At 39.9% G+C, this 60,948-nt stretch overlaps 3 protein-coding genes across 3 annotated transcripts; 1 reads left to right on the forward strand and 2 right to left on the reverse strand.

Moving 5' to 3' along the window:
* The first annotated feature begins 5,774 nt into the window (after window positions 1-5,774).
* On the forward strand, window positions 5,775-18,230 carry errfi1a (ERBB receptor feedback inhibitor 1a). Its single transcript, XM_077574094.1, has 5 exons — window positions 5,775-5,999; window positions 9,066-9,270; window positions 9,351-9,433; window positions 10,956-11,621; window positions 13,718-18,230. The coding sequence occupies exons 2-5, from the start codon at window positions 9,119-9,121 to the stop codon at window positions 14,119-14,121; spliced, it is 1,305 nt and encodes a 434-aa protein (XP_077430220.1). The 5' UTR covers window positions 5,775-5,999; window positions 9,066-9,118; the 3' UTR covers window positions 14,122-18,230.
* A 1,998-nt stretch (window positions 18,231-20,228) lies between these two features.
* LOC144056548 (uncharacterized) lies at window positions 20,229-26,973 on the reverse strand. Its single transcript, XM_077573464.1, has 10 exons — window positions 26,387-26,973; window positions 25,844-25,968; window positions 25,191-25,255; window positions 25,021-25,108; window positions 23,447-23,666; window positions 23,214-23,379; window positions 21,978-22,145; window positions 21,830-21,894; window positions 20,354-20,436; window positions 20,229-20,273 (listed from the first exon to the last, which is right to left on the reverse strand). The coding sequence occupies exons 1-10, from the start codon at window positions 26,481-26,483 to the stop codon at window positions 20,229-20,231; spliced, it is 1,122 nt and encodes a 373-aa protein (XP_077429590.1). The 5' UTR covers window positions 26,484-26,973.
* Window positions 26,974-57,823: 30,850 nt separating this feature from the next.
* mrps16 (mitochondrial ribosomal protein S16) lies at window positions 57,824-60,739 on the reverse strand. The gene is made up of 4 exons (XM_077573687.1): window positions 60,583-60,739; window positions 60,428-60,466; window positions 59,629-59,895; window positions 57,824-58,035 (listed from the first exon to the last, which is right to left on the reverse strand). Exons 2-4 carry the CDS (start codon window positions 60,438-60,440, stop codon window positions 57,920-57,922), a joined length of 396 nt encoding a protein of 131 aa, XP_077429813.1. The 5' UTR covers window positions 60,441-60,466; window positions 60,583-60,739; the 3' UTR covers window positions 57,824-57,919.
* Window positions 60,740-60,948: the final 209 nt, after the last annotated feature.

Genomic DNA, 60,948 nt, shown 5'->3' on the forward strand with positions numbered 1-60,948 from the left:
AGTCTGGTTTTAGCCCGGCGTTTGCTCTCCTCTGTGTTCCAGTTAGCACATGGCAAAATGACAGTATTTATTGCAACCAATCAGAGGATAGAAAAATGCAGCCATCGCAAGAGCGGGGGAATCGGACATCTGATTGGTTTAAATAAAACAGCAACAAAACAGCCATTTCTAATACTTGTAGTATGTATTTGTCATGTGCCAGCAATTATGGCATTGAAGAAGATGAAATCCGATTGGACGAAAACAAAAATGGAACATACACACTAGACGACTGAAAGCTGGGCAACCCAAAGAATGGCCGTTGAAAATCAATTAATTTCATTTAAGTTGTAAATGTTGATCAGTGCTTCTGTCGGTGTTTAGGCCAGCAGAGATGGTGGAGGATTGAACCCCAGTTTGTTTTGATTTTCCTTTGGAATGTGAAGTTCAGGCTCACCTTCCAAATACACTTCTCCATCTGCACGTTCAGGTCTGAGTTCAAGGCAAGGATACCGCTAATTTTTTTTAATGTACATAGATTATCTTATTTGTACAGTTGCTAAAACATTGCCTGAGTATTTAATTAAGATTTATATGGTGACAAGTCCGTCGTAAACTGTGCATATTAAGATCCACTTTCCAGGAACGTGCCATCTCATAGCTATTAAATCTTCAAATGAGGTCAGGAAAAAGGAAGAGAGCTGATTACAGGATTACATTTTTTTTTTTTTAAAAATGTCAACAAAGCCAGTATAAGTAGCAATTAGATGCATATATGCTGCTCGATAGGCTGTCATGCTTAGCGTCACCTTCCAAGCCTCCTCCTGCTCGTGTGTTTGTATCTCTCGCGGACTTTGGCCATAGGCTGAATATGCATGCAATTTAATAACCTCGACAGGCCGGGGCAATCAATGTTCTGACCTCCATTGTGAAGAAATCATTTACGCTGATGAGCCAACCGGGCTCCACCCTCCCACACTGTAGTGCTTACACTTGTGTAGAAATGCCACAAAGGGGAATTCCTTCCCGTGTACCACAGAAAGGAAGCAAAATAAAAAGGTGAAGGAGGCTGTGTGTGAGTCACAATGATGAAGAAGCTCCTTTAGTGTTCCTTCATGTGCCATCTCGCACTCCCTCCCCCGTCGCTTTATAAGGTGCTTCCTGTGAGTGGTGCAGCATGACGCAGGCGTGTGTGTGTGTGTGTGTGTGTGTGTGTGTGTGTGTGTGTGTGTCAGGGGGGCGGGGTGAAAAACGAGCGCCAAGCTGACATACCTCACAACTTGTCCTGGAATATGTTGCGATAACATGAACAAACTGTTTTAATCCTATTTCATTTTATATATTATAGGGATAGACCAATAATCGGCCAGATTAGCGCCGATATTGAGCATTTTGACAAATATCAGTATCGGCCTTTTTTTTTTTTTTTTAAATCAGACAGCCGATAAAAGGTCAAATCTAAAACCATTTTAATATCAGGGAACTATTTAAATTTTCAGTTAACTTTTTCTTTGACATTAAAAAAACGAAATGTGAAAGTCTTAAGATTTCAAGTATTTTTTTTCATTTTTGAAAAAAAAAAATACTGTAGAATACTATAGAGAGCTATGCATAGTGTGTACTTGTTGAGTTTCCTGAACATTTTTGTTAGAAATTTAAAAGAATGTCTATTGTCTTAAGACAAAAAATAAAAACTTCTACATTTTGAAACGTCTGAAAAATTGTTCAATAAGAATTCATGCGTTAAGACATTACAACAAAATCAATATTTAAAAAAAAAAAGTATGCCCCCCCCCCCCCTTTTTTTTTTTTTAACTGGAAATGAATATCGGCCTCCTTGACAACTAATAATCGACATCAGTATTGGCCCTGAAAAAACAATATCGGTCTACACTTAAGTTTAAAATTGACTACTAGGCTATACAGTGCACGACATTTGTGGCCCCCGACGAGTCCCAGAAATGTGCTCAAAATTAGAAAGGGTCCATGTCGGGGCCCTCAATGTAATGATGAGCCTTTGGGGTTTAGCCCCCCCCACCCCCCCGTGCCCAAGCTGTAAAGCATTTACAAACTTAGACACAAGAACACTCTGTTCTCTCAACGCATGCACACCTCTGCTTTGGGCCGCTATTGATTCAACACATGAGGCGATTGTCGCTATTGTTTGGATGTGTTTGGTTAGCCTGCATGTCACTGCACAGGTTTGTTTAGCCCAGTTCTGTAAGGGCGACAGAGTTAATAAACCACTGCTTCACTACTAAGTAGGCTGCACGACTGTAAACTGACAGTGGTGGGATCGAGCTAAAGATACTATTGACAAAACTGTCTTCATCTGGAAAATCTTTATTGAATGCACAGGCAATATTTTATTTGACCGTACATTAATAAATAAACATTTTCTGTACTGCTTATTCTTGACTGCGGTCGCAAGCCTATCCCAGCTGACTGGGTGTGAGTTGGGGTACACCCTTGACTTGCCGGCAAGTCAATTGTTAACTAAAATTCCTGTCGTTTATAATGTTAAAAAGTAACATACAAACACACTGTATACCACTCGACCTTTTGACATGGCAGCTAGCCAGACGGCTAATATTGTAGCAGTCTATATTGTCACTTGTCATACAGATCGAATGAAACCAAAAATGAAGCTGAAGTGAAGGTGGCGTATTTCAATGTCACATTTTGATTTATTTTTTTTCTCCTCATGTGTGCACTCACTCACATTTTAAGACTAAACGTAACCGAAACATTTAAAACACAGAAAAAAGGTATTTCCTGCCTGAACTCAGTCTGCTACTTTAGTCATCCTATTAATGCAAATATGGTCTGCCTTAACATTAAATTAGGCCAATAGCAAACAGGATCAGCTAGAAAGAAAAAAAAAAAGGCTCGGGGCGATCAGATAAGCTGTGCTGCAAAACAATGTCGGCTTTGTGCAGCTGGCAACACACTGCATGTGTGCAGGTACAATAATCGTGTTCTCTTGTGGTTGTTTTCATTGTAGCAAAGTCGTGTTGGAGGGAAAAGTTATGTATCGCTCAGTAGAGGGAAAGCTTTGTTGAGAAATGTGTGAATGTGAGTGGCGCAATGTCCTATCATGTGAGTAATTTGTGTAATTAGATGAGAATTTTTCTAGTTAGGTGAATATTGTGTGAAAATGTAAATTAAAAAAACTTCCCACCGTTTCCTGTATAAACGACACTGAATGGTGAGATAGTGTTCCACCTTAAGGAGCAGTACCAGCGGCATAACAGAGGCGGTTTTCTGTCTGTGTAAGTGTAGGGCTTTACCACAATGTCGTGAAAGTGGTGCGAAGTTTAACAGCTAATACTCAATGCCCACCCACAAATTTTTCACTGTCCCTCCTCCAGTACTTTATACGTCACACCAGAACCTGACACTGACCTTATCTATCTGATTGCAGGATGCTGTGTGACTTTGTAAAAGACAAAGGCAGATAATTGCTGGATCTCGGAGTAAAACATGTTATTATTGGCACTGCCCATCTGTTCATCCAGACTCTCTGAACCAGGAAGTCGCCGACGGTGTATGCTGCACTTCTGAGTGCCATTCTAGTTATTCATGGTTATTGTGGCGTCGATAAAAGTAAAACAAATCTAAATGTGGCGCCTATCAATTGTTATTGTTCTCTTTTGATCTTGTTACGGAAATGTTTTAAAGCTGAAGTCTGCTATTGTTAAGATACAAGGATATGTTATACAAAAAAGGGGAGGACAACCTACAGCCCATGAGTCACACAGCTGCTTTGCTGCATCCTTTTTCTTTCACACATTTAGTTAAGCTCTTGGTGCACTTCGTAAAAACTACTCACACAGCTGCCAACTGTTACGGATTTTCTGTACTTTGTTCCGGAAATCAGTGAACTAACTCGTTATGCCCATAACACTGATTGTTAGCTATTTACAAAAATCATGGGTCACATAAATGCTCAAACAGGTTGAAAACAGCCGCGGTGTCATTTTGACGGTAGGAAGTGGAAGATAGCAAGCGAGTCTGACGTTAGCCACAAGTGGTTAGCTTTCAGCTAACGCCGATCACCGCTAGCCTTAATAGATTCATACCAAGTAGCGAGGAACAAAGGCAGCAACACAAAGTGAAGCTTCATTTCCAGAATATTACGTCCAATGGTACGTAAACAACAATTGTGTACTAAACGAAAACTTTATTCGTCATAGAATAACACACACCATAACACTTTACAGGACCAGGGTGTGACAGCTTATCAGAATATGCTTGTTGGAGCGTAGATAATGGTGAGTGATATTTTTAACCATTTGTTTTTATTTGTTTCTTTGTTGGTCATTGGAAATATGTCTTCACATGAAAATGTCCAGTGGCACTACAAAGTTTACCTTTATTTAAATTTGTTTTAAAACAATGTGTATGTGTGCACGCATGTGTTTATGTGCACTGTTGGAATGTCAGTACATTTTTAGAATTAAAAAAATAAATATATAATTCAGTAATCAAAATATTCTTTGAAGCATTCATATTAATTTGTGAAATACAGTATACATAAATATTATATATATTTATATACATATATATTTACATAGTTGTGTATTTATTTATTTGTTGATCTATGCCTTGCCTTGCTGAACTAAAAAAAAATGGCTTCCCCTTTCTTTAACACGGCACGTTGTAACAAGCCGCAGTGTGGCACCGCGCCATGGGGTGGCGCTACTTTGTTTTTGTGTGCATGTGTAGTGCTTTTTTGTTTTTGCCGGTGAATATTTTTTGATGCCATGGAAGCCTACGGCTATTGTAACACGTGGTGGCGCCAAGCCCATTGTTTTTTTCCCTTTCTTCTTAATAAGTGACTCCGTGGACTGCCAGTCCTTTTGTTCCTCTCCCATTTTGTTTTGTTTTGCCGTCCCGCTGCGCCATCCATGGCCGATCAGCCACCGCACATTACAACATGATACAAACCAAACCATTAACTGAATATGTTAGTAAATATATAAACAGTTTGAAATAATGTCCTGATTTTCTATACTAAAGGGATTGACATTTGGATAGAAGTCTTTAAACGAAAAATTTGATTCATCAGTCAAAAGAAATAATTGACAGATAAATCGATTATTTAAATAATTTGTTAGTGAGCAGCTCTAAAACATGCAGCAAATGCACGTGATTGGAATCAACATCAGCCAATGTCACTCATCGTAATCAGCAGCATAACACCCTGATCAGAACACCTTTGTCACCATTGATGATGAATGTGAGTGAATGCTGATGTTTAGTATAAACAAATTATATTTATAATTCGTCATCTATGATTGGTGCACATGTTGCGGTGGTTCTCACGTGTAAACAAAGAAAGTTAATTAAAGACTGCAGTACTTCTTGTGACTGGATTTATTATAGTTTATATTATTTAGTGGTATATTGTTGAATAATATTATAATTTGCATAGTCCTAGTTTATTTTTAGACTATTTTAGGCTCAGACGTTTCTCACGCCGTAGTTTTTTCACTGCACGGGTGGAATTATTTATAGGATAACTCCCCCCCCCCCCCAAACTATTCCAAAGTAACAGTACTCTTACTTAAGCCATGGCTGCTTATAATACAACAACAATGTCAACTGCACGTTTTTCAGCAGCCACTTGCATAATTTGGCCGCCTGGCTGTGTGCTGCCAACAAATAAATAAAAGGACGTGTGCGCCTTTAAGAGCGAGCGTGCGCCTGTGGGGAGGGGCCAGGGCGTCTTTTCGCCGGGACTCCTGCCTGCCTGCCTGCCTGCCCTGCAGCCTATAAGACGTCAGCTCGCTCCCATTCAACACTTTATCCAAAAGTGTCACATTGTACAAGGGTGGGAGGGGGGAACGTCAGCCATTCGTAGGCGTCTGCTGGTTTCCCGATGTTAACTCCAAAGTATCTGTACATTGCAAACAAACCGGAGCCGTTTTAGGAGCCTGGAAAGGAGTTTTTTTTTATTGGAGCGTTACAAAAAGGCGCTTTTTTTTGGGGAGGGGATCTTGGAGGAGTTTTTCTTGGTGAGTGCTGCAGTTTGAGTCGTGTTGAAGTGCTTGCGACTTTGTTTGTCTCACCAAGTTCGTATGTGTGTGTGTTGATGTCAGGCGTCATTGAGTGATGCATCTTAGTGGGGGTGTTCACGTTAAATCCCGCTTTTTTTAGTTTCTTATTCGCTGTCAAATTTTTGGGACGGATCGGGATGCAGCTTTAAAATAATACGATAAATACAACAATATGAGAGAGACATGACAACAGCTAGGCATGCTCTTGTTATTGACTAGTTAATTTGTCAATTGATGCTCCTCAAACCCTGCTGCAAGCATCCTCGTATGTGCTGTTTACATTTCATTACTCTTTGATTTCTGTGGATTGTGCATCATCGTCGTGTGTGCGTGCGCGTGTACGCGTGTCCGCGTGTTGTGTTCCGTGGCGTGACTCAGCCCCGCTGCTAGAGGGCTTTTCACCACGATTGTCTCAATCCGGTAAAGTGAGGGGGGTGTGCGCTGCTGCGTGCTTGCAGCACAGGTAAAGCGGGTATGGTTGCTCGGAAACCGCTGCAGGGTTGTCGTGCAGCGGGGCCGGCAACTCCCTCTCTTTCTTTCTTTCTTTCTTTCTTTCTCTCTTTCTTTCTTTCTCTCTTTCTTTCTTTCTAAAGGTTTTCCCACCATCCTTTTTGGGTATGGGGCATGCTGCTATATCCCCAATAGGGTCTGCTTTTGTATCTGAGAATTATTATTATTATTTTTACAACTTGGCAATGCACCTGTCCATGTTTAGCCCTGGGGAAAGTAGAAACAGTTACATTAGTCTTTAATGGAGTGATGCAGTCTGATTGATTGAGTGTCACAAATAGACTCCTAGAACTCCTACTTCCAGGGTGTCCCTGGTGTACAATGGCGTTCTGTTTTCTAATTTGTATGTGACCCCAAAGTCTAGCACTAATCTACACTTATGCAGTAGTAAATTACAGTAAATCTGTGCATGAAAAACATTTGTAGACCACAATCAAATGGAGAAAAAAAGGATATAGGCGCTAAATGCAGCATGATGAAGTATTCTTCATTGTGTGCTTTTCATCACTTCAAAACGGCGTACGTTGGTAATGTTGTAAGCCGAGGACCCCAATGTAGCCTATAACCACTAATATGGTGGTACATAATGAACTCCCTATTTCTTGACTATATACAGGGTGTCCATAAAGTCTCTTTGCCATTTCAGAAATGTATTAAAAATGCAATTGATTAGATATTTTATTTACATTTGTTCTATTGTATTCAGCGTTTATTAATTATTATTATTTTTACTTCTTTTAATACACTTCTACATGGGCACCATTAGTTGCACGAAGCACATCAAGACGGTACTTCGATTTCTTGCCATGTTCGCTGTAGCATAGCCTCATCAATTGTGGCAATGGCATCAGTAATCCTTTGCTTAAGGTCAGTAATGATAAACACTGTGTGTTTTTTTTTTAAACACTGAATACAATAGAACAAATCTGAATAAAATATCTAATCAATTGCATTTTTAATAATTTTTTTTAAATGGTAAAGAGACTTTATGGACACCCTGTATTTTATTATAGACCCTTTATATTTCATGAGATAAAAGAGATCATTTTAGCAGTACTCAAACCCCTGTTTCTTCTCAGTGTATGTTTTTGCTCCCTGGAAAAGGCACTGTAGAGAATGTGTTGCAGTAGGATCGTTTATATAGTTTATAGGCAAAGGGTGCACATAAAAATGTTGTCGTGGTCCTTAAACGAGCACCAGAGGTTGTTGTTTGGTAATCATTATTTTACCTAAACCACTGACCTCATGGATGAATGGCACATTTTGGCAAGGTTTATGTTATGAAAAAATACTTCCAGTCTTATGGTGTGGACTGACCAGACTGTAACCATCACTTTGTCAAGCGTACCATTAGAGTTTCAAAATCAGACCTTAATTTGGACTATATCGAATGGCAAATTGTATCTTGAGGGACACAAATGGACTCCACGTAACCCCATTCTCTTGCCCAATGATCCGAATTAAGTGTTTCCACACTCTTGCGTGGCCGCGTGTCATTTGTTTTAATCCCGCTGCCTGTAAGTGCTTCGGTGGTTGAGTGCCAGGATGAACTGTCTTTGCACCTGTTGCAAGAGGAAGCACAAGCCCCTGGGGTTCATTATCAAGGATCATATTGCTCCCCCCCCCTCCCTCTCCCCCCTTCCCTGGCCCGGGGGACAGCCAGGGGTGGATGGCGAAGGCATGCCTCGTTGGTGCAGTTTGGCTTCTACCGATGCCCCCGTGCTTCCTGTTGTTTTTGGGCTTTGTTTCCTAGCAGCTGCCGTTGCTGCGCATAAATATGCCTCACAGGAGACAAGGAATGAGTTTTTAAAAGGGGGGGGGGGAGGGGGGTGTTATCCTCACTCATCACTCCGACATTATGAGGAGGACTGCTCGTCTGTGGACACTGCACAGGTGATGCCATATAAAGATAAACACATCCGCAAAAAGCCACCTGCGCTATTTCTTTATCGATTGTGAAATACTAAACAGGTTAATCCGGTCAAAGCGCATCTGGATTTTTGGCCTGTGGTGTATTTCTGACCCCCATTGAAAGGCAGGGGGACAAAATCAATACGCCGCTCGGGTCTCCTTCCCCACTCAATATTGTAGACATAGTTTACTCAGCCCTGACACATACTTGACATGACACAAACATTCAGGTCATTTGACATGAGGAGTTGTTGCAACATCAGGTGCTGTTCTGGTAACAGGAGGAGCCCCTTCCTCTTCAAGCACTTCAAGCCCGGCCGGATTGCAGCAACGGAAGCGCTAGCTACTTTTAAAATGCTCTCTCCAGGGATAGTGGCAGAAAACTGTCGTCTATTACTCAGCTATGAAAACGTGAAACGTTTGAACATTTGTACAAATAGTTACTGAAGGCTTTTTTTTTTCAACTTGTAAACTATTCTGGTCAATGTGACTCAATTTTTCCGATATCCAAACATGTCTTTCCTGCGCTTCACTGCACCTGCTTTTGCATTCAGGTTTCATTCTTTCCTCTGTAATTTATGTATTCCGGGGGCCCTGTTGCAGGTACGACAGTGGCAGCCAGCCGGGCCGACGATACGAAGTGTTTCCTGGCTTTGATGCGACCCGAGTGTGCCTGGAGCATGTCCACAGTGGGCCTGACTGCCCAGGAGACACCTTTTCCCGTAGAACACCCCTTCCTGCGGGGCAGCTACTGTCACAGCATGGCTGGATCCAAGTCATCGTGGAGCTATACCCACGACCTGGACAAGTGAGTACACCGGGAGAGGACGGAATGTTATGTGGTTGAAGTGCGGTGGTAGTAATCGTTTTTTTTTTTATCTTTGACAGCTTCTACTTCACTATGAAATCTGCGCACCCAGATCACAGCTCTCATGGCCAGCCCAAGAGTCCGCCATCGCTAAGTTACGAGAGTAAGAGTCATCCTTGGTCTACTGCATCTAGTGCTGTCACTATTGGATTTGTTTTGTTTTGTTAATCCAACTAAAGTTGGACGCAAGTTGAATTGAGTGGCTATAAGTATTCATAATTATTATCTTCTCATATGCATTAACACCAACAAAATTAGCCCTTGCTAAACGGTTAGCAATCGCGATTAGCATTAGCGCGCTAACGATTACCACTTCAGGTAAACAAACACTAACTACCATTTAGTTCACGTACACATCATTAGATGTACATTACACATGTAATAGTGTAATGACTGCCCTCTACTGGTTACGTGATGAACACCTAAAACCGAATGGCGGGTTATATTTTGGAATATATCAGCCCAAGTGCTTTTTAAGAGGTTCAGAACGAACTTTTCTGTGTTTTGGGAAAGCTTAATGTGCTGTATTGTCTTTAATTCAAACAAAAAAACTAAGTAGAGTACTAAGTCAGTGAGTGTTTTTAAACAGACAAATAACATCTGCCATTCGGCCACTAGATGGTGCACTAACAGAAGAAATAAAGATCTGATCGCAGACAAACAAACAAAGAAACAAAAATGTTTGTGTATAAAACATGGATGGCCCAAACATGATTCTGGCGGAGCTTCGAGGCAGAAAATTTTAGCCAACCTATTCTTAAAGTCAACTTATCCGACTTTTTTCCCCCAGCCCTAAATGCATCCTTTCTGCCCTCTTTGCTTTTATTTTGTCATTGGCTCACCATACTTGTTTTTTGGAACATTTTCAACATTGAAATTGACTGGCTACAACAACAGGTACAATCTAATGACATCTAAAGGTTGTGTCAAAAACAAAGATAAGAATGCCCACAGTATCAGAAAGGTAGTCATTAAAAACAACGTGTATTATGATTGTGGTTGTAGGTTTGCTTTTAATATTTTGGTGACCTTATTTAGTGACACGATTACTTAGAAACACCTCAAGGAATGCAAACTACAACCACAATGATTGAAGAGATTTTTTTCGGTGTGCAGCGGAGAACGTGGAGCACAATGTTTTTTTTTTTTGTATCCACTTTTTGTACATTTGTAACAAGACCTCGCAATTCAAAAATCGCTATCTCAGTTTTCCATTGTTTGACGAAATTGACGATGACACTATTTTTTCCCCCCCCCACACACGTAGTCATCCAAATCTGAGTTATATAAGTGGCAGTAGCATGTGAGATGGCGGGCCGGGGTTCGAGTTCAGTTCAGTTTGTGTCAATTAACTAATCATCTGTATTGTTAATAGGCCTGAAAAATCATATCGGCCTATTTCGAGCTTGAAATTATTTTATTGAAAGATTATCCTCTTTAAAATGTATTTAATATTTTTTCTCTTTTTGAACATTTCAATGAGCCTGAGTCCTTTGTTGTCTTATATTGCCGGTTTGTTTGTTAATTTGTCCTGTAATTGCGCGGCCTTTTCCGATCATATTGTCGTGCGTGTCTCGTTTCCATGACTAACCTTCTAATGTGTCATTGTGGCTCTTTTCTGCCAGGACATAAACACAGATCCAGCACCCTGAAATTACCTCCCAAGAAGTCCCGGCCCTCCCACCTCGCCCTGTCCTGCAGCGCCGAACCCTCCACGCCGAGTCCGTCCGATGACGACCAGGTGGTCCCCTCATTCCAACGGCTCTCCGTGTACGAGTGCAGCAGCCCGCCGCAGACTCCGGACCGCTGCTCCAAGCCTCTGCCGCCCATCCCGCCGCGTGGCGACATCTCGTCCGAGCAGGCCATGGACAACGAGGTGGAGTTCTTCACCAGCACGGACGAGAGCTGCTGCCTGGTGTCTCATCAGTGTTCCAAACCTTCTCCCTTCCGGACCGGACTTCCCAGCCGGAGGAGCCTCAGGGACTGCGGACAGATTAACCACGCGTACTACGACGGGCCTTTAGGACCGCAAAGCCCGAGGCAGCCTCCAACCCAGCAGCTTCCTGTGCAGGAGCATCGGCGGCAGGAACCCCCGGCGGCCTGCCATCGTCAGCGGGACAAAACTCAGAGGAGACTACATCGTTCTCACTCCGGACCGGCCGGATCCTTAAACAAGCCTTGCCTGCTGCGCCTCAATCACTCGGCCTTCAACGCGGATCACAAAACGGAGCTGCCGCCGCCCATCCCGCCACGGACAACCAAGACGGCAGATCCCGCATACTATCAGAGAGGTAATCCTTCAACGCTATTAGTATTGACACATTTGCTTTTCTATGGAAGAGGATTAGGGCCAGCGTTCGGTTAATTTATATAACGATGTGAGTGGTTGGAAACATCTCAAGGAATGCAAACGACAACCACAATTATATAAGATGTTTATCTTGCTGTGCATAAAAGAACACAGGTCGTATTTGAATTGGATCCCGTTCAAACTTTCCAGACAAAAATGTATTTATTTATTTTTTGGGTGATTTTGCCATTGTGTAGAGTGACATTTCCTCAAGTCTCGGAGCGACTCGATTTGAATTACAATCACGCAATGTAATGGAGAAATCATTTTGGTGAAAACTTTTCTTTATATTTCCCGTCTTTTCATCATCATCACCCATTCATCTATCTTCTATACTGTTTATGGGCACATGCAGGATAGACAAACAATCGCATTCATACCTTAGGACAATCTACTGTCTTCAGTTAATAGATCTGACAGTGTTAATCAAAACCCCAAATATTTTTAAGATCTACCCCCGCATATTCGCAGTATTCAAAAAGTCACTTGACTTTACACCGATCTGATCGGCAGATATTTTGTGATTGGCTGACGTTCCAAATTTTTATTTTTTTTATATCTCCTGTAAACTGATGATTTTGTAGGCACAAGAATTCCGTGGCAGGCCTCCATGAATGATTTTTTTTTTTGCAGCCACTACATCAACCACTACATCAACCTGCCAAGGGACAAGACAAGACAATGGCTATAATCTGGCATATTACATACATGTTCATTTATATCCACTGTCCACTCTTAAATAAAAAAATATATAACATATACAGTCAATAAAAAAGTTACTTAAACAGACATTTTGCTCCATCTTATGATCAGATCGGTGATCGGTTATCAGGGTTAGTGGCTGATCATCCTTAGAATTGATCCATTTGTGTTTTTTTGTGCTCCTTTAGAAAACACTCTAAATTCCACAAGACGCTACCAAAGACTTGTCTAAATTAGGCCTGGGTATTGATTCAGATTTCCAAAATTGATTTGATTTGATTCACAGGCATCCAATTCGATGCAGGATTCAATTTAATTGATTTGAGATTCAGTTAGATTTCACATAGTACCAATTTTTATGCTATATATGTTTATATTTTATATACTATATATTTTTATATAATGTATAAATTTTATTTAATTTAAATAATTGTTAATAGGATTTTTTAAATACATTTTAAAATATTTTTTTATATAATATAATAAAATATAATAATAATAATTAATTAAAATTAACCGGAATAAAGATGTTTGAAAGTGTGCTGCACAGAAATGATGTCATCTAGCAACAGCCAATAGCACCTTCAGATGACGTCGCTCCTAGGCGACAATTTTGCATGTTTGACTTTTGGCTCCAATGGCTCGCCTTGCCTACTTTTTCATTAAATTTAGCCGAAACGCAACGCTAGTTAAAAAGTGCATTCCTTTTTTTTTTTTTTTTTCTACCATGGCATTTATTAAATCTCGCACACAAGTAATACCCTTTTTTTTTTTTTTTAAACAAAAATGAATACTAAAACGAAGCATTTTTTAAGTAACTAAAACTAATAAAAACTAGCTGAACTGCCCTGAAAACGAATTAAAACGAACCGAATGTAAAACACTAAAACCCAAAACGAAATAAAAACTAACAATAAAAATTCCCTAACTATAATAACCCTGGGGTGGAGCTAAATTTTGCATGAGTTGTCAGTGCAAGTTAAGATAAGATAAGATTCACTGATTGTCACACCCACCTAAGTGGGGCGAAATTCGTTCGCCGCACTTGACCCATCCCCTGAGGGAGCGGTGAGCAGCAGCAGCAGCCGCGCTCGGGAATCATATGGTGATCTAACGCCCCAATTCCAACCCTTATTGCTGAGTGTCCAGCAGAGCGGCAATGGGTCCCATTTTTTATAGTCTTTGGTATGACCCGGCCGGGAATTGAACCCACGACCTCCCAGTCTCAGGGTGGACACTGTACCACTAGGCCACTGAGCTGGGTGTTACTGACACGCACACTCACGGCGCACCTAAAACTCACCTCTTCCCATTTTTTTTTCCCACCCTTTCTAGCAGACACCCGCCGCTGGTCAGCAGAGGTGTCGTACAGCGACGAGGACAAACCGCCAAAGCTGCCCCCTCGGGACCCCTTGTCCCCGGGCAGCGCCCGCACCCCCAGCCCCAAGAGCCTCCCGACGTACATCAACGGCGTGATGCCCACCACCCAAAGCTTTGCACCGGACCCCAAATACGTCAGTCGGGGTTTACAGAGACAAAACAGCGAGGGCTCGCCTTGCATCCTGCCCATCGTGGACAAGGAGGGCAAAAAGGCCAGCAGCACTCATTACTACCTTCTGCCTCACCGACCCGCATTCGTGGACTCCAAGTCCGTGGAAAAATTCCTGCGGGCCTTGGACAGCCCGGACTCGGAATGGGACTGCCACACCAGGCGGAAAGCGCCCGTGGATCTAGTTTGAGGGTCCTCGCCACGCTTCCAAGTGCTGCTTTTTAGTTTTGAACCCGTTAGGTATTGAAGGACACAACAGGGTACGCGTGCACTCCATCCACTTACTGCTGACGTTGCGTTCAATTGCAACTTGGACATTTGGATTTTTCTTACAATCCGGAAGGTGCAAGCGGGTCTTGAACCTCTCATTTTCAGTGTTTTGTGTTTGTAATGTTGGGGATGTTTTTGTTTTTCGTAATGCTGCTTTTTATCTCAACCGGGACAAAAGGTCAGTAATGTAACCATGTGACACTTACTAGGGATGGGCATACTAATCGATCAATCAGGTTGAATTAATCAGGTCAGTTTGGTTAAATGAATCATCAACGGTATGATAATTAATTAAAAACAAGGCAGGTTTTACTTCTAAAAAAGTACATTTAATTTTTTTATTGTAAGCCACTAAAACATCATGCACAATTCTTTAACGCTGTGCTAAATTATACTTAAAAAAAAAATCTATTAAAATGTATTGCACATACATAAAAATTGTACCTAAATATTCCAAACAGTTATAAAACAAAAATGCAAATGAATTGCACTCAAAAGTTAAATATAATTAACTAAAAAAAAATTAATTCAGTGATTCATTTCTATACCACTAGAGGGAGCCCTTGTTATCACTGGTCCAGAGCCGTCTATAGAGAGTATAGCCAGGGTAACAAGATGGCGTCCGTATGTCATTTGACCAGCAGTTGACCAATCACGGCTTGAGTGCTGGTCACTGCTGGTCACATGACATATGGCTTTGGCCAAACTCTCTATCATCGTCTCTGCACTGATCCACGCAATATGACACTGGCATGGAAATAGGAGTTCAGAACATCTATTTATTTGAAATTTATATATATATATATATATAATTTATTTTCCGCCCCACACCATTGTCAGTCAAGAAAATTCCGCCCATCCCTAAAATCAGAATTTATTTTAGGGTCAAATGAAGGATTTTAGCACTCGAGTATCTACTGTATGTGAGGGAAAGATTATCTTCATATTTTTTTTTAAAATAATGCATACATCACCTTGATGTTTTGTTTTTGTTGTTTTTCCCAACTTGCTCGTAGCTTAACGTGAAAGTCAAGTGCAGCTTCTGTAGCCTCAAAAACAGGATCTGTAACAGAATTCTCCGTGCAGGTTCTTATCGTCACCCTCTTAAAATAATGGCCTAAGTCATTTTTTTGCAAAAATTTCTATTTTTGCCTAAATTATCTCCTCATCATGCAAATGGTTAATTTTATTTGTGTTTCCTGAAAAATAAGAAAAAATGACTTGGGCGAGTATTTTAAGAAGGCATCAAAAATGCAACATTTATTTTGTTTCTTTTTTTGGTTTGTTCGTTTTTCCACGCGAGATATTTTGCCACAACTGTGTGTGCACTTTCACGTACAAAATGGTTGTTGGGTGCTAGTGTAAGTTGTTAAATCTTTGCACCAACCTGTCCCGCCAATCTGGCGTACACCATTAACAGCAGATATAAAAAGTCTACACACCCCAGTTCAAATAACTAGATTTTTTTTAATTAAAAATAAAAATGAGTGAGATAAATAATTTCTTAACTGTGGCCTATGACCTGTACAACGCAAGTAAGGAAATAAAAATAAACTAAACTAATGTGTTTGCATAAGTGTGCACACCCTCTCATAACTGGAGATGTGGCTGTGTTAATAAATAACCCAATCACATTCAAACTGATGTTAAATGGGAGTCAGTGCACATTTAAAAGTGCCTCTGTTAATTCCCCAAATAAAGGTAAAAGATTTTAGTAGTCTTTTCCAGTTTTTTTTATTGTATTTTTTTTTTTATATTTTCTTGCTTTCGAGCAGAAGCCTTAACATTTTTGTGCCGACACTGACAGCTATTTCGAACTCCCTCCACTCTGATGAATAAATTATTTAGCTTAAGAATCTGAATAGGGTGTGTAGACTTTTAATATCTCCTGCACATTGGCACCTTTATGGCTCTGATACTTGCCTCCAAAAGGCGAAAAATTGTCCGAGTTGACTCCGTTCACCCATTCCATGGACGGAAAACATCCCGGTGCGAACAGTCAGTGTCTGTTGTGAGTGAGTCTTTTTCCTGAGACCGTACTTGTTACTGCTTTAAAAAATATATATTTATTTTTTTTGCTTTTGGAGGTTGCACAGAGAGCGTCGCCTTGAAGCTGGACATGCACTGTAAAATGAAGGCACAGTTAAGAGAAGCGCATTGCTGTGTTCCTAGCATTGTTTTTAGCATTAGCATTCCTAGCCCACTACGGCAGAAAATGCCTTTTCTTGATTTTTTTTTGACAGTCGGCGACAGTTTGGAAGCACTCTACTGACACCCGCAGGACTAAAGCGGGCGTTTCAATTATTTGCGTTGACGTTCTATCGCGGGCGATTAGCTCAGTGTGAAAGTTACAATTTCAAACTAACGCTTTGTGCAGTGTATGCCCAGCTTTAGTGAATGTATTATTACTGAAATTCTTTTTTTTTTTTTTATATATATATTTAGTGGTCAAGCTGTGAGTCATTGTTTGGAACACATTTGCTACCTCCCTCGATACGAATCCTCCATTTCACATTGTCCACTTTTTGGAGGATGATCTTTTTTTTTCTTTTTCTAAACTACAAAGGAGTATTAGGTCAACATGGAAAAGAAAAACAAATTAAGACGTAAGAAATAAAGTAGTATATATATATGTATATAAATATTATAATTCCAGAATAAATTACTATTTAGTTAGAATATAGTTGAATGCTATGAGAAGAAAGTATATATATATATATTTTTTTTTTAATGAACAAACATCATAAAAATCACAAGAAAAGATTTAAGAAGATTTTTTTTTAAAATTCCTTTTAATACAAAAAAATTATCAAAAGTAATAACTCTTTTGATATCTTTTTTTTCATTTTGGAAAAAAATACAACTTTATACTTGCGGTTTTCATTTTAATTGTGTTAATACGTTTTATCAGGAAAACATTTTTTTAGTATTGGAAGAAATCAGGATTTAATCTTTTAATATTACAACTTTTTGTCTAAAAAAACCCATTTCTTTGAAAATTTTAATTTTTAAAAATAATTCTCGAATATAGTGTGATTAAAAACTTTTTTCCCTTCAAAAAAAGGACTCTTATCCAATAATATCCTGAATTTTTTTTCTTGATTATTTTTAAAAACTTTTTTTCTCACAAAACCAAGACTTTATGCTCTTTATAGTATGTTTTAGTTTTTTTTTTAACTTAAAAAATATGCCCCCACCCCACCACCACTTTTTTTTTTTTATCTTAAAAATAGGACATTGTCATGTTGTTGTTTTTTCCCCCATTCCATTGTCGCCCTAATACTCCTTGGTAAACCAAAGCGACGACAGATGTGTGGGGTTCGTTGTGTGTGCATGAGTGAAGTGAGGAGGACCTCTGTGAAAATGGAGATGGTCTTATACACTTTGCAAGAGAACGAGTGCTCAGGGTTTACCTCCAGCGCGTGGACACAGTCTTTCCTGTTCTGCTCATGCATTCCTGCCTGACATGATTGCAGTGGGTGTGGCCTGACACACTTTGGCTGCTGGCAGCCAACAGAGAAATATATAAATATATATATATATATATATATTATATATAATATGAATTTTTATTGCTTTTGCATGACCCAATGGACACATGAGGATGATATTGTAAATGTAGCAGAAGTATCGAAGAACACGGTGTTCACTTTGGGGGAAAACTGTTAACTAAGGTCAACCGATTATTGAAGTATATATGTTTGTTTTTGTTTGTTTGTTTGTTTGTTTGTTTCTGATCTCAAACACAATGTTGCTTGGACTTCAAAAGTCACACTCACCCCCCTCTGAGAAAAAAAATGTTTACATCATACACTGGTACTATTTAATCTTAAAAGGTATTCAAATGTCTTATTATAGGAAATAACAAAAAAAAAACAACAACAACAAATGAAGTCTAAATAACTTCTCTGCTGTGGTGAAGACATGCACTGGGAGAGTTCAGTATGCTGTGTACAGTATTTAACGATTCCATTTGTTTATTATTCATAGTCGTTTTTTCAAAGGAAAATAAAACTTTATTTATATGAATTGCTTTCTGTCTGCTTTGCCTGTGCTATCACACACGTACACACCCTGTTTTTTTTTTTCTCATTGTGACTGGTCTCCATCCACAAAGAGACTTACAAAGGTTGACTGACAGGTGTACGACAGCCTTGACAGCCACTTCCTGGTTCACGCCCCACCTGATGCACCGCAAGCACTCACTTGCAAAAAAAAAATAAAAATAGTAATAATAATAATAATAAAAATGCTGTGTGAATTAATGTAATCAGCGCCAGAGATTAATTTTGTTTCGGACCTGCACAGCCTTTCATTTGCTGGCCCCAGGAGGGTTGTTGGTAACTGGTGATAGCTTGTCCAGTTACCATAGCAACGGCATAATAAACTGCTTGGTTTGTGCTTTGGCTGTATGGAATAACGCGGTGAGTTTCATGGCTGGTGAGGCACTGAGTTAGCTTTACACATTTATCAGCTAAATCGAGTGAGTTTGTCATTAAATTACAACAACAACAACAAAAATGTTGTAAATGTGCGGTTCCCTCAGAATAACTCATAGTACAGCAATTAACAACGAAACCCTTGGCAACAAAACGTAAAAAAAAAAATCATTAAATAACTCCCCCACCAACCCCCCAAAAAAACACACTTGTCTATTCTTGTAATATTATTGCTGTCTTACTATACATTATATTATACATATCTGTACCTAAACGCAATCCAACAAACAACCAAACTTTTTTTTTCTTTCTATGAATAGCCTACTACGCGTTACAATTTGAACATGCATGTGTACAAGTAATTTGTCCCTCAATTATGTCGATGTGGGTTGGACACGGTTAATATTTTACAGCGTAACACTGCAAACTGCAGCTGCCTGGTTAATCATTTTCCGCTCAGGTCAGGAGAGAAAAACATCATTTGCACGTTCATTAGCGCAAAAATGCCTCTCACGGTAGCCAACTTTTTTTACTTGACGCTGACAACCATGTTGTTGACCGACAACAAGTCATGAAATACACACAGTCAATAAGAATAATTTAAAAAAAAAAGAGAGCAGCATTTAATTCAGCTGCGAGGTCATTATTTCAGCAGTGATTTAGTTTTATGTGTGCAGTCTGCCCTCTAGCGACTGACAATTGTTACGACAGGAGGCTCACAAAACTATGTAGCCCCTCCAGCGTTTTATTTGATATTGTAAAATATATTTCTAAATTATTTTCTCAGTCCCCTTATCTATAGGTCAATCCCCCCTTTCGCCTCCTGAGAGAATAAAATCCTGGAGTCGTGACCAGTGACCACCATTCATTGACAGCACATTGGTTTCCTTGCCGTATAAGGTGGATATCAGTAGGTGGCAGTAATTTGCCTTAAATTGATTTGCCACCCGCCATTTGACGTCTCAGAAGAAGAACCAGGAACCACAGTCTTGAACGAGTGACTGTCTTTTGTGAAGCACGACCGTAAAAAACTTATTTGCATTTTATTATGTAATTATATTTTGTTTAGATTTACGTATCATTTGAGATAAACAAACCTTCACTCAAACCTTCAGTTAAAAATACAACTTCATTCTTTTGATACAATTATTTTTACAGCAAAAATGTAAACAAATTATTGTCTTTATATTTTGACTTTTCATTTTGAAAAAAAAACAAAAACAAAAAAACTACCACTTTCTGTAATATTAAGAGCGTCATAACATCTCAACTTTATTCACGCCATTTTTTAAGTGGGGGAAAAATATAGATGTTCTTCCTCTATTTTCTACTTTCTCTATCTAGAAAAAAGACGATTTTCATCTTTTTACTTAATTTTTTTTAAAAATATATCTTTATTCTGATAATCTAATGCCTTTTTATGTAAACATATTAACTTATGCACACAGCTCTACTGTATATGAGTTAGTGATAACATTTATTGCACACACACACACACACACAAAAAAAAAACAGACAATGAATGCAAATTGAAGTCATAAATCAAATATATTAATAGATATATATTATTAATATTAATAGTTTGTCGTCATCTAGAGCTGACGTTCAACACCTCGGGACGTTTTGTTGACACCTGCAGAGACAAAATGAAAGCACATAGATTTCAACATTCTTATGAAGCGATTTAGTCCAACAGAACCAATAATTCTGTACCTGCATTTGTGTGTCGATGTCTTCTAGATGCCGCCTGAACCTTTCAGCCGTGTAGGGACCCGTCAGTCCCAAATCGTGACGTCCTGCGTTCAAAAAATGTTTATGACAATTTGTGTCACCAAGTCAAAATATGCCCCCTGGTGGCTGTAAGTAGCATAGGGAGGATATCATAGCTGTTTCATTGATTGATTGACTGATTGATTGATTGGATGTGAAAGTACTTTGAGGCAACACCATGATTCATGGCTCATTACTTGTACATGTACAGTATATATGTAAATAATATTCTGCCCTTCAGAAGTTCACCGTTTGAGTTTGTGCAACCTTAGAGCGCCCTCCAGGGGTTGCTTTGTTCATTGTTTTGGTGAGAAGAGAGAATTCCAATGTGGCAGCACGCAACGCCGACTCGTTTATGTGCTACGCGAACTGTTGGATCCTGTTTCGTTGTTGCTTTGGACAAGAATTGTCCGTAAGTACATGTGATGTTAAGAAAATAACACTGTGTATTCATTTTAGTTAATTTAGGACAGTATTAGAGATAAGAGACTGTTGTGCAATGTAACTAGCTATTAGCATGACAGTGTGTCGTGTACAGTTAGCTAAAACACATTGTTTGTTATTGTTTTTTTTAAGTTTTACGACGACATAAAGAGGGTAATGGTCAGAGGCCATTGTTCAAATAAACAGCCCAAAAGGAAAACAAAGTCTGGTTATATAAAATGATATGAAAATTAACTTGTTTTGTCCCGAAAATATATTTGACATATTTCTTTGTGGTCATAAACATTACAATCTCATAAGAATCTTTTTTTTTGTTGTTAAAAGTTTTTTTTCGTTTCGTTTAAAAAAAAGAGAGAATTAAGATGCATTTTTTCCCCAAAATAAAAAGTTGTAGTCTAAAAAGAATTTGTAATCTTGGGAGAATAAAGTCACAATTTTATGTGAAAAAATTCAGATGGATTTTTTGGGAGAATCAGAATTTTTTTTTAGCTATTTTACAAGAATAAAAATAAAACATTTTGCAAAAACGTTTTTTTTTCCCAAGTACAAAACAGCAGAGGAGAACTGCTGAAAAATTACAATAAACTTATTTTATGTGAATAAATATTTCATTTACATTTAACATTTATTTTTCAATAAAAAGCCCTATTGGAATAGGGTTTGTAATTTGATGATGATAAAGTAATTTAATTAAATGATCAGTAATAGTATTCTTTTTCTATTTTTTATTTTTATTTTACAAGGCAAGGCTTTGTTATTATGACACATTTTATACACAAGACAGTTCAATGTGCATCACACGAGCAGACACAACACATAAAAGCATTTGTAAACAACAGCTGATGACAGCAAGCCTAAAGCAGTTCGTTTTTTTGTTTGTTTTTTAAAGCCAAGTACAAAGTAAATATGAGAGAATTTTTTTGAAGAAGGTGGCCTTCCCCAAATCTCGGAATGCAAATGTTATGTCAAACATACCTGTGTCTGTGAAGTCAAAGTAGTCTTCCTCAAAATCTAGAAATCCTCTTAAGTCATTCTTTTTCCTGAAAACACAAATTCTCCATTCGTGTGACTTATCAGACTTTTTGGACTAAGAGGAAAACAGCATTTCATGATCCAAACTCACCACATCCCAGAACGCCCCTTTTTGACCAAGAAGACAACCAGAAGGACGATCATGACGAGTAGCAGGGCCGCTGCCAGTGATCCGAATATAGCTCCATAGAAGCCCCGACCCCAGCGGGAGAGGTCACATCGTTGGCCGTAGTACTGCCTTATGTTTGACTCGTAGCATCTAGAGGAGAAAAAGCACATGGCCGCATAATTCCTCATATCGTGGCTATTTAAAGACATTTATTCACTCAACTGAAGATTGTACCAGGCATTTATTTTAGAGAACTGCTACGGACAACCCTGCCAAGGTGGTGGCCTGCAGCACTTAACATATCTGAATGGTTGAGTACATAACGGATTTTATTTGCGGTAAGGCGCATATTAAGCCCATGGCGTATCAAGCATCTAGAAAACATTGGGTGAAATGTGGCACAATTAGAGTAGAGGCTTCTAATTATGGTCAGGCAATGGTCAATTAAGGCAATTAAACACCCAGACAATTAATTGAGGGACCGCTTCAGCTAGAATTGAGATTACTATGTGAGGCGAGGCATTTATTTGTTTAAGTAGACAAATTACCTGAGGTGGAGGCAACTATCTAAGGTAAACTGTTTTTTTTTTTTCAAATGGCATGGAGGCCACTATATGAGGTAAGGTGTTTATTTGTTCAAGTCAACAAAACACCTGACAATTAATGGAGGCTCCACTTAGCATCAAGCCTAGAATCTGAGGTGACGTGTGCAGTAGTTTAAGTGGAGAAAGCACCAGGTGATTAATTGAGGCACAAGTAGAGGCCATTATTTGAGGCGAGGCGTCTATTTAAGTGGATGATGCACTAAGGTGATGCATTTGAGGGCTGGCATGAATTGGAGCAGGGGTGGAAAAACTTTTGTGCTACATTTGATTTGAAAAAAAAAATCGTAAATGATGCGGAAAAAAAGGTGTGTAGAATATTATATTTGAATAATAACAATTATAAATAAAAAAATCTTATCAGTGTAAAACTGCTTATTTTACAAATAAATCTTATTAGGATTTTTGATTAATACCTGTTTGAATTCCAATGATTGAATACACTAATTTTTAACTCATTCACTGCTAGCCTGGTAAAAATTGATCTTTGACGTCTATAGCCGTCTTTGGCAGTGAATGTGTTAAATGCGATAAACGCATAAAACTATTCAATCAGACGCAACAAATCTCCTAATCGTATCTGGATAGTGCAGGTGTACTCAATGAAGCGTCTTACCTGCACATGGCCCCTGCGAGAATATCATTGAGACATTCCCCGTGTCCGCTGCAGTAGCCCGGTGTCGTCTTGCAGGGTCCGACGCACTGCCACTGACCATCAATCACCTCGGCGGTGTAATTCGCAAACGCGGAGCAGTTGACAAAGGGCAGGATGTCCGTGATGTCTGGTTGCCGGCAACGCAACAGATTTTCATTTGGAGCGCCAAGAGCGACAAACGACGTTGGATTTACCGTTAATCTGCGGCGTCGGGGAGACGACTTCCTTGAGCAGCACGCTGGCATTAGCGAAGGCTTGCGAGATCTGCTGGATGTTGTCCTCCAGGATTTGCGTCAACTTCTCATCGAGCCGAGTGTTGAGCCAGTTGATCTGCGTGGCGTTGTTGTCATAAACGTACTGAGCTCGGCTCGTAGCCAAAACGCTGCGGTTTTTGGCTTGCTTCAGTGCTCTCAACTACGGGAGAAAACACAAATAATAAATAGCTCATCTGAGACAGAAGTTAACAGCTGAGTTGACCCAATACAAGGTCTATTTGAGGTGAGGTGTTAAAGTTTACAACACACCAAGTGAATACTTGAGACACTGCTTTGAAGAGCATTGTTAGAGGTGAGGTGTTAACGTTGTATTATTTGACAAAGCAACTGGCAGATAATTGAGGCTTAAGGCACAGCATTTATTGGAGGTGAGGACTTTATTTGAGTTGACAAACTACTCACCATTTGTTGGTGTGTGTGTTACTATCTGAGGTGAGGCCTTTATCAGTCGTCAACGCCAAGTGATTATCTCAGGAATGGTGTCGAGGGGAGGTCTTTATTTGAGGTGAGGTATTTTAATTGACTATGCACCAGTCGATTGATTTTACTTAAAGGCATAGCTTTCATTTAAGTGGAGGCCACAATTTCAGTTGTAGGGTTTGTATGTCTGAGTATAAAAAGCACAGGCACTTAATTGAAGTATGGCATTTTTTTTTAGAGACAGGGTCTCTATTTGAGGTGAGGCATTTGTTTACCAGGTGATTCAATGAGCAATATCTGAAGTAAGATTTTTTTTTCAAGTCACCAATTTCTGATAAAGGTACAGCGTCTATTAGCTCATTCACTCTCAACCATTTTCACTGAAGCAACCCCCTTCGCTCCCGGCTGTTTTACTTGTTTTTGACTGATTTTGCAAGGCCGACCAAATATTGGAACCTACCAAAAGAAAGATTAAAGTCTCTTATTTTATCAGGAAAAAAGTACATTTCTATATGTTTCTGTTTTGCAGCAATTAGCATTAGAATATAGCTAAGTTTCATCATTATTCACGAATCTGTATAGAACTGTGGCAAAATGAGCTTTTTTCAACATGGCCCAAGTTGTTCTCTTTTGCTCTGCTGCCACCTGTTTTCAACTGTTCTCTGCAGTTGAAAGGCTGCATCAAAGCCTTCTGTATGCTCTAGCATAAATAACAAAACAACATAAAAACGTACAAATACGTCTTTGGGACACACAAAACATTTAAAATAGAACGTATTTATACGTTTTGGGGAGCAAATGAGTTAGAGACGAGGCCTCTATTTAAGGTGTGTTACCCAAATGCTAAATGCTAAGGCTATATAGAGTAGCATCTTGCAATCTGCATAAATGTATGCAATTGATTGTTTTATGAATTGCTCTGATTATATTGTAGCCGATTTCCTTCCTTCCTTATTATCACACTTTTTTTTAACCACCTTCTGCTGTGCCATCACAAAACAATAACACACCAAAAAGAAATGACTTGACATTACACATTTAAGTTGAACTTTGTATGAACACAAAATGTCTACCTTCATGAATAGCATGTTAAATAAATGTATTTTTGGTTCGCCGTCCAGAGAGCGCTCAACCCTTTTTGCTTCAATAACACTTCCCGGTCTGTAGTGGAGAAAAAGACACTTAAATGAATAAAACCTTTTTTTAAATCAAGCAAGTAACACAACTTGATCAGTATACTTACTGTAAATTGTCAACTTTTACTTCTTTAAAGGCTAGCGGCTCGGCACTTTTGCACAGTGTTTTAAGCTGAAAAAAAAATTGGAGAATTTACAGGTTTAGCTTAAAAGCTTCAACTTCTGCTTGGAAATACAGACAAAAAAATTATCACTGACACAACCCCACATCATAACAATATCAAAATACTGCCCCCTAGGGATAGCGGGCCGACTAAGGGATGAGCAGGAATGTTCAATTGCAAAATTCCTGTGGTTTATTGTCCAATATTTGGAAAATGCTACCATCCGTCCATTTGTTATAGCCCTTATCTTCATTAGGGATTTAGGGTTTTGTGTGATCTGGAGCCTATCACAACTGACTTTGGGTTGGAGGCGTGGTACACCCTGGACTGGTTGCCAACCAATCACAGGGTTGACACAACCAGACAACCATTCCCACCAAATAGGCAATTTTGAGCCTTCATTGAATCTAACATGTATGATTTTGGAATGCAGGAGGAAGCCATTACAGTACTGGGAGAAAACACAAATTCTGCACAGGAAGACCGAAATTGAGAAACCAGAACCTCAGAAATATGTGGTAGATGTGCTGACCACTATTTCACAATGGTGCACTCAGTTAAAAATAAAGCGGGGGAATAAAACGATAAATCTCTACCTCCTTCTGTAACTTGTTGGTGACACTTAATGACTCTGGTGAGAGCAAGTCATAATAAGCATCTAAAAAAGGGATCTTGATGTCCAAAGTAATATTTGCTTTTCGAGTAGGTATTGCTGCATTATCTGTAAGGGAGAAAATAAAACATACAGTATGTATGGATAAAAGCAAAGCAACACACAAATAAACTAGGCAGGGCGTCCTGGGTTTATAAGAGTTCCGTTGGTATGACAGTGACCTAACTTTTATGTCTACCCATAAACATAATAAAATATTAATCACCTATGCCAACAAAGTAATAAAACAATCAAATGAGAAACTGTAAGTATGGTAGTAACTAGCGTGTCTATGTTTGTAGCGTTTACATCACGCTCTACTCAAGGAACCCATGTAGTGGTACCTTGATGTTGTATAATATGGAGTTGGACCAAAATTCTGACAAAAAAATGTGCTACAAAGTTTGAGCCCCATAGTGATGATTCCCGTTTTGCCGCAACTCAAGGTACCACTGCAAATCATTCAGAAATGAATAGTCTTCCTTACCAACATCAGCAGTTGTGACATTTGGTCCAAAGTTGCACCTATCGCCATAGGTAATGTTGCAACTGCAGCGGCAATCATTGACTTCTATACTGAACATGCAATTGCCGGTCACGCACTGACAGTCTTCGTCTCCACACTGTCGGGGTGGGGATTGACTTGTTACTGCGGTCGTGGATGGAAATGTGGTGAGGACTTCTGAGGATGTTGCCGCACTTGTCCCGTCATATGGAACGGTGGATTGTGTCAAAGGTGCGGTATTGGGAGAGAGAGTGTCAGGTGTAAACTCTGTAGATGTATCTGGAACAGAGGTTTGTGTCTGGATACTCGTTGTTGAAGCAGGGCTGACCACTGCGCTAGTTCTAATTTGTGGTGTTGACTCTGTCGATAAAAAGGTGACTGCTGAAGTGGAGATACTAATGTGAGGGTTTGCAGTATCTGTTGAGAAACTGGAAGTTGCTGTGGAGTGATCATTGCTAGTAGTTTGCACAGTTGCTTCAGTGGTAAATGTTTCTGGTGACGTGAAGGATTCTGTTGATTCAGTGGAGATAATTGTCGTCAAAGAACTGCCTGTTACTATAGTCTGATCATTGTCAGTAGTTTGCTTAGTTCTCTCAGTGGTGGATGTTTCAGGTGATGTATATGGCTCAGTTGATTCTGTGGGTATGATCGTCGCGAAAGATGTCGTCTCTGGCAGTGAAGTGGAAGACAATCCACTAGTTGAAGTTTCCTGACTGGTTGGTATAGTTTGAGTTGACTCTGTAAAGAAACCTGTTGTTTCAGATGTAGTTTTTGGTTCTGAAGAGGAATACATAGGTGATGATGGTTCATTGCTGGTTAAAAAGGGCTGAGTTGTTTCCAGATTTACTGGTGTTGTCCTAAATTCAGACGAAGTATAAGGTAGCTGGGTGGTATATGTGCCAATTGATGTGCGTGAGTTTGTGGACATAGTATTTGACACAGATGTTCTTTGTGATTCTGAAGAGGACGATATCATACTTGTTGATTGCCGACTGGTTGACTCTGTGTTCTCATTAGGTGTTGACCCTCCAGATGTTACTATAGGTTCAGATGTAAGCTGTGGGTTTGAAGTTGAATAAATACTTGTTGTTGTTGGTTCGTCGCTGGTAAAAGAGGATTCAGTTGTTTCCAGATCGGTTTGTGTTGTGTCTGTGTTAATTCCAGAAGAAGTATGACTCAATTGGGTGGTCACTGGAGGGAATGTGGAAGGCAACAAAGTGGAAACGTCAGCATCTGTGGAAGAACCGGAGGTTGCTATAGTCTGATCATTGTCAGTAGTTTGCTTAGTTTTCTCAGTGGTGGATGTTTCAGGTGATGTGTATGGCTCAGTTGATTCTGTGGGTATGATCGTTGCGAAAGATGTAGTCTCTGGCAGTGAAGTGGAAGATAATCCACTAGTTGAAGTTTCCTGACTGGATGGTATAGTTTGAGTTGACTCTGTAAAGAAACCTGTTGTTTCAGATGTAGTTTTTGGTTCTGAAGAGGAATACATAGGTGATGATGGTTCATTGCTGGTTAAAAAGGACTGAGTTGTTTCCAGATTTACTGGTGTTGTCCTAAATTCAGACGAAGTATAAGGTAGCTGGGTGGTATATGTGCCAATTGATGTGTGTGAGTCCGTTGACATAGTAGCTGTCACATATATTTGTGGCTCTGAAGAGGACGATATCATACTTGTTGATTGCCGACTGGTTGAGTCTGTGTTCTCATTAGGTGTTGACCCTCCAGATGTTACTATAGGTTCAGATGTAAGCTGTGGTTTTGAAGATGAATAAATACTCGTTGATTCTGGTTCGTCGCTGGTTAAAGAGGATTCAGTTGTTTCCAGATCGGTTTGTGTTGTGTCTGTGTTAATTCCAGAAGAAGTATGACTCAATTGGGTGGTCACTGGTGGGAATGTGGAAACGTCAGCATCTGTGGAAGAACTGGATGTTGCTATTGTCTGATAATTGTCAGTAGTTTGCTTAGTTTTCTCAGTGGTGGATGTTTCAGGTGATGTGTATGGCTCAGTTGATTCTGTGGGTATGATAGTTGCGAAAGATGTAGTCTCTGGCAGTGAAGTGGAAGACAATCCACTAGTTGAAGTTTCCTGATTGGTTGGTATAGTTTGAGTTGACGCTGTAAAGAAACCTGTTGTTTCAGATGTAGTTTTTGGTTCTGAAGAGGAATACATAGGTGATGATGGTTCATTGCTGGTTAAAAAGGACTGAGTTGTTTCCAGATTAACTGGTGTTGTCCTAAATTCAGACGAAGTATAAGGTAGCTGGGTGGTATATGTGCCAATTGATGTGTGTGAGTCTGTGGACATAGTAGCTGTCTCAGATGTTTGTGGTTCTGAAGAGGACGATATCATACTTGTTGATTGCCGACTGGTTGAGTCTGTGTTCTCATTAGGTGTTGACCCTCCAGATGTTACTATAGGTTCAGATGTAAGCTGTGGTTTTGAAGATGCATAAATACTCGTTGTTCCTGGTTCGTCACTGGTTAGAGAGGATTCAGTTGTTTCCAGATCGGTTTGTGTTGTGTCTGTGTTAATTCCAGAAGAAGTATGACTCAATTGGGTGGTCACTGGAGGGAATGTGGAAGGCAACAAAGTGGAAACGTCAGCATCTGTGGAAGAACCGGAGGTTGCTATAGTCTGATCATTGTCAGTAGTTTGCTTAGTTTTCTCAGTGGTGGATGTCTCAGGTGATGTGTATGGCTCAGTTGATTCTGTGGGTATGATAGTTGCGAAAGATGTAGTCTCTGGCAGTGAAGTGGAAGACAATCCACTAGTTGAAGTTTCCTGACTGGTTGGTATAGTTTGAGTTGACGCTGTAAAGAAACCTGTTGTTTCAGATGTAGTTTTTGGTTCTGAAGAGGAATACATAGTAGAAGATGGTTCATTGCTGGTTAAAAAGGACTGAGTTGTTTCCAGATTTACTGGTGTTGTCCTAAATTCAGACGAAGTATAAGGTAGCTGGGTGGTATATGTGCCAATTGATGTGTGTGAGTCCGTTGACATAGTAGCTGACACAGATGTTTGTGGCTCTGAAGAGGACGATATCATACTTGTTGATTGCCGACTGGTTGACTCTGTGTTCTCATTAGGTGTTGACCCTCCAGATGTTACTATAGGTTCAGATGTAAGCTGTGGTTTTGAAGATGCATAAATACTCGTTGTTCCTGGTTCGTCACTGGTTAGAGAGGATTCAGTTGTTTCCAGATCGGTTTGTGTTGTGTCTGTGTTAATTCCAGAAGAAGTATGACTCAATTGGGTGGTCACTGGAGGGAATGTGGAAGGCAACAAAGTGGAAACGTCAGCATCTGTGGAAGAACTGGATGTTGCTATTGTCTGATCATTGTCAGTAGTTTGCTTAGTTTCCTCAGTGGTGGATGTTTCAGGTGATGTGTATGGCTCAGTTGATTCTGTGGGTATGATAGTTGCGAAAGATGTAGTCTCTGGCAGTGAAGTGGAAGACAATCCACTAGTTGAAGTTTTCTGACTGGTTGGTATAGTTTGAGTTGACGCTGTAAAGAAACCTGTTGTTTCAGATGTAGTTTTTGGTTCTGAAGAGGAATACATAGGTGATGATGGTTCATTGCTGGTTAAAAAGGACTGAGTTGTTTCCAGATTTACTGGTGTTGTCCTAAATTCAGACGAAGTATAAGGTAGCTGGGTGGTATATGTGCCAATTGATGTGTGTGAGTCTGTGGACATAGTAGCTGTCTCAGATGTTTGTGGTTCTGAAGAGGACGATATCATACTTGTTGATTGCCGACTGGTTGAGTCTGTGTTCTCATTAGGTGTTGACCCTCCAGATGTTACTATAGGTTCAGATGTAAGCTGTGGTTTTGAAGATGCATAAATACTCGTTGTTCCTGGTTCGTCACTGGTTAGAGAGGATTCAGTTGTTTCCAGATCGGTTTGTGTTGTGTCTGTGTTAATTCCAGAAGAAGTATGACTCAATTGGGTGGTCACTGGGGGGAATGTGGAAGGCAACAAAGTGGAAACGTCAGCATCTGTGGAAGAACCGGAGGTTGCTATAGTCTGATCATTGTCAGTAGTTTGCTTAGTTTTCTCAGTGGTGGATGTTTCAGGTGATGTGTATGGCTCAGTTGATTCTGTGGGTATGATAGTTGCGAAAGATGTAGTCTCTGGCAGTGAAGTGGAAGACAATCCACTAGTTGAAGTTTCCTGACTGGTTGGTATAGTTTGAGTTGACGCTGTAAAGAAACCTGTTGTTTCAGATGTAGTTTTTGGTTCTGAAGAGGAATACATAGTAGAAGATGGTTCATTGCTGGTTAAAAAGGACTGAGTTGTTTCCAGATTTACTGGTGTTGTCCTAAATTCAGACGAAGTATAAGGTAGCTGGGTGGTATATGTGCCAATTGATGTGTGTGAGTCCGTTGACATAGTAGCTGACACAGATGTTTGTGGCTCTGAAGAGGACGATATCATACTTGTTGATTGCCGACTGGTTGACTCTGTGTTCTCATTAGGTGTTGACCCTCCAGATGTTACTATAGGTTCAGATGTAAGCTGTGGGTTTGAAGTTGAATAAATACTTGTTGTTGTTGGTTCGTCGCTGGTAAAAGAGGATTCAGTTGTTTCCAGATCGGTTTGTGTTGTGTCTGTGTTAATTCCAGAAGAAGTATGACTCAATTGGGTGGTCACTGGAGGGAATGTGGAAGGCAACAAAGTGGAAACGTCAGCATCTGTGGAAGAACCGGAGGTTGCTATAGTCTGATCATTGTCAGTAGTTTGCTTAGTTTTCTCAGTGGTGGATGTTTCAGGTGATGTGTATGGCTCAGTTGATTCTGTGGGTATGATAGTTGCGAAAGATGTAGTCTCTGGCAGTGAAGTGGAAGATAATCCACTAGTTGAAGTTTCCTGACTGGTTGGTATAGTTTGAGTTGACGCTGTAAAGAAACCTGTTGTTTCAGATGTAGTTTTTGGTTCTGAAGAGGAATACATAGGTGATGATGGTTCATTGCTGGTTAAAAAGGACTGAGTTGTTTCCAGATTTACTGGTGTTGTCCTAAATTCAGACGAAGTATAAGGTAGCTGGGTGGTATATGTGCCAATTGATGTGTGTGAGTCCGTTGACATAGTAGCTGTCACATATATTTGTGGCTCTGAAGAGGACGATATCATACTTGTTGATTGCCGACTGGTTGAGTCTGTGTTCTCATTAGGTGTTGACCCTCCAGATGTTACTATAGGTTCAGATGTAAGCTGTGGTTTTGAAGATGAATAAATACTCGTTGATTCTGGTTCGTCGCTGGTTAAAGAGGATTCAGTTGTTTCCAGATCGGTTTGTGTTGTGTCTGTGTTAATTCCAGAAGAAGTATGACTCAATTGGGTGGTCACTGGTGGGAATGTGGAAACGTCAGCATCTGTGGAAGAACTGGATGTTGCTATTGTCTGATAATTGTCAGTAGTTTGCTTAGTTTTCTCAGTGGTGGATGTTTCAGGTGATGTGTATGGCTCAGTTGATTCTGTGGGTATGATAGTTGCGAAAGATGTAGTCTCTGGCAGTGAAGTGGAAGACAATCCACTAGTTGAAGTTTCCTGACTGGTTGGTATAGTTTGAGTTGACGCTGTAAAGAAACCTGTTGTTTCAGATGTAGTTTTTGGTTCTGAAGAGGAATACATAGGTGATGATGGTTCATTGCTGGTTAAAAAGGACTGAGTTGTTTCCAGATTAACTGGTGTTGTCCTAAATTCAGACGAAGTATAAGGTAGCTGGGTGGTATATGTGCCAATTGATGTGTGTGAGTCTGTGGACATAGTAGCTGTCTCAGATGTTTGTGGTTCTGAAGAGGACGATATCATACTTGTTGATTGCCGACTGGTTGAGTCTGTGTTCTCATTAGGTGTTGACCCTCCAGATGTTACTATAGGTTCAGATGTAAGCTGTGGTTTTGAAGATGAATAAATACTCGTTGTTCCTGGTTCGTCGCTGGTTAGTGAGGATTCAGTTGTTTCCAGATCGGTTTGTGTTGTGTCTGTGTTAATTCCAGAAGAAGTATGACTCAATTGGGTGGTCACTGGGGGGAATGTGGAAACGTCAGCATCTGTGGAAGAACCGGAGGTTGCTATAGTCTGATCATTGTCAGTAGTTTGCTTAGTTTTCTCAGTGGTGGATGTTTCAGGTGATGTGTATGGCTCAGTTGATTCTGTGGGTATGATAGTTGCGAAAGATGTAGTCTCTGGCAGTGAAGTGGAAGACAATCCACTAGTTGAAGTTTCCTGACTGGTTGGTATAGTTTGAGTTGACTCTGTAAAGAAACCTGTTGTTTCAGATGTAGTTTTTGGTTCTGAAGAGGAATACATAGGTGATGATGGTTCATTGCTGGTTAAAAAGGACTGAGTTGTTTCCAGATTTACTGGTGTTGTCCTAAATTCAGACGAAGTATAAGGTAGCTGGGTGGTATATGTGCCAATTGATGTGTGTGAGTCTGTGGACATAGTAGCTGACACAGATGTTCTTTGTGGTTCTGAAGAGGACGATATACTTGTTGATTGCCGACTGGTTGAGTCTGTGTTCTCATTAGGTGTTGACCCTCCAGATGTTACTATAGGTTCAGATGTAAGCTGTGGTTTTGAAGATGCATAAATACTCGTTGTTCCTGGTTCGTCACTGGTTAGAGAGGATTCAGTTGTTTCCAGATCGGTTTGTGTTGTGTCTGTGTTAATTCCAGAAGAAGTATGACTCAATTGGGTGGTCACTGGAGGGAATGTGGAAGGCAACAAAGTGGAAACGTCAGCATCTGTGGAAGAACCGGAGGTTGCTATAGTCTGATCATTGTCAGTAGTTTGCTTAGTTTTCTCAGTGGTGGATGTCTCAGGTGATGTGTATGGCTCAGTTGATTCTGTGGGTATGATAGTTGCGAAAGATGTAGTCTCTGGCAGTGAAGTGGAAGACAATCCACTAGTTGAAGTTTCCTGACTGGTTGGTATAGTTTGAGTTGACGCTGTAAAGAAACCTGTTGTTTCAGATGTAGTTTTTGGTTCTGAAGAGGAATACATAGTAGAAGATGGTTCATTGCTGGTTAAAAAGGACTGAGTTGTTTCCAGATTTACTGGTGTTGTCCTAAATTCAGACGAAGTATAAGGTAGCTGGGTGGTATATGTGCCAATTGATGTGTGTGAGTCCGTTGACATAGTAGCTGACACAGATGTTTGTGGCTCTGAAGAGGACGATATCATACTTGTTGATTGCCGACTGGTTGACTCTGTGTTCTCATTAGGTGTTGACCCTCCAGATGTTACTATAGGTTCAGATGTAAGCTGTGGTTTTGAAGATGCATAAATACTCGTTGTTCCTGGTTCGTCACTGGTTAGAGAGGATTCAGTTGTTTCCAGATCGGTTTGTGTTGTGTCTGTGTTAATTCCAGAAGAAGTATGACTCAATTGGGTGGTCACTGGAGGGAATGTGGAAGGCAACAAAGTGGAAACGTCAGCATCTGTGGAAGAACTGGATGTTGCTATTGTCTGATCATTGTCAGTAGTTTGCTTAGTTTCCTCAGTGGTGGATGTTTCAGGTGATGTGTATGGCTCAGTTGATTCTGTGGGTATGATAGTTGCGAAAGATGTAGTCTCTGGCAGTGAAGTGGAAGACAATCCACTAGTTGAAGTTTTCTGACTGGTTGGTATAGTTTGAGTTGACGCTGTAAAGAAACCTGTTGTTTCAGATGTAGTTTTTGGTTCTGAAGAGGAATACATAGGTGATGATGGTTCATTGCTGGTTAAAAAGGACTGAGTTGTTTCCAGATTTACTGGTGTTGTCCTAAATTCAGACGAAGTATAAGGTAGCTGGGTGGTATATGTGCCAATTGATGTGTGTGAGTCTGTGGACATAGTAGCTGTCTCAGATGTTTGTGGTTCTGAAGAGGACGATATCATACTTGTTGATTGCCGACTGGTTGAGTCTGTGTTCTCATTAGGTGTTGACCCTCCAGATGTTACTATAGGTTCAGATGTAAGCTGTGGTTTTGAAGATGCATAAATACTCGTTGTTCCTGGTTCGTCACTGGTTAGAGAGGATTCAGTTGTTTCCAGATCGGTTTGTGTTGTGTCTGTGTTAATTCCAGAAGAAGTATGACTCAATTGGGTGGTCACTGGGGGGAATGTGGAAGGCAACAAAGTGGAAACGTCAGCATCTGTGGAAGAACCGGAGGTTGCTATAGTCTGATCATTGTCAGTAGTTTGCTTAGTTTTCTCAGTGGTGGATGTTTCAGGTGATGTGTATGGCTCAGTTGATTCTGTGGGTATGATAGTTGCGAAAGATGTAGTCTCTGGCAGTGAAGTGGAAGACAATCCACTAGTTGAAGTTTCCTGACTGGTTGGTATAGTTTGAGTTGACGCTGTAAAGAAACCTGTTGTTTCAGATGTAGTTTTTGGTTCTGAAGAGGAATACATAGTAGAAGATGGTTCATTGCTGGTTAAAAAGGACTGAGTTGTTTCCAGATTTACTGGTGTTGTCCTAAATTCAGACGAAGTATAAGGTAGCTGGGTGGTATATGTGCCAATTGATGTGTGTGAGTCCGTTGACATAGTAGCTGACACAGATGTTTGTGGCTCTGAAGAGGACGATATCATACTTGTTGATTGCCGACTGGTTGACTCTGTGTTCTCATTAGGTGTTGACCCTCCAGATGTTACTATAGGTTCAGATGTAAGCTGTGGGTTTGAAGTTGAATAAATACTTGTTGTTGTTGGTTCGTCGCTGGTAAAAGAGGATTCAGTTGTTTCCAGATCGGTTTGTGTTGTGTCTGTGTTAATTCCAGAAGAAGTATGACTCAATTGGGTGGTCACTGGAGGGAATGTGGAAGGCAACAAAGTGGAAACGTCAGCATCTGTGGAAGAACCGGAGGTTGCTATAGTCTGATCATTGTCAGTAGTTTGCTTAGTTTTCACAGTGGTGGATGTTTCAGGTGATGTGTATGGCTCAGTTGATTCTGTGGGTATGATAGTTGCGAAAGATGTAGTCTCTGGCAGTGAAGTGGAAGATAATCCACTAGTTGAAGTTTCCTGACTGGTTGGTATAGTTTGAGTTGACGCTGTAAAGAAACCTGTTGTTTCAGATGTAGTTTTTGGTTCTGAAGAGGAATACATAGGTGATGATGGTTCATTGCTGGTTAAAAAGGACTGAGTTGTTTCCAGATTTACTGGTGTTGTCCTAAATTCAGACGAAGTATAAGGTAGCTGGGTGGTATATGTGCCAATTGATGTGTGTGAGTCCGTTGACATAGTAGCTGTCACATATATTTGTGGCTCTGAAGAGGACGATATCATACTTGTTGATTGCCGACTGGTTGAGTCTGTGTTCTCATTAGGTGTTGACCCTCCAGATGTTACTATAGGTTCAGATGTAAGCTGTGGTTTTGAAGATGAATAAATACTCGTTGATTCTGGTTCGTCGCTGGTTAAAGAGGATTCAGTTGTTTCCAGATCGGTTTGTGTTGTGTCTGTGTTAATTCCAGAAGAAGTATGACTCAATTGGGTGGTCACTGGTGGGAATGTGGAAACGTCAGCATCTGTGGAAGAACTGGATGTTGCTATTGTCTGATAATTGTCAGTAGTTTGCTTAGTTTTCTCAGTGGTGGATGTTTCAGGTGATGTGTATGGCTCAGTTGATTCTGTGGGTATGATAGTTGCGAAAGATGTAGTCTCTGGCAGTGAAGTGGAAGACAATCCACTAGTTGAAGTTTCCTGACTGGTTGGTATAGTTTGAGTTGACGCTGTAAAGAAACCTGTTGTTTCAGATGTAGTTTTTGGTTCTGAAGAGGAATACATAGGTGATGATGGTTCATTGCTGGTTAAAAAGGACTGAGTTGTTTCCAGATTAACTGGTGTTGTCCTAAATTCAGACGAAGTATAAGGTAGCTGGGTGGTATATGTGCCAATTGATGTGTGTGAGTCTGTGGACATAGTAGCTGTCTCAGATGTTTGTGGTTCTGAAGAGGACGATATCATACTTGTTGATTGCCGACTGGTTGAGTCTGTGTTCTCATTAGGTGTTGACCCTCCAGATGTTACTATAGGTTCAGATGTAAGCTGTGGTTTTGAAGATGAATAAATACTCGTTGTTCCTGGTTCGTCGCTGGTTAGTGAGGATTCAGTTGTTTCCAGATCGGTTTGTGTTGTGTCTGTGTTAATTCCAGAAGAAGTATGACTCAATTGGGTGGTCACTGGGGGGAATGTGGAAACGTCAGCATCTGTGGAAGAACCGGAGGTTGCTATAGTCTGATCATTGTCAGTAGTTTGCTTAGTTTTCTCAGTGGTGGATGTTTCAGGTGATGTGTATGGCTCAGTTGATTCTGTGGGTATGATAGTTGCGAAAGATGTAGTCTCTGGCAGTGAAGTGGAAGACAATCCACTAGTTGAAGTTTCCTGACTGGTTGGTATAGTTTGAGTTGACTCTGTAAAGAAACCTGTTGTTTCAGATGTAGTTTTTGGTTCTGAAGAGGAATACATAGGTGATGATGGTTCATTGCTGGTTAAAAAGGACTGAGTTGTTTCCAGATTTACTGGTGTTGTCCTAAATTCAGACGAAGTATAAGGTAGCTGGGTGGTATATGTGCCAATTGATGTGTGTGAGTCTGTGGACATAGTAGCTGACACAGATGTTCTTTGTGGTTCTGAAGAGGACGATATACTTGTTGATTGCCGACTGGTTGAGTCTGTGTTCTCATTAGGTGTTGACCCTCCAGATGTTACTATAGGTTCAGATGTAAGCTGTGGTTTTGAAGATGAATAAATACTCGTTGTTTCTGGTTCGTCGCTGGTTAAAGAGGATTCAGTTGTTTCCAGATCGGTTTGTGTTGTGTCTGTGTTAATTCCAGAAGAAGTATGACTCAATTGGGTGGTCACTGGTGGGAATGTGGAAACGTCAGCATCTGTGGAAGAACTGGATGTTGCTATAGTCTGATCATTGTCAGTAGTTTGCTTAGTTTCCTCAGTGGTGGATGTTTCAGGTGATGTGTATGGCTCAGTTGATTCTGTGGGTATGATCGTTGCGAAAGATGTAGTCTCTGGCAGTGAAGTGGAAGATAATCCACTAGTTGAAGTTTCCTGACTGGTTGGTATAGTTTGAGTTGACTCTGTAAAGAAACCTGTTGTTTCAGATGTAGTTTTTGGTTCTGAAGAGGAATACATAGGTGATGATGGTTCATTGCTGGTTAAAAAGGGCTGAGTTGTTTCCAGATTTACTGGTGTTGTCCTAAATTCAGACGATGTATAAGGTAGCTGGGTGGTGTATGTTTCAATTAATGTATATGATTCTGTGGACATAGTAGCTGACACAGATGTTCTTTGTGGTTCTGAAGAGGACGATATCATACTTGTTGATTGCCGACTGGTTGAGTCTGTGTTCTCATTAGGTGTTGACCCTCCAGATGTTACTATAGGTTCAGATGTAAGCTGTGGTTTTGAAGATGCATAAATACTCGTTGTTCCTGGTTCGTCACTGGTAAGAGAGGATTCAGTTGTTTCCAGATCGGTTTGTGTTGTGTCTGTGTTAATTCCAGAAGAAGTATGACTCAATTGGGTGGTCACTGGAGGGAATGTGGAAGGCAACAAAGTGGAAACGTCAGCATCTGTGGAAGAACTGGATGTTGCTATAGTCTGATCATTGTCAGTAGTTTGCTTAGTTTTCTCAGTGGTGGATGTCTCAGGTGATGTGTATGGCTCAGTTGATTCTGTGGGTATGATCGTTGCAAAAGATGTAGTCTCTGGCAGTGAAGTGGAAGACAATCCACTAGTTGAAGTTTCCTGACTGGTTGGTATAGTTTGAGTTGACTTTGTAAAGAAACCTGTTGTTTCAGATGTAGTTTTTGGTTCTTTAGAGGAATACATAGGTGAAGATGGTTCATTGCTGGTTAAAAAGGACTGAGTTGTTTCCAGATTTACTGGTGTTGTCCTAAATTCAGACGAAGTATAAGGTAGCTGGGTGGTATATGTGCCAATTGATGTGTGTGAGTCCGTTGACATAGTAGCTGACACAGATGTTTGTGGCTCTGAAGAGGACGATATCATACTTGTTGATTGCCGACTGGTTGACTCTGTGTTCTCATTAGGTGTTGACCCTCCAGATGTTACTATAGGTTCAGATGTAAGCTGTGGTTTTGAAGATGAATAAATACTCGTTGTTTCTGGTTCGTCGCTGGTTAAAGAGGATTCAGTTGTTTCCAGATCGGTTTGTGTTGTGTCTGTGTTAATTCCAGAAGAAGTATGACTCAATTGGGTGGTCACTGGTGGGAATGTGGAAACGTCAACATCTGTGGAAGAACTGGATGTTGCTATAGTCTGATCATTGTCAGTAGTTTGCTTAGTTTCCTCAGTGGTGGATGTTTCAGGTGATGTGTATGGCTCAGTTGATTCTGTGGGTATGATCGTTGCGAAAGATGTAGTCTCTGGCAGTGAAGTGGAAGATAATCCACTAGTTGAAGTTTCCTGACTGGTTGGTATAGTTTGAGTTGACTCTGTAAAGAAACCTGTTGTTTCAGATGTAGTTTTTGGTTCTGAAGAGGAATACATAGGTGATGATGGTTCATTGCTGGTTAAAAAGGGCTGAGTTGTTTCCAGATTTACTGGTGTTGTCCTAAATTCAGACGATGTATAAGGTAGCTGGGTGGTGTATGTTTCAATTAATGTATATGATTCTGTGGACATAGTAGCTGACACAGATGTTCTTTGTGGTTCTGAAGAGGACGATATCATACTTGTTGATTGCCGACTGGTTGAGTCTGTGTTCTCATTAGGTGTTGACCCTCCAGATGTTACTATAGGTTCAGATGTAAGCTGTGGTTTTGAAGATGCATAAATACTCGTTGTTCCTGGTTCGTCACTGGTTAGAGAGGATTCAGTTGTTTCCAGATCGGTTTGTGTTGTGTCTGTGTTAATTCCAGAAGAAGTATGACTCAATTGGGTGGTCACTGGAGGGAATGTGGAAGGCAACAAAGTGGAAACGTCAGCATCTGTGGAAGAACTGGATGTTGCTATTGTCTGATAATTGTCAGTAGTTTGCTTAGTTTTCTCAGTGGTGGATGTCTCAGGTGATGTGTATGGCTCAGTTGATTCTGTGGGTATGATCGTTGCGAAAGATGTAGTCTCTGGCAGTGAAGTGGAAGACAATCCACTAGTTGAAGTTTCCTGACTGGTTGGTATAGTTTGAGTTGACGCTGTAAAGAAACCTGTTGTTTCAGATGTAGTTTTTGGTTCTGAAGAGGAATACATAGGTGAAGATGGTTCATTGCTGGTTAAAAAGGACTGAGTTGTTTCCAGATTTACTGGTGTTGTCCTAAATTCAGACGAAGTATAAGGTAGCTGGGTGGTATATGTGCCAATTGATGTGTGTGAGTCCGTTGACATAGTAGCTAACACAGATGTTTGTGGCTCTGAAGAGGACGATATCATACTTGTTGATTGCCGACTGGTTGACGCTGTGTTCTCATTAGTTGTTGACCCTCCAGATGTTACTATAGGTTCAGATGTAAGCTGTGGTTTTGAAGATGAATAAATACTCGTTGTTCCTGGTTCGTCGCTGGTTAGTGAGGATTCAGTTGTTTCCAGATCGGTTTGTGTTGTGTCTGTGTTAATTCCAGAAGAAGTATGACTCAATTGGGTGGTCACTGGGGGGAATGTGGAAACGTCAGCATCTGTGGAAGAACCGGAGGTTGCTATAGTCTGATCATTGTCAGTAGTTTGCTTAGTTTTCTCAGTGGTGGATATTTCAGGTGATGTGTATGGCTCAGTTGATTCTGTGGGTATGATCGTTGCGAAAGATGTAGTCTCTGGCAGTGAAGTAGAAGACAATCGACTAGTTGAAGTTTCCTGACTGGTTGGTATAGTTTGAGTTGACTCTGTAAAGAAACCTGTTGTTTCAGATGTAGTTTTTGGTTCTGAAGAGGAATACATAGGTGATGATGGTTCATTGCTGGTTAAAAAGGACTGAGTTGTTTCCAGATTAACTGGAGTTGTCCTATATTCAGACGAAGTATAAGGTAGCTGGGTGGTATATGTGCCAATTGATGTGTGTGAGTCTGTGGACATAGTAGCTGACACAGATGTTCTTTGTGGTTCTGAAGAGGACGATATACTTGTTGATTGCCGACTGGTTGACTCTGTGTTCTCATTAGGTGTTGACCCTCCAGATGTTACTATAGGTTCAGATGTAAGCTGTGGTTTTGAAGATGAATAAATACTCGTTGTTCCTGGTTCGTCGCTGGTTAGTGAGGATTCAGTTGTTTCCAGATCGGTTTGTGTTGTGTCTGTGTTAATTCCAGAAGAAGTATGACTCAATTGGGTGGTCACTGGAGGGAATGTGGAAGGCAACAAAGTGGAAACGTCAGCATCTGTGGAAGAACTGGATGTTGCTATTGTCTGATAATTGTCAGTAGTTTGCTTAGTTTTCTCAGTGGTGGATGTTTCAGGTGATGTGTATGGCCCAGTTGATTCTGTGGGTATGATAGTTGTGAAAGATGTAGTCTCTGGCAGTGAAGTGGAAGACAATCCACTAGTTGAAGTTTCCTGACTGGTTGGTATAGTTTGAGTTGACTCTGTAAAGAAACCTGTTGTTTCAGATGTAGTTTTTGGTTCTGAAGAGGAATACATAGGTGATGATGGTTCATTGCTGGTTAAAAGGGGCTGAGTTGTTTCCAGATTTACTGGTGTTGTCCTAAATTCAGACGTTGTATAAGGTAGCTGGGTGGTGTATGTTTCAATTAATGTATATGATTCTGTGGACATAGTAGCTGACACAGATGTTCTTTGTGGTTCTGAAGAGGACGATATCATACTTGTTGATTGCCGACTGGTTGAGTCTGTGTTCTCATTAGGTGTTGACCCTCCAGATGTTACTATAGGTTCAGATGTAAGCTGTGGTTTTGAAGATGAATAAATACTCGTTGTTCCTGGTTCGTCGCTGGTTAGTGAGGATTCAGTTGTTTCCAGATCGGTTTGTGTTGTGTCTGTGTTAATTCCAGAATAAGTATGACTCAATTGGGTGGTCACTGGTGGGAATGTGGAAACGTCAGCATCTGTGGAAGAACTGGATGTTGCTATTGTCTGATCATTGTCAGTAGTTTGCTTAGTTTTCTCAGTGGTGGATGTTTCAGGTGATGTGTATGGCTCAGTTGATTCTGTGGGTATGATCGTTGCGAAAGATGTAGTCTCTGGCAGTGAAGTGGAAGACAATCCACTAGTTGAAGTTTCCTGACTGGTTGGTATAGTTTGAGTTGACTCTGTAAAGAAACCTGTTGTTTCAGATGTAGTTTTTGGTTCTGAAGAGGAATACATAGGTGATGATGGTTCATTGCTGGTTAAAAAGGACTGAGTTGTTTCCAGATTAACTGGAGTTGTCCTATATTCAGACGAAGTATAAGGTAGCTGGGTGGTATATGTGCCAATTGATGTGTGTGAGTCTGTGGACATAGTAGCTGACACAGATGTTCTTTGTGGTTCTGAAGAGGACGATATACTTGTTGATTGCCGACTGGTTGAGTCTGTGTTCTCATTAGGTGTTGACCCTCCAGATGTTACTATAGGTTCAGATGTAAGCTGTGGTTTTGAAGATGAATAAATACTCGTTGTTTCTGGTTCGTCGCTGGTTAAAGAGGATTCAGTTGTTTCCAGATCGGTTTGTGTTGTGTCTGTGTTAATTCCAGAAGAAGTATGACTCAATTGGGTGGTCACTGGTGGGAATGTGGAAACGTCAGCATCTGTGGAAGAACTGGATGTTGCTATAGTCTGATCATTGTCAGTAGTTTGCTTAGTTTCCTCAGTGGTGGATGTTTCAGGTGATGTGTATGGCTCAGTTGATTCTGTGGGTATGATCGTTGCGAAAGATGTAGTCTCTGGCAGTGAAGTGGAAGATAATCCACTAGTTGAAGTTTCCTGACTGGTTGGTATAGTTTGAGTTGACTCTGTAAAGAAACCTGTTGTTTCAGATGTAGTTTTTGGTTCTGAAGAGGAATACATAGGTGATGATGGTTCATTGCTGGTTAAAAAGGACTGAGTATTTTCCAGATTAACTGGAGTTGTCCTATATTCAGACGAAGTATAAGGTAGCTGGGTGGTGTATGTGCCAATTGATGTGTGTGAGTCTGTGGACATAGTAGCTGTCACAGATGTTTGTGGCTCTGAAGAGGACGATATCATACTTGTTGATTGCCGACTGGTTGACTCTGTGTTCGCATTAGGTGTTGACCCTCCAGATGTTACTATAGGTTCAGATGTAAGTTGTGGTTTTGAAGATGAATAACTACTCGTTGTTCCTGGTTCGTCACTGGTTAGTGAGGATTCAGTTGTTTCCAGATCGGTTTGTGTTGTGTCTGTGTTAATTCCAGAAGAAGTATGACTCAATTGGGTGGTCACTGGGGGGAATGTGGAAGGCAACAATGTCGAAACGTCAGCATCTGTGGAAGAACCGGATGTTGCTATAGTCTGATCATTGTCAGTAGTTTGCTGAGTTTCCTCAGTGGTGGATGTTTCAGGTGATGTGTATGGCTCAGTTGATTCTGTGGGTATGATCGTTGCGAAAGATGTAGTCTCTGGCATTGAAGTGGAAAATAATCCACTAGTTGAAGTTTCCTGACTGGTTGGTATAGTTTGAGTTGACTTTGTAAAGAAACCTGTTGTTTCAGATGTAGTTTTTGGTTCTGAAGAGGAATACATAGGTGATGATGGTTCATTGCTGGTTAAAAAGGGCTGAGTTGTTTCCAGATTTACTGGTGTTGTCCTAAATTCAGACGATGTATAAGGTAGCTGGGTGGTGTATGTTTCAATTAATGTATATGATTCTATGGACATAGTAGCTGACACAGATGTTCTTTGTGGTTCTGAAGAGGACGATATCATACTTGTTGATTGCCGACTGGTTGAGTCTGTGTTCTCATTAGGTGTTGACCCTCCAGATGTTACTATAGGTTCAGATGTAAGCTGTGGTTTTGAAGATGAATAAATACTCGTTGTTCCTGGTTCGTCGCTGGTTAGTGAGGATTCAGTTGTTTCCAGATCGGTTTGTGTTGTGCCTGTGTTAATTCCAGAAGAAGTATGACTCAATTGGGTGGTCACTGGTGGGAATGTGGAAACGTCAGCATCTGTGGAAGAACTGGATGTTGCTATTGTCTGATAATTGTCAGTAGTTTGCTTAGTTTTCTCAGTGGTGGATGTTTCAGGTGATGTGTATGGCTCAGTTGATTCTGTGGGTAGGATAGTTGCGAAAGATGTAGTCTCTGGCAGTGAAGTGGAAGACAATCCACTAGTTGAAGTTTCCTGACTGGTTGGTATAGTTTGAGTTGACTCTGTAAAGAAACCTGTTGTTTCAGATGTAGTTTTTGGTTCTGAAGAGGAATACATAGGTGATGATGGTTCATTGCTGGTTAAAAAGGACTGAGTTGTTTCCAGATTAACTGGAGTTGTCCTATATTCAGACGAAGTATAAGGTAGCTGGGTGGTATATGTGCCAATTGATGTGTGTGAGTCTGTGGACATAGTAGCTGACACAGATGTTCTTTGTGGTTCTGAAGAGGACGATATCATACTTGTTGATTGCCGACTGGTTGAGTCTGTGTTCTCATTAGGTGTTGACCCTCCAGATGTTACTATAGGTTCAGATGTAAGCTGTGGTTTTGAAGATGAATAAATACTCGTTGTTTCTGGTTCGTCGCTGGTTAAAGAGGATTCAGTTGTTTCCAGATCGGTTTGTGTTGTGTCTGTGTTAATTCCAGAAGAAGTATGACTCAATTGGGTGGTCACTGGTGGGAATGTGGAAACGTCAGCATCTGTGGAAGAACTGGATGTTGCTATAGTCTGATCATTGTCAGTAGTTTGCTTAGTTTCCTCAGTGGTGGATGTTTCAGGTGACGTGTATGGCTCAGTTGATTCTGTGGGTATGATCGTTGCGAAAGATGTAGTGTCTGGCAGTGAAGTGGAAGATAATCCACTAGTTGAAGTTTCCTGACTGGTTGGTATAGTTTGAGTTGACTCTGTAAAGAAACCTGTTGTTTCAGATGTAGTTTTTGGTTCTGAAGAGGAATACATAGGTGATGATGGTTCATTGCTGGTTAAAAAGGACTGAGTATTTTCCAGATTAACTGGAGTTGTCCTATATTCAGACGAAGTATAAGGTAGCTGGGTGGTGTATGTGCCAATTGATGTGTGTGAGTCTGTGGACATAGTAGCTGTCACAGATGTTCTTTGTGGTTCTGAAGAGGACGATATCATACTTGTTGATTGCCGACTGGTTGAGTCTGTGTTCTCATTAGGTGTTGACCCTCCAGATGTTACTATAGGTTCAGATGTAAGCTGTGGTTTTGAAGATGAATAAATACTCGTTGTTTCTGGTTCGTCGCTGGTTAAAGAGGATTCAGTTGTTTCCAGATCGGTTTGTGTTGTGTCTGTGTTAATTCCAGAAGAAGTATGACTCAATTGGGTGGTCACTGGTGGGAATGTGGAAACGTCAGCATCTGTGGAAGAACTGGATGTTGCTATAGTCTGATCATTGTCAGTAGTTTGCTTAGTTTCCTCAGTGGTGGATGTTTCAGGTGATGTGTATGGCTCAGTTGATTCTGTGGGTATGATCGTTGCGAAAGATGTAGTCTCTGGCAGTGAAGTGGAAGATAATCCACTAGTTGAAGTTTCCTGACTGGTTGGTATAGTTTGAGTTGACTCTGTAAAGAAACCTGTTGTTTCAGATGTAGTTTTTGGTTCTGAAGAGGAATACATAGGTGATGATGGTTCATTGTTGGTTAAAAAGGACTGAGTTGTTTCCAGATTAACTGGAGTTGTCCTATATTCAGACGAAGTATAAGGTAGCTGGGTGGTATATGTGCCAATTGATGTGTGTGAGTCTGTGGACATAGTAGCTGACACAGATGTTCTTTGTGGTTCTGAAGAGGACGATATACTTGTTGATTGCCGACTGGTTGACTCTGTGTTCTCATTAGGTGTTGACCCTCCAGATGTTACTATAGGTTCAGATGTAAGCTGTGGTTTTGAAGATGAATAAATACTCGTTGTTCCTGGTTCGTCGCTGGTTAGTGAGGATTCAGTTGTTTCCAGATCGGTTTGTGTTGTGTCTGTGTTAATTCCAGAAGAAGTATGACTCAATTGGGTGGTCACTGGAGGGAATGTGGAAGGCAACAAAGTGGAAACGTCAGCATCTGTGGAAGAACTGGATGTTGCTATAGTCTGATCATTGTCAGTAGTTTGCTTAGTTTCCTCAGTGGTGGATGTTTCAGTTGATGTATATGGCTCAGTTGATCCTGTGGGTATGATCGTTGCGAAAGATGTAGTCTCTGGCAGTGAAGTGGAAGACAATCCACTAGTTGAAGTTTCCTGACTGATAGGTATAGTTTGAGTTGACTCTGTAAAGAAACCTGTTGTTTCAGATGTAGTTTTTGGTTCTGAAGAGGAATACATAGGTGATGATGGTTCATTGCTGGTTAAAAAGGACTGAGTTGTTTCCAGATTTACTGGTGTTGTCCTAAATTCAGACGAAGTATAAGCTAGCTGGGTGGTATATGTGCCAATTGATGTGTGTGAGTCCGTTGACATAGTAGCTGTCACAAATATTTGTGGCTCTGAAGAGGACGATATCATACTTGTTGATTGCCGACTGGTTGACTCTGTGTTCTCATTAGGTGTTGACCCTCCAGATGTTACTATAGGTTCAGATGTAAGCTGTGGTTTTGAAGATGAATAAATACTCGTTGTTTCTGGTTCGTCGCTGGTTAAAGAGGATTCAGTTGTTTCCAGATCGGTTTGTGTTGTGTCTGTGTTAATTCCAGAAGAAGTATGACTCAATTGGGTGGTCACTGGAAGGAATGTGGAAGGCAACAAAGTGGAAACGTCAGCATCTGTGGAAGAACCGGATGTTGCTATAGTCTGATCATTGTCAGTAGTTTTCTGAGTTTCCTCAGTGGTGGATGTTTCAGGTGATGTGTATGGCTCAGTTGATTCTGTGGGTATGATCGTTGCGAAAGATGTAGTCTCTGGCATTGAAGTGGAAGATAATCCACTAGTTGAAGTTTCCTGACTGGTTGGTATAGTTTGAGTTGACTTTGTAAAGAAACCTGTTGTTTCAGATGTAGTTTTTGGTTCTGAAGAGGAATACATAGGTGATGATGGTTCATTGCTGGTTAAAAAGGGCTGAGTTGTTTCCAGATTTACTGGTGTTGTCCTAAATTCAGACGATGTATAAGGTAGCTGGGTGGTGTATGTTTCAATTAATGTATATGATTCTGTGGACATAGTAGCTGACACAGATGTTCTTTGTGGTTCTGAAGAGGACGATATCATACTTGTTGATTGCCGACTGGTTGAATCTGTGTTCTCATTAGGTGTTGACCCTCCAGATGTTACTATAGGTTCAGATGTAAGCTGTGGTTTTGAAGATGAATAAATACTCGTTGTTCCTGGTTCGTCGCTGGTTAGTGAGGATTCAGTTGTTTCCAGATCGGTTTGTGTTGTGTCTGTGTTAATTCCAGAAGAAGTATGACTCAATTGGGTGGTCACTGGTGGGAATGTGGAAACGTCAGCATCTGTGGAAGAACTGGATGTTGCTATTGTCTGATAATTGTCAGTAGTTTGCTTAGTTTTCTCAGTGGTGGATGTTTCAGGTGATGTGTATGGCTCAGTTGATTCTGTGGGTAGGATAGTTGCGAAAGATGTAGTCTCTGGCAGTGAAGTGGAAGACAATCCACTAGTTGAAGTTTCCTGACTGGTTGGTATAGTTTGAGTTGACTCTGTAAAGAAACCTGTTGTTTCAGATGTAGTTTTTGGTTCTGAAGAGGAATACATAGGTGATGATGGTTCATTGCTGGTTAAAAAGGACTGAGTTGTTTCCAGATTAACTGGAGTTGTCCTATATTCAGACGAAGTATAAGGTAGCTGGGTGGTATATGTGCCAATTGATGTGTGTGAGTCTGTGGACATAGTAGCTGACACAGATGTTCTTTGTGGTTCTGAAGAGGACGATATCATACTTGTTGATTGCCGACTGGTTGAGTCTGTGTTCTCATTAGGTGTTGACCCTCCAGATGTTACTATAGGTTCAGATGTAAGCTGTGGTTTTGAAGATGAATAAATACTCGTTGTTTCTGGTTCGTCGCTGGTTAAAGAGGATTCAGTTGTTTCCAGATCGGTTTGTGTTGTGTCTGTGTTAATTCCAGAAGAAGTATGACTCAATTGGGTGGTCACTGGTGGGAATGTGGAAACATCAGCATCTGTGGAAGAACTGGATGTTGCTATAGTCTGATCATTGTCAGTAGTTTGCTTAGTTTCCTCAGTGGTGGATGTTTCAGGTGATGTGTATGGCTCAGTTGATTCTGTGGGTATGATCGTTGCGAAAGATGTAGTGTCTGGCAGTGAAGTGGAAGATAATCCACTAGTTGAAGTTTCCTGACTGGTTGGTATAGTTTGAGTTGACTCTGTAAAGAAACCTGTTGTTTCAGATGTAGTTTTTGGTTCTGAAGAGGAATACATAGGTGATGATGGTTCATTGCTGGTTAAAAAGGGCTGAGTTGTTTCCAGATTTACTGGTGTTGTCCTAAATTCAGACGATGTATAAGGTAGCTGGGTGGTGTATGTTTCAATTAATGTATATGATTCTGTGGACATAGTAGCTGACACAGATGTTCTTTGTGGTTCTGAAGAGGACGATATCATACTTGTTGATTGCCGACTGGTTGAGTCTGTGTTCTCATTAGGTGTTGACCCTCCAGATGTTACTATAGGTTCAGATGTAAGCTGTGGTTTTGAAGATGAATAAATACTCGTTGTTCCTGGTTCGTCGCTGGTTAGTGAGGATTCAGTTGTTTCCAGATCGGTTTGTGTTGTGTCTGTGTTAATTCCAGAAGAAGTATGACTCAATTGGGTGGTCACTGGTGGGAATGTGGAAACGTCAGCATCTGTGGAAGAACTGGATGTTGCTATTGTCTGATCATTGTCAGTAGTTTGCTTAGTTTTCTCAGTGGTGGATGTTTCAGGTGATGTGTATGGCTCAGTTGATTCTGTGGGTATGATCGTTGCGAAAGATGTAGTCTCTGGCAGTGAAGTGGAAGACAATCCACTAGTTGAAGTTTCCTGACTGGTTGGTATAGTTTGAGTTGACTCTGTAAAGAAACCTGTTGTTTCAGATGTAGTTTTTGGTTCTGAAGAGGAATACATAGGTGATGATGGTTCATTGCTGGTTAAAAAGGACTGAGTTGTTTCCAGATTAACTGGAGTTGTCCTATATTCAGACGAAGTATAAGGTAGCTGGGTGGTATATGTGCCAATTGATGTGTGTGAGTCTGTGGACATAGTAGCTGACACAGATGTTCTTTGTGGTTCTGAAGAGGACGATATACTTGTTGATTGCCGACTGGTTGAGTCTGTGTTCTCATTAGGTGTTGACCCTCCAGATGTTACTATAGGTTCAGATGTAAGATGTGGTTTTGAAGATGAATAAATACTCGTTGTTTCTGGTTCGTCGCTGGTTAAAGAGGATTCAGTTGTTTCCAGATCGGTTTGTGTTGTGTCTGTGTTAATTCCAGAAGAAGTATGACTCAATTGGGTGGTCACTGGTGGGAATGTGGAAACGTCAGCATCTGTGGAAGAACTGGATGTTGCTATAGTCTGATCATTGTCAGTAGTTTGCTTAGTTTCCTCAGTGGTGGATGTTTCAGGTGATGTGTATGGCTCAGTTGATTCTGTGGGTATGATCGTTGCGAAAGATGTAGTCTCTGGCAGTGAAGTGGAAGATAATCCACTAGTTGAAGTTTCCTGACTGGTTGGTATAGTTTGAGTTGACTCTGTAAAGAAACCTGTTGTTTCAGATGTAGTTTTTGGTTCTGAAGAGGAATACATAGTTGATGATGGTTCATTGCTGGTTAAAAAGGACTGAGTTGTTTCCAGATTAACTGGAGTTGTCCTATATTCAGACGAAGTATAAGGTAGCTGGGTGGTATATGTGCCAATTGATGTGTGTGGGTCTGTGGACATAGTAGCTGACACAGATGTTCTTTGTGGTTCTGAAGAGGACGATATCATACTTGTTGAATGCCGACTGTTTGAGTCTGTGTTCTCATTAGGCGTTGACCCTCCAGATGTTACTATAGGTTCAGATGTAAGCTGTGGTTTTGAAGATGAATAAATACTCGTTGTTTCTGGTTCGTCGCTGGTTAAAGAGGATTCAGTTGTTTCCAGATCGGTTTGTGTTGTGTCTGTGTTAATTCCAGAAGAAGTATGACTCAATTGGGTGGTCACTGGTGGGAATGTGGAAACGTCAGCATCTGTGGAAGAACTGAATGTTGCTATAGTCTGATCATTGTCAGTAGTTTGCTTAGTTTCCTCAGTGGTGGATGTTTCAGGTGATGTGTATGGCTCAGTTGATTCTGTGGGTATGTTCGTTGCGAAAGATGTAGTCTCTGGCAGTGAAGTGGAAGATAATCCACTAGTTGAAGTTTCCTGACTGGTTGGTATAGTTTGAGTTGACTCTGTAAAGAAACCTGTTGTTTCAGATGTAGTTTTTGGTTCTGAAGAGGAATACATAGGTGATGATGGTTCATTGCTGGTTAAAAAGGGCTGAGTTGTTTCCAGATTTACTGGTGTTGTCCTAAATTCAGACGATGTATAAGGTAGCTGGGTGGTGTATGTTTCAATTAATGTATATGATTCTGTGGACATAGTAGCTGACACAGATGTTCTTTGTGGTTCTGAAGAGGACGATATCATACTTGTTGATTGCCGACTGGTTGAGTCTGTGTTCTCATTAGGTGTTGACCCTCCAGATGTTACTATAGGTTCAGATGTAAGCTGTGGTTTTGAAGATGAATAAATACTCGTTGTTTCTGGTTCGTCGCTGGTTAAAGAGGATTCAGTTGTTTCCAGATCGGTTTGTGTTGTGTCTGTGTTAATTCCAGAAGAAGTATGACTCAATTGGGTGGTCACTGGTGGGAATGTGGAAACGTCAGCATCTGTGGAAGAACTGGATGTTGCTATAGTCTGATCATTGTCAGTAGTTTGCTTAGTTTCCTCAGTGGTGGATGTTTCAGGTGATGTGTATGGCTCAGTTGATTCTGTGGGTATGATCGTTGCGAAAGATGTAGTCTCTGGCAGTGAAGTGGAAGATAATCCACTAGTTGAAGTTTCCTGACTGGTTGGTATAGTTTGAGTTGACTCTGTAAAGAAACCTGTTGTTTCAGATGTAGTTTTTGGTTCTGAAGAGGAATACATAGGTGATGATGGTTCATTGCTGGTTAAAAAGGACTGAGTATTTTCCAGATTAACTGGAGTTGTCCTATATTCAGACGAAGTATAAGGTAGCTGGGTGGTGTATGTGCCAATTGATGTGTGTGAGTCTGTGGACATAGTAGCTGTCACAGATGTTTGTGGCTCTGAAGAGGACGATATCATACTTGTTGATTGCCGACTGGTTGACTCTGTGTTCGCATTAGGTGTTGACCCTCCAGATGTTACTATAGGTTCAGATGTAAGTTGTGGTTTTGAAGATGAATAACTACTCGTTGTTCCTGGTTCGTCACTGGTTAGTGAGGATTCAGTTGTTTCCAGATCGGTTTGTGTTGTGTCTGTGTTAATTCCAGAAGAAGTATGACTCAATTGGGTGGTCACTGGGGGGAATGTGGAAGGCAACAATGTCGAAACGTCAGCATCTGTGGAAGAACCGGATGTTGCTATAGTCTGATCATTGTCAGTAGTTTGCTGAGTTTCCTCAGTGGTGGATGTTTCAGGTGATGTGTATGGCTCAGTTGATTCTGTGGGTATGATCGTTGCGAAAGATGTAGTCTCTGGCATTGAAGTGGAAGATAATCCACTAGTTGAAGTTTCCTGACTGGTTGGTATAGTTTGAGTTGACTTTGTAAAGAAACCTGTTGTTTCAGATGTAGTTTTTGGTTCTGAAGAGGAATACATAGGTGATGATGGTTCATTGCTGGTTAAAAAGGGCTGAGTTGTTTCCAGATTTACTGGTGTTGTCCTAAATTCAGACGATGTATAAGGTAGCTGGGTGGTATATGTGCCAATTGATGTGTGTGGGTCTGTGGACATAGTAGCTGACACAGATGTTCTTTGTGGTTCTGAAGAGGACGATATCATACTTGTTGAATGCCGACTGTTTGAGTCTGTGTTCTCATTAGGCGTTGACCCTCCAGATGTTACTATAGGTTCAGATGTAAGCTGTGGTTTTGAAGATGAATAAATACTCGTTGTTTCTGGTTCGTCGCTGGTTAAAGAGGATTCAGTTGTTTCCAGATCGGTTTGTGTTGTGTCTGTGTTAATTCCAGAAGAAGTATGACTCAATTGGGTGGTCACTGGTGGGAATGTGGAAACGTCAGCATCTGTGGAAGAACTGAATGTTGCTATAGTCTGATCATTGTCAGTAGTTTGCTTAGTTTCCTCAGTGGTGGATGTTTCAGGTGATGTGTATGGCTCAGTTGATTCTGTGGGTATGTTCGTTGCGAAAGATGTAGTCTCTGGCAGTGAAGTGGAAGATAATCCACTAGTTGAAGTTTCCTGACTGGTTGGTATAGTTTGAGTTGACTCTGTAAAGAAACCTGTTGTTTCAGATGTAGTTTTTGGTTCTGAAGAGGAATACATAGGTGATGATGGTTCATTGCTGGTTAAAAAGGGCTGAGTTGTTTCCAGATTTACTGGTGTTGTCCTAAATTCAGACGATGTATAAGGTAGCTGGGTGGTGTATGTTTCAATTAATGTATATGATTCTGTGGACATAGTAGCTGACACAGATGTTCTTTGTGGTTCTGAAGAGGACGATATCATACTTGTTGATTGCCGACTGGTTGAGTCTGTGTTCTCATTAGGTGTTGACCCTCCAGATGTTACTATAGGTTCAGATGTAAGCTGTGGTTTTGAAGATGAATAAATACTCGTTGTTTCTGGTTCGTCGCTGGTTAAAGAGGATTCAGTTGTTTCCAGATCGGTTTGTGTTGTGTCTGTGTTAATTCCAGAAGAAGTATGACTCAATTGGGTGGTCACTGGTGGGAATGTGGAAACGTCAGCATCTGTGGAAGAACTGGATGTTGCTATAGTCTGATCATTGTCAGTAGTTTGCTTAGTTTCCTCAGTGGTGGATGTTTCAGGTGATGTGTATGGCTCAGTTGATTCTGTGGGTATGATCGTTGCGAAAGATGTAGTCTCTGGCAGTGAAGTGGAAGATAATCCACTAGTTGAAGTTTCCTGACTGGTTGGTATAGTTTGAGTTGACTCTGTAAAGAAACCTGTTGTTTCAGATGTAGTTTTTGGTTCTGAAGAGGAATACATAGGTGATGATGGTTCATTGCTGGTTAAAAAGGACTGAGTATTTTCCAGATTAACTGGAGTTGTCCTATATTCAGACGAAGTATAAGGTAGCTGGGTGGTGTATGTGCCAATTGATGTGTGTGAGTCTGTGGACATAGTAGCTGTCACAGATGTTTGTGGCTCTGAAGAGGACGATATCATACTTGTTGATTGCCGACTGGTTGACTCTGTGTTCGCATTAGGTGTTGACCCTCCAGATGTTACTATAGGTTCAGATGTAAGTTGTGGTTTTGAAGATGAATAACTACTCGTTGTTCCTGGTTCGTCACTGGTTAGTGAGGATTCAGTTGTTTCCAGATCGGTTTGTGTTGTGTCTGTGTTAATTCCAGAAGAAGTATGACTCAATTGGGTGGTCACTGGGGGGAATGTGGAAGGCAACAATGTCGAAACGTCAGCATCTGTGGAAGAACCGGATGTTGCTATAGTCTGATCATTGTCAGTAGTTTGCTGAGTTTCCTCAGTGGTGGATGTTTCAGGTGATGTGTATGGCTCAGTTGATTCTGTGGGTATGTTCGTTGCGAAAGATGTAGTCTCTGGCATTGAAGTGGAAGATAATCCACTAGTTGAAGTTTCCTGACTGGTTGGTATAGTTTGAGTTGACTTTGTAAAGAAACCTGTTGTTTCAGATGTAAACTTTGGTTCTGAAGAGGAAAACATAGGTGATGATGGTTCATTGCTGGTTAAAAAGGACTGAGTTGTTTCCAGATTAACTGGAGTTGTCCTATATTCAGACGAAGTATAAGGTAGCTGGGTGGTGTATGTGCCAATTGATGTGTGTGAGTCTGTGGACATAGTAGCTGTCACAGATGTTTGTGGCTCTGAAGAGGACGATATCATACTTGTTGTTTGCCGACTGGTTGACTCTGTGCTCTCATTAGGTGTTGACCCTCCAGATGTTACTATAGGTTCAGATGTAAGCTGTGGTTTTGAAGTTGAATAAATATTTGTTGTTGCTGGTTCCTCGCTGGTAAAAGAGGATTCAGTTGTTTCCATATTGGTTTGTGTTGTGTCTGTGTTAATTCCAGAAGAAGTATGACTCAATTGGGTGGTCACTGGTGGGAATGCGGAAGGAAACAATGTGGAAACATCAGCATCTGTGGAAGAACCGGATGTTGCTATAGTTTGATCATTGTTAGTAGTCTGCTTAGTTCCCTCAGTGGTGGATGCTTCAGGTGATGTGTTTGACTCAGTTGAATCTGTTGGCATAATTTTTGTAACAGATGTAGTCTTTGGCATTGAAGTGGAGAGCAATCCACTAGTTGAAGCTTCCTGACTAGTTGGCAAACTTGTTGTTTCTGATGTAAATTTTGGTTCTGAAGATGAATACATAGTCGTCGATGATGGTTCATTGCTGGTTAGAGAGGACAGAGTTGTTTCAAAATTCACTGTTGTCCTATTCACTGTGGAAGGCAACAATGCGGAAACGTCATTATCTATGAAACAATAAAGCTGATTTGACAGCTAGAATACTTTTTTAAGGTTGCGTCTGTTCTGCGCATGTTTTGTCTTGATGTATATGCCTAGTGACGTTTTGTTTAGTCGCTTGAAAATGGCTGCGTTGGGAGAACTTGTTTAAAACTACAGTATTCATAACTTGTTTTTAATCAAGCCAAACGGCAGATGTAAACAGATGACCAGAGATCTTCAGTCACATTTATTTTAATCAGAATGACAAAAAAGTAATGTAAACCTGAGGCCATTGAGTTGTGTAAATTTGTGTATCTTGTCCTGATTTTGAAATTAATTACATTACCATAAATGATTCGATAGCTGCAGAACTACATTCAACCTGTTGTCATATATATTTTTTATTATTGTTTAATAAAACCATTGTCCCTGGAACTAACCTGCAAAACAGTCATTACTAAATTAAAGTCATTGATTATTACTCCTCAACGAAAAGTTTTTTTTTTTAGCCTTGTATACCACAGATTGCCAACAAATGCAAATTCTATTACCAGATACTAACATTTTTTTCCGTTATAGAGGGTGTTGTACCCGTTTTTTTTTTTTTCCTGGAGAGCTCAGTATTGTTCATTCGGTAATTTTACCGATTCGGTTGTACCCGTTTAAATTCATCAGAATGCACAAATCTTGACATTAAAAAATGACACTCACTGATTCATTACAGTTTCCTGCCTTTATATTTTGTGTTTGAAAATCTCTCCCCATTGTCAGGTATAATATTGTTATTTAAAAAGAATCAGTGTGCCCCAATGTACTGCAAAATGTTGGTTAATTGACTACAGTCATATTAAGCAGAAAAAAAAAATCTGTCAAATTAAATATTGTTTTGTTTTATCCCCTGGCCTTGAAAGTTGGCAGTATATGTTTGGAAACACGAGCTTCAATAATCCACGTACAGTAGCTAGCTGTGCTATGACAACAGTAAACAAATACAACCTTTCAGAGGCATCTTGTGCTCTTTCGACAGTAAATTATGTCTTGACCCAATATATGGACAGAAATTATTCATGTTGCATTATAATAATAATCATAATATTTTTTCATTTGGGAGAGTATTAAATATTTGAGAAACATCAGAACATGGTACATTTATCACAGACAATTATGCTATTAAAATGATGAATATTTACAATGATTTAAAATGACAATCAACAAAGCGTCATGTTTCATTTTTAAAAGGATCCTTCATTGAATTCTTTCACTTTCATGTTTTGTAGATATAGACGAAATAAAAATACTTCAAATCAATAAATAATAAATGTAAATACCCAAATTTGTAGATACATGTATTTAATTGTGCTTTTTTTTTTAAACCATATTGGTGAGACATGAGTAAGGGGCAAAAACATACAATATGAAAGAATGCTTTTTACTTTTGAGATTTTTTTTTTTTAAATAATAAAACTTGATTTGGATACTGAATGGATTTTTTCAAGTCTAAATTTTTCATCTAAACAACTATTTTGCTATGTAAATAACACTGTACTTGAATTTTTTTGTGTCATACAACTGACACAAATTCATATAATAAAAAGAAGAAATGAGTTACCTTGTCCTTGTGTGTTTATCACACACAACGCAAACATCATGATGACGATAAGAATGGTGAAAAAAATCCTCCCCGTCTTCATGTTCCCTTCTTTTCAGGTAAGCATCCAAAAGGTGTCTGCCTGAATCATTTCACCATATTCACATGGATGGGGGAAAATATGAAAATATCCTCGAGTGCTGCGATTTATGTTCTAGTTCAGTTTGATCTTACTGCACCTAGTTGTTCGCGTCACCGTTTTGCCATAAAAAGATTTACAGGTCATCTGAGATTGTTACTGTTATCGTGCCCTCCCTCTGCAAACGTTTTATGTATAGGAGGAGTATGACGGCGTAATGACTTGAGAAGTCCTCTAAATCATGCACTTGTACAGGTCTTGGGACAATGCTTGGTTGGGCGGGGTAAGGTACAGAAATATGAATCACCAGGAAAAAAAAGAAGAAAAAAAAAAGAAATATAAATCACCATCATGTCAAAAAATATTCATGTCACGCTCGTCACGCTTCATCAGTTAAAAAATGCATTTCGACACTGAAAGAACTCCCATTTGAATGGCTTACAAAATAAAACTGAAATACTTCATTTTGGATGATCTAATAAATATCGATAATATATCCATAGAGATTAGTTTCCTGTTCATCTTAAACGACTGATTCAACAAAAGGTTCATTTGTATGGACTAATATATCAATGACAACAAAAGAACATTTGATTGAGACATTTTTCTTGATAAAAACCTAACTCACTTCACAAGTTAATCTATTAAAAAAACAATTTATTTCTTTTAATTTGGCCCATGAAGAATTTTCTGCAATATGTTGCTTTTAAAATTGCATAAGAAAAACTATATTCGAAAATAATCATTAAAAAATACATTTTGGGCGTTTTCCCAAAGCAACACTATTTACTGTGTGATTTATTTTCAAATAAACCAATGTCCAAGTATGTGACGTAAATTGAAAGTTGAACTCTATTCCACAGGACGCCATTCACATACAGCTGATGATTACCTGCACGCCTGCAAATTAATTTCTTATCTGCGCGCAAGTATGTAAAATGGGTGGAGAAAAGGTTTTAAAAAGGCGCTGAGTGGCCTGTAAAAAAACAACTAGGTAAATAATCAAATGGACATTGCCATCCACTTGAGGCTTTTCCATACGCTGATTTGACGTTAATCACTCACCACCACTGAGTCACAAGCAAACACATACGAAAAGGAAAGCAGGAGAACAAAGGATCAAGATCTAAAGTTTGCAAGGGGAGGAGAAAGGAAGAAGTGAATTATTGGAAAATGAAGAATTAGGATGAATTGATTTACTAAAGATGAGGACAAAAGAAAACAAGGAGGGTACATTGTAATAAGTAGTAGGGATCAACATTGGATTGAACAAATATTATATTTGTAATATCGCTGTTGCATCGAAACCTCCTATGACACTCTCTCAAAAAAAGAAAAAAAGAAACCACCTATGACACACTCTATACTACTGGTCAGTCCACATGTGTGGGTGTTACTTTTACATATTGCCACTGTACATGATGAGGTTTTTTTTGATTGTATGTTATGTTATGTATAATATAATTATTATGTATATAATTATGTATAATGTTATGTTATAATGTATTGCTCTGTTTGGCTTTTTGGAACATGACATATGTGTTTGAACTGCTCAAAAACAAAAAAATATAATTATTAAAATACATATTTTAATGTAAAAAAAAAATGTTTGAGGCTGAAGTCAGAATCTTACCAGAATAAAGTTGTAAAGTTATTTGAGATGTATATTTTTGAGATACATTTTTTCTTAATCATTACATTTGTCATAAATTGTGTGTCATATAGTCAAGATTAAACTCGTAATCTTATGGAAAAGTAGTATTTTTTGGAATAAAGTCATAAAAGCTATATAATTTGAAGTAAAAAAAAAAAAAAAAACCCTTCAGATAATGTCGTAATGTTCAAAGTCAGCTAGGATAGGATGGAACTGGATGGATTTTTTAAAAATATAATCCCCTAATTTAAAACATTTTAAGGATTTGCAGATACTCTGTCTGATGCATCACTGTGGAAAAGAGACTATAAAACAGTCGCTTGTGTATTTCTTCCCTTTTAATTATGGGTTTACTCATAACATAATATACAAAAAAAAATAACAGTCTTTGTGCGCTGTTGTGACAGCACAACTCTTCACATTTCCGCCTTCTGAATTTTTTCCGCTTCCCCTTCCGTTTGCGCCGCTTGGGCTCGCCGACGCTCCGCCTCCGTCACCGTCATGGGATGGAGGGGGAAGAACCCGGCTAAACCTGAGGGGATAGAAATGCTTTCATTTTATTTGAGCTCTGCTACCTTGTTCATTATGTGACATATCATTCCAAATGAATAAGGGTTCTCCTTACAAAAGGTATACAATACGCTCATGGGTCACAACATTACGTATGCCAGACTATGGAGACAGCATAAATGCTAAAGATTAGGTCTTAAAAACAATTTTTTATTGTATGTTTTTTTTTAAAGCAGTATTTTTATTATTGTATTTTTGCAGCATTTTATCCCCCCCCCTCCCTTTCAAATAATTTGTTTATAGTATTTCAGCTTCTTATATGTAAATATGTAAACGTTACGAAGGGTGCAATGGCGTAGTGGTAGAGTGTCCGCCCTAAGACTGGGAGGTTGTGGGTTCAAACCCCGGCCGGGTCATCCCAAAGACTATTTAAATAAAAAAAAAAAAAAAAGGGGGGGACCCATTGCCGCCCTGCTTGACACTCAGCATTAAGGCTTGGAATTGGGGGGTTAGATTACCACATGATTCCTGAGTGAATCTTATATTGTAGTTTTGTCTTTTTTTAAATATTTAATATTGTATTTGTATAGCTTTTTCAAACTTTTTTTGTTTTGTTTAGCATTTTCTTTTCAAACACAATTTATTATTGTATTACATATTTTTCTTTTTAAAGACAAAGTGCTTATTATTGTAGTAGGTCTTTTTTTTTTTTTGAATAACTTAAAATGTTTAATATTGTATTCCATCTTTTCTTAGTTTGGTTTTAAACACCATACACTTATTGTATTACAGTTTTGTTTTAAACATTTATTATATTTGTTATGATTGGTGTCCTGTCTGACTTGTATGGTTTTGTTCGCACCTGTACTCGTCATCCTGTTCCCTTGTGTCATCCAATCATCTCCCCCAGCTACTTATGTCTTGTCCAGGTGTCTCTCGTTGTCTCGTCAGTTGGCTTGTATTTAGTTCCCTGGTTTTGTTCAGTCTTTGTTGGATCATTGTCGCAGTCACCACTCTTGTGTTTTGTTGTTACTTTGATTTTTGGTCTTTTCAGATCTTTGTTGGTTTTGTTTACCCGGTAACCTTGGTAGTGTTTTTGTTAAATAAATAGTTTTCGGTATACATGCCTCCCTGCATTTGGGTCCTCCACTCCGCAACCGTGACAATATTGTCTTTATTTAAAAAAAAAAACATGTTGGTTATTGTGTAACTCAGTTATATGTTAGTTAATATTGTTTTATATTTATTTGTAAACCATATTTTATACTCTAGTCTTAACCTTCCGATAGTTTAAAATAAGACATGACATCCCCTATAGAGAGGAAACTGAGGCGTTACAGATATTGATTAATAGCTGTACTGTATAACTCTTGTTATGATGGATTACTGTAAAATAAAAAACATTGTCAACAATATGCACAGTAATACTGTTCACTTAATATCTCTCTCATTTAAATCGGGGTAATTTATCCTTGTAAAGGTGTTTTTTGTGTGTTTGTTTTTCAACACAGCGCTTGCGTAGTACTGTGCAAGTGTACTTAATGTTGCGTCCGCTGAGCATCCAACACAACGTGAGCTCTAAATGATAACAACAAATGACTAAACGCAGACACACCTAAAAGTTTGGCCACTGGCTTGGTAGGGTGCGCGCCGCAGCCGATCCAGTACTTGATGCGATCCAAGTTGAAGCTGACCAGTTTCTCGTTGTGCGTGTTGGGCAGCGGGTCGTACGTGCCCAGCTGCTCGATGTACTTGCCGTCCCTCGCTCGCTTGTTGAGCGCCGCCACGATGCGGAAGAAGGGTCTGTTGGCTTGCTTGTGGCCCGCCAGAGCCATGCGGATGACCACATAACCCCCGTGGTACCGCCTTAAGAGCTGCGGCGCTGCAACGTCAGATTGTGTTTCACGTTATTTTTTACTCCCTCGTGAGGTAAAAGAAGTGCAGTACGTCCATGAAAATCCACAAACACATTTAAACATACAAACACTTTTTACACACATTGTCAACATATTTGTAAAGAATAGTATATTTTTGTATGTCTGACTGAGCCACAAAATTGAAAAATAGTGATTTATTGAGTGTTTCATGTGTAGAATGAAATGACTAGCTGGAGGTAAAAGCTACAAAGCAAATATAAAACTAAATAATAACAAAATATTGCACTTTTTGTATTATTCCTTCTGCTTGTGTATATACAATTGCACAATAAAGGAAGTCCTTAGTTTACCATGCTAACGATTCAATGGCTTCGAGGTTGCTATTATTATTATTATTATTACCGAAATGTTTTACATACCGAAAATTTAATGCAATTCTGACTTTACATCTAATGTAGCTATGCTCAGACTAAAGTACAAAATAGGGTTTGACGAGGTTCTTCGAGATTCCACGTGACGGCAAAATGAAAAACTTACACAGATGTACCATGACGCCTGCTGAATATTTTCCAGACTCTGTAAAAGAGGAAGAAAACATGCTTTGAAACGCCGATGTAATGTTTACATCGCCTGTAGCTCTACCGAGCTAAACAGCTAACAAGGTAGTGGAAAATGAACGGATTAATGAATACCTTTGAAGTCTTGAATGTGGGCAAGCAGCGCAACGTGTCCGGGTAACACGTCAGTAGAATTGTGGTTTTAGGTAATATCGACTCCTTATTTTGGTTGCGTTGTCCAAAACTAATGTGACATTTGTCAGTGCGCCGCCATGTTTCAACCGGAAGTTACGTTGGCTTTTCCGGACAAGATGTTGATAGGTTTCCAGCTCGGTAGGGGGCAGTGTTGTACTGCTTAACTACAGTGCATGTAATTTACATTGAAGCGGACTCAAAATGTACACAAATACGTTTTATTTTTATTTTTAAAAAAAGTATATATATATATATATATATATATATATATATATTTATTTTTTTTTTAAATAACAATCATAAATG

This window comes from Vanacampus margaritifer, chromosome 8 (genome assembly GCF_051991255.1).
Source record: "Vanacampus margaritifer isolate UIUO_Vmar chromosome 8, RoL_Vmar_1.0, whole genome shotgun sequence".
Taxonomy (NCBI): Eukaryota; Metazoa; Chordata; class Actinopteri; order Syngnathiformes; family Syngnathidae; genus Vanacampus; species Vanacampus margaritifer.

What these genes read in the sequence shown, in the direction of transcription:
- errfi1a (XM_077574094.1), top strand. Translation starts at nt 9,119, where the DNA reads ATGCGACCCGAGTGTGCCTGGAGCATGTCCACAGTGGGCCTGACTGCC. An exon ending in TATACCCACGACCTGGACAA is followed by an intron (nt 9,271 to 9,350) that starts GTGAGTACACCG and finishes TATCTTTGACAG; the next exon opens with CTTCTACTTCACTATGAAAT. An exon ending in GCCATCGCTAAGTTACGAGA is followed by an intron (nt 9,434 to 10,955) that starts GTAAGAGTCATC and finishes CTTTTCTGCCAG; the next exon opens with GACATAAACACAGATCCAGC.
- LOC144056548 (XM_077573464.1), bottom strand. Translation starts at nt 26,483, where the DNA reads ATGTTCAGTATAGAAGTCAATGATTGCCGCTGCAGTTGCAACATTACC. An exon ending in TTAACATGCTATTCATGAAG is followed by an intron (nt 23,667 to 25,020) that starts GTAGACATTTTG and finishes TTTCTCCCGTAG; the next exon opens with TTGAGAGCACTGAAGCAAGC. An exon ending in ACATCGACACACAAATGCAG is followed by an intron (nt 20,274 to 20,353) that starts GTACAGAATTAT and finishes TTGTCTCTGCAG; the next exon opens with GTGTCAACAAAACGTCCCGA.
- mrps16 (XM_077573687.1), bottom strand. An exon ending in GCCAGTGGCCAAACTTTTAG is followed by an intron (nt 58,036 to 59,628) that starts GTGTGTCTGCGT and finishes CTATCCCCTCAG; the next exon opens with GTTTAGCCGGGTTCTTCCCC.